Source organism: Biomphalaria glabrata, chromosome 1, assembly GCF_947242115.1.
Source record: "Biomphalaria glabrata chromosome 1, xgBioGlab47.1, whole genome shotgun sequence".
Taxonomy (NCBI): Eukaryota; Metazoa; Mollusca; class Gastropoda; family Planorbidae; genus Biomphalaria; species Biomphalaria glabrata.
The window spans coordinates 4,644,931-4,717,019 of record NC_074711.1 but is presented as its reverse complement, the minus strand read 5'-3'; the positions used below and the strand labels follow the sequence as shown (position 1 = coordinate 4,717,019).

Genomic DNA, 72,089 nt, shown 5'->3' with positions numbered 1-72,089 from the left:
ACTAGGAAACTGTGTGTGAGACCTTGAGCGACACTGGGAAGTGTGTCGGTGGTCTGTTCTGTGTTCTGGTATGAAGTAGGACTCTTAGAACTTAAGACGTATTACTCCCTGTGACTTTATAGCAGACGTCCAAGACTTACTATTAACTATTACTATTTGTTGATGCTTGTGCTAGTTATACTAAATAAATACATAGTTTACTGTTGCCGATCTGTCTTTCGTTGAGTGCCTGCCTTAGAGAGTTACAACAATATTATTCAAATAAGATATAGCACACCTTAAGCTCAGTGCCACAATTCGATCAGGGCTCGCGAAGCCCACACTCAAAGCCATGGATGCACGGACCAAACCATAACAAATCAGACTCTAGATGCGCACGACAGTATTGTTCTAGAATTATCACGTCATTAGTAATAATTAGATGACTATAGCAGACGACAGCATGACGTTACAGACCATTAAAACATGCACCACGATGGCGCGTCGGATATAATCGGTAGGAGACGTTTTGGTACCGCGTTTTGCGCCGCCGTGTAGGCGCAGATGTTTTGGCGCTGGGCATTTTGGCGCTAAACGTTTTAGACGCATTATTTTGGGGCAGTCTTAAAAGCGAAAAAAAATAAACAAATAGTTGTTAAGTGATAAGCATAGCGAGAATTGCACAACAAACCTAACTCCAAAATAGTGGCGTAGCATCCATAGCGAGAATTGGTTCAATGAACCCGGGCCCACAGCCGGTGGGGTAGCAACCATAGCGCTACTTTGCTAACCAGAAGGCCAGAATTACTGTTAAGTTGTTAACCGATGGACATAGAACAAGATTATAGTTTTTACCAGAGATATATTTTGGGAATGTAAATTTAAATAATGGGGAAAAGAACTACTAAAGCATTTGTTTTGTTGAGTTTTAAGACATTGTTAGCTGTACGTAATCATGGCTGAAGTAAACATAATGATAATATTACTTACTAAAAAGCTACACTGCTTGCATTGGAATGTCTTTTGGTAAACGTACACAGACTACTCGATATTTTGTGTCACACACTAAATTTGTCTTATTTGGAGGGGTGGTAGGATTGATGATGTGGAAGCAGATCTGCAACAGCTTGGGGTTAGGGCGTGGAGACGAAAGGCCCAGGAGAGATCTGAATGGAAGGATGTGTTGAAGCAGGCCAGAGCCCTCCATGGACTGTAGCGCCACTGGGATGGATGGATGGATGGAGGGGTGGGACCCACCAACGTATCCTTGAGCCTGGGCCCACGAGTACCTACCATGCTACGCCACTGTTCCAAAAATGTAAAAAGGGAGTACAATAATTAGCGTTGTTTGCATGAAACATAGTTTGAACACAAAACGTAGATATGTATGATCTTCACCCTTCACCTATACCTTAAGTCTGATTGACCGTTGGGGCACCACGCAAGATCTGTTGATCTTCGTTCTCCATTCCTCTCTGTTTTTTTACTTGGATAGAAACTCTTTCAATGGCAGGCCCGTCCATTCTTTAATATTGTCTTAACATCGCTTTCTCTGTTTGCCTCATCTTTTTTTTTTCCTGGTACTGTTCCTTGTAGGAATGTCTTTGCGATCCCAGAAGACCTTGTGGTATGGCCGTAGAGTTTAAGTTTGCATTTTTGGACAGTAGTTCGTCGTGGTGTCAGATTGGAGCGCTAATCCTGTCTCTAATCTCTTCATTTGTAAAGCTGTCTTTGTAAGTAAAACCTAGGATCTTTCTGTAGTATCTCAACCCCATTGCTAGGATCCCCCCTCTCTAGTTCTGCAGTCAGTATTATTCTTTATAAAGACATAACAGAAAGAGCATATATAATGTGTCTACAACATTTTGCGCCAAAATGTCCCGCTTCAAAACGGCTGCGCCAAAACGCGCATTGTGCCAACGCGGCGTTTCTCAGATAAGGGCCCTAAGACAACTTTTCTATATGTGGTGGGTTTGGCACAGAACAAACTAAATGACATGACGAAGGCAACTCGTAGGAAGATTACAAACTGATTATTATACATTGAAGACCTGCAGCCATACCTAAACACATGGTGTAGAACCAGGCACAAAAGGGAGTGGAAACGACGTAGGTCCAGTAACATACGGACACTACAGTGACAAAAGATGCCGGTAGAATGGACAGTGCCCACGTTGTCTGCCTTTTTATGCGCGGACACAAGGTGCCATCTAGGGGGAAGGGTCATGTGGATTTCGGGGTGGCCGGTGTTTCCTGAAAAGGTATCCACTCCACTACATATAGACATAACCATTCTCCACCTCATAACTTCGCCTTACTCAAGATGTAAGCTTTAAAAAAAATGCAAGCCTGTGGAACTGGAGATTAATGCACATGCGCATATTATGCCTGAAATGTGTCTCTATGGTGCATCCGAAACGGTCACTAATGAGAAACATGGCTGCTTAAAGAAGAAACGTTAATTATAAAAGACTTATTTAAAGATTTTCTTTGTGATAGCCTGCTTGCCTGCCTCACCAAGCGTCCTGAGTTTAAATCATCGCCAGCGCCAAACATGCAAAACGAAGATCCAGAACTGAGAACCGCTGATCCACCTCACCCTTCCCCCTAACCCGCACTGTTTATTAAGTTCCGTTTTTTTATTGTACGTTGTTTTTTTGTTTTGTAAGTTCTTCCTTGTTTTTACTTTTTAAAGTGCCTCTTCCAATCACTAACCCTCATATCTTGTGTCCCGACATTCATCCATTTCCTGACATCTCATGAATCTTCGTGTTCGGAATGTTACCCTTTCCAAGTTTTTGTTGTTTCGCTGGGTTTTTTTTTTATGTAGCGTCTCTGTGTTCAAAGATTCAAATAGCAAAGAATTTGACAAAAGATTTTTTTTTTTTCTTAGCTGGAACACTTGTCAGATAAATATAGATATTCGATTTCCACCCCCCCCCCTTTCTGCTTTTCAACCCCCCCCCCTTTTTTTCACTCCACCCTGCGGCCCCTTTCTACATTTTTCACACCAATAGTCACATTGAAAAGGGAAAATACCTTTAGAGGCTAACAATTCTTTCATGTTTTGTTTTTTTAACAATTTTTACCTCCCTTCTATTAATTTCGGAAAGACTAGAAAAAAATGGATTGCCTCCCTTTGCTTGATATCAATTGCCAGTAAAAGGTAGAAGTCATGTAGTCTTGTTAGCACCGCGGTAGGAAGCAACATAACGCTACTCTACCGCACTCGCTTTTTTTTTTCCTCTTCTGTCCGTGCCAAGGTGTGCAAAAAAGTTAAAACAACTGCTTTTCTTGTCAGTTACCGCCCTTGTTTCAACTATTTTTAGTTTTGTTTTGTTTTTTGTTTTTTCCCTTCGTTTTCTTCAGTGCCACTCTCTACTCTTTTGAAACGTGTTATGACGATAAAGAAAAAAAAAATCCTAAACTTCTGCTGGAATCTGTAAAGGCGGGAAAGACAGGGTGTTAGGTAGAACAACAGATTCCCTGGCTTCAATAACCGGCTAACATTTTCCTTTTCCTATGATTAGAAAAACTTGATCAGCCAGTGGTCCTGAACTGGAGTTGTGTTCCCCTGGAATGCTGTGGTTACTTCCCTTGCCAAGGTAGAGGGTATTCATAGAATGTAATGTCAGTTTTTTCCTTTGATAATTTTTAGTTTCGCATTTAATTTAATCGAACTCAAAGCCCTCAAGAGTATTTAACATTTTGTAGCATGCATATGAAGGATTCCGACAAATATTTTAACAATCGATTAAGCTGACAAAGGGGACATTTTAATCGGACTCAAATTTTACATTGCACACAAACATTCACTACAGGGCCGGCCTTACGAATGGCGAGGCCCATTTTAATGGATGCCCCGTCTTTTAATATTTTTTTTTACATAAACAGCTATTGATATTAGTAAAATCATTATATCAACATTTGTTATACAACATGAATAGGAAGCAACTTGAACGCAATAGGCGCCTGTGGGCTAATTAAAGTTACGTCAATCGTACGATAGATCTACACTCGTGGCGCAGCATGCTACCCGTGGGCCCGGGTTCAAGAACATCTTGGTGGGCCTCCCTCCAGACAATAAGACAAATTTAGTGTGTGACAAAAAAATCTAAATGTAAAGACATTTCAATGTAAAGATCGTACCTTTTTTGGCATCGTATTAGTTTCAAGTTTGAGTTTGAGTTTTAAGTTTTTGGCACATCAGCACAATTTAGGCAATGTCGTGCCCGTAATCCCTCAAAGATCACTCTCCTTTACAAAAGCTAAATTCCATACTGTTAAATCATTAAAAACAAGGTCTAAAGAAACAAACAAACTTCGAATGGATGATTTTGAGGTCATGCGTTGAGAATGTGTGGGCATAGGCATCGTATTGGTTTCAAAATCAACCACCGCTAGAAAAGAAACAAAACAAACTTGGAATGGATGGTTTTGAGGTCATACGATGAGAATGGGTGGGCATCGGCATCGTATTGGTTTCAAAATCAACCACCGCAAGAAAACAAACAAACTAACTAACTTCGAATGGATGGTTTTGAGGTCATACGATGAGAATGAGTGGGCATTGGCATCGTATTGGTTTCAAAATCAACCACCGTTATCCGCTGTCGGAATAATTTAAATCGGCACTTGCTGAACCTCCAAGAAAACATTTGACATTTATATTTCATTTGTCCTTGACAAAAATTGTTTAGTATAAGGTTCGAATTCAGGACTTGAGTGTCATTAGCGAGACGCTCAACAACCAGTCATTCAAATATGTGCAGCGTTTTATTTTGAAATAAACGATTCAGTCTTTTATAATACCTAGATCTACATGTGTCTAAAATGTTGTTTAAAGACACCACTCTGTCAGCGTTACTTTGTCGTACGAAATTTTGGCATGTAACCTTATTTCAGTAATGTGTGCTTCTTAAAACAAGATTAATTCCACTTATCTTATTCATGGCAAACCAGTATCACAGACTAAAAACGCAAAATACCTAGGTGTTATAATAAATGAAAAACTATCATGGAATCCACATATTGATGAAACTACAAAAAAATCAAACAAAGCATTAGGATTTATTAAAAGAAATTTCTATAAATCAAATAAGAACATAAAACTAAAATGTTACTTAACCTTGGTTAGGCCAATAATAGAATATGCATCCTCCGTTTGGGACCCCTCAACTCAAGAAAACATTAAGAAACTGGAACAGACACAAAATAGAGCAGTGAGATTCATAACAAACGAATATTCACATTTGACTAGAGTAACACCTTTAGTAAAATCACTAAATTTAGAAAGCCTTCAGGACAGAAGGCTCAAAAGTAAAGTAGCAATCATACATAAAACACTGAACCATAATCTTCAAATACAAAAACAAAATTTAATAAAATACTCTGAAAGACACAAAGATAAAGGCACATTCCTCGTCCCATATGCTAGGACAAATTTTTACAAATACTCCTTCTTCCCTAGTGCTATTAGAGCACGGAATGGGCTGCCTGAGCTAGCCAGGAAAACCAGTGACTTGGCAGAATTTAAGTCATTGGTTAATATGCATGACTAAATGCATGACGCGTAGGACGTAATCATCTTCTTTTTTGAAGTAACGTCTGTATTATATAAGATAAGATAAGATAATTCTATGCAGTGCTATTTATTATTCAAGTCTATCTTTGTTCGTCCATCCTAGGTATAAACCTGAAATGAAACACATAATGTTGCTGTCTTTTTGTTTAAAGTCTAAAACTATAAAATTATATAGGTAATGCTCACGTCGGATCTATTCAGACAAGGGTTAGCAGGCAGGATCTTTTGCTTTGATTTTGTAAACTATCGCAGCAGGGCCGGATTTAAGGAAGGGCAGGATAGAGACTCTTTGAGTTGAAGACTCTACCACCATTTTCCCTGTAAATAAACGTTTAGACGATTTACTAAAGCGATATCCAGTTCTTTCAAGAGCGTCTGAAAAGCTGTGCGGACTCGCATGTGTGGTATAACTCTTGATTGGAGCTCCATATAGCAGTATTGGTTTAACAATAGTGTTAAAGAGCCTGGTCTTGGTGGTGGTGCTTATATTTCCCTAGATCCCCGGGTGTTCTTCAGCTGATGGAAGGCTGCTCGAGACATTAGCCATGGTCGGAACATTGTTTCCGACACGGCAGTTTCGCCTTCTCCAAACAGCATTAGAATTCAAAGAAACTACAAATAGCCAAAACAGTTTGGCCTCAGCAGAGTCCCAGGTTCTGGCAGAATGTAGTTTTTGAGATCTAGGACGTAACTCTCTTCTTTTCTGAAATAACGTGTGTAATTTCTAAGATAAGATCTAAAGAAGTCAGAGACGAACAGATGGCTGCCTGTTCGTGCGGAATGAGCGATGGACTGTCGTTCGGTTGCTCGATGGTCCAGGGTTTATACCCTTTCCCCTGAACCGTGGTCCAGCTGGAGGTTTGGACTAGGAAGTAGCCGCTAGCAACAAAAATTCTGTGGATTTAGATCATTCTATGCAGCCCTGGGCAGCCCATTAATGGCATCACGTGTTTATATTCTAAATAACGCTATTATTAATTCCTATGTCAACAGAGCGTCACGTGATTCCCTCACAGCCAATGTCTATTGAGGTCTAGCCTTGATGTACTGGTTCAATTACTTTAGCCCACAAATCAATGGGTCTTCGTTAGCTTTGAATCAAACCTCTCTCTATAAACAAACAAAATATTCAGAGAAATTTGCACAATTTTTATTTGTATTTTCTGACAGCCAAATATCTTTGAAACAAAATATGCATAAAAACGAGTTTTCAAATCATCAGCAATGTTTCATGATAAGGTTTTTGTGGACCCAAACAAAATGGAGGAAAAGTTTTTTTTTAAAAAGCTTAAAAAATAACTGGGTCATAAAGCTTTGCCATTTTATTTGTTTTATAGTTTCGGGTGTTACTTCAGATTTGAATATAATTAATTCCTGGCCCAAACCTCGTGCAGGCCTGCGGGTGGTGTTCGAGCCCTGGACCATCGAGACTGTAGTCCAGTGCGTAAACCACACAAACCAGCAGCCACCCATGTTCAAGAATAGAACTCTTCTATGTTTATAGTACACACTTTAACTATAGATATTGGCAATTTAAGAACACAAAATAGCACATAAAATAATTGAGGACACAAGAAAGATTAAGGCATTTACTTTAATTCAAAGCAACTTCTTTTAAAACCACAATGTCTCCTATTAGCTAGCAAACTCTTCGTGGGCTTTGGTTGGACACTGGACAGGTAGACCTATTTTAAAATTAAATGTAATTAAATTTGTGATAAGCCTCAGAAGACAATCTATAAAGGGGACTAATTCAGCTTATTCCACCACTTCAGTCAAGTACTATTTCTTTCCCTTGTCTGAGATACAAACAAAGTAATTTATTACCAATAGTTAATTAACTAATTGGTTAATTTTGTTTACTGATTCTTGCATTGTCAGGCAAAAGAAATAATTGTGCAAAGTTTCAGCTTGATCCGAGATTGGGTGTCAGAGAAATAATGTATGCAAACTTTTTAGACAGACAGACCAAGCGAGTTGATATAAGCTTAGTAATTAAGTGTAGTTGTCAAATAAATCTAATTACTTATGAAACAAACAGACAACAAAAAAACACAACATAACTCCCAGAATTCACAATCTGCATTTTTATTCTAACATCACCATGCTGGTGTAGACACTCATTTACTGATGATCTCTTCATAGAGCAAGATGCTAAGAGGCCCTAAGTTGCAGCACTGAATTTGTAGGGCGAAACTAAATCTTAAAATATCCTATTAAATCAACTCACAAATACACAAACAGCTCAATCTGACAAGACCAATGATATATTTTTTTTTTAAATTAGTCATAAAGGATAGATATAAAAAAAAAAGGATCAGGTCAAAGTTCAGTAGGGTTCTTATGCCTCCTAATTTATACACAGCTCAGTAGGACAACGAAAGTTGTATTTGTTGTCAATGCCATAATGTCCCATGTCATGTTTGTGAGTTGCAGAGTAAACATCTTTAGATTCTCATTGCACTTTTATGGTAGTTCATGTTTGGAGAAACTAAGCATTGATAGCACCAGATTTTGTGCGATCATGGTCAACAAGTTCTCGATCATGGTCAACAAGTTCTCGGTCATGATCAATAAGTTCTCGATCATGGTCAACAAGTTTTCGATCATGATCAACAAGTTCTCGATCATGGTCAACAAGTTCTCGATCATGATCAACAAGTTCTCGATCATGGTCAACAAGTTCTCGATCATGGTCAACAAGTTCTCGGTCATGATCAATAAGTTCTCGATCATGGTCAACAAGTTCTCGATCATGATCAACAAGTTCTCGATCATGGTCAACAAGTTCTCGATCATGATCAACAAGTTCTCGATCATGGTCAACAAGTTCTCGATCATGGTCAACAAGTTCTCGGTCATGGTCAACAAGTTCTCGATCATGGTCAACAAGTTCTCGATCATGGTCAACAAGTTCTCGATCATGATCAATAAGTTCTCGATCATGGTCAACAAGTTCTCGTGCAGAGAGAGAGTATTTCTCTCTGGTATTTCTATAAATTACGAGTTGTTGGTGAAATACAACTAATTGACTACTTTAACTTGTTGCTTCTTTCTGTTAGAGTGTTTGTGTGTGCAAAGAGTGAACAGTATCTGAACAATAAATAAAGTTGTAATACTGTCAGTGACTGGCTGGACAGGGGCTTGCATGTAACCAATGATCAAACTCCAATACACACTTGCACAATACAGAAGTATCTATAGATGGTTTGTGATAGCAATTACAAATCCCGATTGCCTCTCTCTACATAAAGACATCAGTGAAATCACATATCCTGATTGCCTCTTTACATTAAAGCATCAGTGAAATCACATATCCTGATTGCCTCTTTACATTAAAGCATCAGTGAAATCACATATCCTGATTGCCTCTTTACATTAAAGCATCAGTGAAATCACATATCCTGATTGCCTCTCTACATAAAAGCATCAGTGAAATCACATATCCTGAGAGCCTCTCTACATAAAAGCATCAGTGACATCACATATCCTGATTGCCTCTACATAAAAGCATCAGTGAAATCACATATCCTGATTGCCTCTCTACATAAAAGCATCAGTGAAATCACATATCCTGATTGCCTCTCTACATAAAAGCATCAGTGAAATCACATATCCTGATTGCCTCTCTACATAAAAGCATCAGTGAAATCACATATCCTGAGAGCCTCTCTACATAAAAGCATCAGTGACATCACATATCCTGATTGCCTCTTAATATATAAAGCAGTTTGTGCGATCACAAATCATGGCCTCTCTCTAGAAAGGGCTCAGTGCAATCACAAATAATCAAATAATGAACAGTGCAATTCCTTTTCAACTGTGTTCATGGTGAACATCAAAGTCAAGTCAATAATATACATAACCATAAAGTAGATTTCAAGGCAGGTCTACACAATGTAGACCATTGTAAGTGATACAGTCTGTAATACATCAAACAATTTGTTCTATGCCAAGTCATAGGTTTTGTGCACAGTTTTACTGGTACACATACGCACAGATATTTACATAATGTTTATAAATGATATCAAATGAAATCAAAGAAAAAAAGGTTTGAAAAAAAAAAAGTCATTGATTTTCTTTTAAATCTTAGAAATTAATGAGATGTACAATAACTATAACAACAAAATAATAAATGTCGAATCTTAACAATATCAATGCAAATAAAAACAACAGAAAAAAAAAAAAACAAAGACTACAAGATTCATTGATTTATTGTATCAGGACTTGACTCAACTATCCCTCTGGTTGTAGCAGCTCTGAACAGAAGCAGTAAAGAAACAATCAACTATGCCACGCCTCATAACAAAAACTCATTTCAGGGTTGACTGAGACAAAGACTTTTTTTTCTCTTACCTGTCTAACTACAAGACAAAGTAAACATTTACCTTCAGCACAAAAACATTGACCAAAAAAAAAAAAAAAAAAAAGCAACAACAGAAAAATGCAAAACATGACCAAATAATGTTTGAATCCATCAGGATATGGGAGAGATACCTGTAACCCACAGACTGAGTGCAGTCCTCCCAGTGTGGTTCAGAGTAGCTGACTTAGAAACTGTGGCAGACATGCTAGGAAACTGAGGACACATCACTGCAAGAAAATGTCAATACTGTAGAAAATATCAAGGGAGCTAAGCAGGTAAAAAGTAAATTTTCCAGGGTAACCAATTCAGTGGAAGTAATGCCAGCTAAATGAGTTTAAAAATAAAAGGTGAAAGTGAAACAAAATGGCAGAGAATAGTATCCATTGCTAGTGGTACCTAGAAACTCAAAGATAATGAATGGCAATACTTAAGGAGATATCCTTAGTAATCCTGACAAAATATGAATGATGCAGTAGAACATCTAGGCAAGGCTGGTCAAGTGTATCTGATGATGAGACAAATAAAACAGGCTTATACAAAGTTGGGCAGACGTCTCGAGCAGACGCTATTTAAGTAGCTTGATATGTGATGAACTAATTGAGGTTAAATTTATGTACAAAGTTTTAGTCAATAATTATAAAGAAAGACTTTAATAAGTATTTAAAACAAAAGATTAAAAAAAAAACTGACTTAATCCTAATAGTCTGTTATATAATTCATATTGTAGCATCCTCTGTATTCATATGTGACTGACAAAAAATAGTTCGGAGATTGAAATAAATTGAGCTTCATTTTTTTAATCCTAAAATGTCATTTTTTCATATTGAATCTGGCCACATAAATAAAAAAAATTGTTTCAAACGCAGCCTTTCATTCTTCACTGACTTCATTCAACTCAATAATAAAAACACACCTTTGTATAAGCAATGTGTCTATCAGCATGTTTAGCTACTCCACACACTGGGCGGTGGGGGGAATATAATTTTGGTTAGGTTAATAAATTAATAATGAGTTTAAGAGACGAGATGTGTATGTATTGCCTCTCAATGACCTATTTACAAATGAACAATGAGTCGAGGTAAAATCATGTGATGTTGCACAGAGAGCTCTTCGCTTGCCGAGGTGGAAGCTGAACTCTTTTAGCTTTGGCTCCATGAGAATTGTTGCTGTCTATAATCTCAGCTTTGACGACTCGGTGATGCTGGTCTACTTCAGGCTTGCTCAGCTTTACCTGGAGGATGTCAGCGGCTATTTTCTGGAAACATAATGCAACCTGCAGAAGATTTGATTGAGTCATTAAGTAAGACTGTTTGGAAAACAACACTTTAGTGTTTACTTGCTCAAGTATTACAATTCTAATTAATTTCTAATTAAAGTTCTCTATCTTTGCAGTAAAACATATTGGGCATATAAAGAGAAAAGGCATAAATTATATAATTGTAATCATTATATCCTGTTAAATAACAAAGCATTTTGACAACAAGTTTTTTTTATATTTATATATATATATATCGCAGTTTTATTGAGTTTATAAACATTTTTAACATTCATGAATTATGAATCAAGTGTTATGTGAATTCCTCCTTCTCCTTCCTTGGGGGTTCCAGGTTGGGGCTTGCCTTGTTATGTTGGATGCAGGCTTGTGAAGGGGACGGCCCAGGAATACATGGCACCGCAATTTGGAAGCAGAAGGGCAAGACGTGGGTATGCCTGGAGGAAGCTGGTTGGTGGCCTATGCTCCAGAAGGGACCACAGGCAGAGATGAGAATCCTGGAGGAAGCTGGTTGATGGCCTATGCTCCAGAAGGGACCACAGGCAGAGATGAGAATCCTGGAGGAAGCTGGTTGATGGCCTATGCTCCAGAAGGGACCACAGGCAGAGATGAGAATCCTGGAGGAAGCTGGTTGATGGCCTATGCTCCAGAAGGGACCACAGGCAGAGATGAGAATCCTGGAGGAAGCTGGTTGATGGCCTATGCTCCAGAAGGGACCACAGGCAGAGATGAGAATCCTGGAGGAAGCTGGTTGATGGCCTATGCTCCAGAAGGGACCACAGGCAGAGATGAGAATCCTGGAGGAAGCTGGTTGATGGCCTATGCTCCAGAAGGGACCACAGGCAGAGATGAGAATCCTGGAGGAAGCTGGTTGATGGCCTATGCTCCAGAAGGGACCACAGGCAGAGATGAGAATCCTGGAGGAAGCTGGTTGATGGCCTATGCTCCAGAAGGGACCACAGGCAGATATGAGAATCCTGGAGGAAGCTGGTTGATGGCCTATGCTCCAGAAGGGACCACAGGCAGAGATGAGAATCCTGGAGGAAGCTGGTTGATGGCCTATGCTCCAGAAGGGACCACAGGCAGAGATGAGAATCCTGGAGGAAGCTGGTTGGTGGCCTATGCTCCAGAAGGGACCACAGGCAGAGATGAGAATCCTGGAGGAAGCTGGTTGATGGCCTATGCTCCAGAAGGGACCACAGGCAGAGATGAGAATCCTGGAGGAAGCTGGTTGATGGCCTATGCTCCAGAAGGGACCACAGGCAGAGATGAGAATCCTGGAGGAAGCTGGTTGATGGCCTATGCTCCAGAAGGGACCACAGGCAGAGATGAGAATCCTGGAGGAAGCTGGTTGATGGCCTATGCTCCAGAAGGGACCACAGGCAGATATGAGAATCCTGGAGGAAGCTGGTTGATGGCCTATGCTCCAGAAGGGACCACAGGCAGAGATGAGAATCCTGGAGGAAGCTGGTTGATGGCCTATGCTCCAGAAGGGACCACAGGCAGAGATGAGAATCCTGGAGGAAGCTGGTTGATGGCCTATGCTCCAGAAGGGACCACAGGCAGAGATGAGAATCCTGGAGGAAGCTGGTTGATGGCCTATGCTCCAGAAGGGACCACAGGCAGAGATGAGAATCCTGGAGGAAGCTGGTTGATGGCCTATGCTCCAGAAGGGACCACAGGCAGAGATGAGAATCCTGGAGGAAGCTGGTTGGTGGCCTATGCCCCACAGGCAGAAATGACATGACTTATGTGAATTGAACAAATGCCTCCTTTTGAACAACTAAGATATGAAATAATACGCTTAGCTTTTAGATCAAGACATTTCAAGTTTGAACGGAGTTCTAATCAGTAAATGACATTTGCGAAGAACAAAAGCTTGGAGAGCTATGAGTGCTGTCAAGCAATTCCAACCATAAAAACACCACAATGAAAGTAATATGTAGAGCAATACAAGGTGACAGGATATGCATTAATAATAAACTAGTTTTTCAAATAAAGGCAAAGATTTAGTCATAAATTTTTAATGTTGAAATCTTCAATCTTTATCCAACTGTAAATAAATATTACTTACAGATTCCCCAGTTTTAGCAGAGACAAAATAACTACTCATGTTATGGTCATGTGCAAACTTCTGGTGTTTATCCAGTTTGATGGTCCTCATATGTTCAAGATCAGCTGAAGGACATATGGAGAATATGGCAGACATTATAATACGTTTACAATACATTTATATAATTATAAAAAATTTAAATCCTAATAACCTTCACAAGACAGTCAATAAATAAAAGCAATTGTTTAATTCTAGAAGCTTGTAATATCAAATACAGAGCTATTGAGGAAAAAAAATTTAATATTTTGTCAAATGCAGATATGAATGAAAATCAAGTTATAATTTGACCAATCAACAGAAACTTTGCTTTATAGTCTTTACATTTTCTTTTCTTTTATAATAAAAAAAAAACACAGCTAACTGAATTGAATGTACCTAGAATGACCCAACTGTATTGTATCCCACATCTTAATAGTTGGCTATACACGCAGGGCCGGCCCTACAGATTGCGGGGCCTTATGTGAAAAGGATTGCTAGGGGCCTAGTCTGGGTAGGGATAAGGATAATAAGAGAAAATTAAGATTTTTTGTTAGAAAATAAATTCGTCTTTAAAATTTATTTATACTTTACTAAGTGGAAAATCACCATCAAATTAGCTTAACAAGCCATCTACAATATAAGGTAGTTTTCCAACAAAAAGCCGATACACATTCAGATCTGCCTTTTAGATTTACTATCAACTAGCAAAATGTCGCTTGTGATTTCAATATAGAGATCGAGACAGTTTAGATCTATATTTATATGCCAATGACTATTGAAGTAAATTAAGTATTTGAACTTTCTGTTTGGTTAAAATTCGCATTTTTATTAAATGAAAGCTGACAATGACTTTTTTTTTTATTGCGAGTAGTATTGGCATTTTCCATATTGAATGACACCCCAAAATGACAATTTTGTCTATTTTTCAGGACATTTTTATGAGTTTCAGGAGATTTTCATTTTTTTCATGTACTTTGCCATTTCAGGAGATTTCCAGGAGCCCCTGGAAAATCAGGAGGCTGTGAAGCCCCTGGAAAATCAGGAGGCTGTGGAAACCCTGGAAAATTATAATAAGTTAAAATGGTTTAATTTAATAATTTACAATTAGAGTAAGCGCAGGACCTATGAAAGTGCATGGCCCACTGCAGCCGGAGAAGTTGCAGTGCCCTAAGTTTGGTCCTGCAAACATGTATAATCATAGTTCAACACAATGTAAGGAAATCAAGTTCTATCCTACTGACTATATAATAGTTTTCAGCTATTGCAATATACAATCAAAAATGAACTGCTTGTGTTTCACAATTATGTCATTAATTTTTTTAATACAATGCATTAATAATAAATTGCTGTCTGGTTATGTGGTTTGCATTTCAGTGTTGTCCCATCTTTAAACTCCACCTGCTGTCAACACATGCCATCCTTCTGGAGATTTAGGCTAGAATGTAATTTAAGAAGGATTGTCTAAAACTAGCCAAGAACTCAGACTCAAAAGTTTTTTTTTAAGTCGTGATGCTTGGGTTTAACCAAATTAAGTCTACTATTTTGTTGTATAGAAAACAAAAGTAGCATAACAAATCAGAATGTATCTGTAAGCCTTAGAATCCAATGATCGTTACATTAAATGTGATCTTACATTTGTTGCCCACAAGTGCCATGTGTGGCATGGGGCCAGTCCCACAAACTTTCTTGACAGCATTGAACCAGTCTTCCAAGTTTTCAAAGCTAGAATAGTTGGTGATGTCATACACTAGTAGCACACCCTGGAGTGGATAAAACAAAGTCAACCATTGGATGGAATGTCCACCAAAGTTAGTAGATTTCTCCCAGAATGTACAACTATTTCCTAACCTTATAAAATGTTTATCTTTTAAACAAGATTATCATGTCTTGGTCTCAGAAGATGAGTCAAGTATATTTGAATCCTAAATTACCATAACAACATAAAACACATAACCCCATAACCATCCAATATTGAATATTACAAATAAAGGAATCTATATCAATTGAAGAGATGTCTATATACAATGGTTGAACATCATCTGTCTGGCTGCCTGGTCGTGCGGTTTTGCGCGCTGGACTGACGTTCGGATTTATGATTTATCGATGGTCGAGGGTTCAAATCCTGCCCGCTCCCATCCCCGTCGTCCTGTAGGAGGTTTGGACTAGGAAGTAAACTATCTTCAACTCTGAAGGAACATCCGAAACATGTAAAACATTTTACAAGGGATTGCTAAGTTTTAAAGTAAATCTAGAGCTAGATCATTACCCTTAAGGACAAACTAAGGTTTTGAAAGGTGCCTTACTGGTCTATCTGGGCAAAGGTAGATTGGGCAAAGGTAGATAATCTGTTCTTAGAACTGCTAGGAAATATATTGACTTTATAAATATGTAATCCATCAATGACATCACCAAGTTTATATTTTAAATAAGGCTATTATTAGTACGTCAACAGAGTGTCACGTGATTTCTTACAGCTAATGTAAATAGAGGTCTATGCTGTGATAACTGGCACAATTAATTTATTGCAAAAATCAATGGACCTAATTTACCTGACAATAACACCTTTCTATATAAACAAATATTAATTAGAAATATATATCTAATATAAGATAGCAGAAAAAGAAAATTTAAAGAAAGTCCATAGATCAGATGTAAATTTTACTACTGTTTTCGGCCAACAGCAAAGGAGAATGTGAAGTGGCCAGCACATTGATTTTAACCTTTACACAACAGATGACATTTACTAGGATTTCAAATTTGGATTCTGTTGATCAGCCAAGCACTTTACCACTAGGCCAGATGGCATTCACTTGGATTTCAACTTTGGATTCTATTGATCTGCCAAGCACTTTATCACTAGGCCACCCACATTGTAATTAGAGATATAAAATATAACTTTTTCAATGGAATGACCTACGACAAAAAAAAAATTGAACTTACATGTGCACCAAATATGTAGTTGTCCAACATGCTACCACCTAACGTCTGACCACCAATATCCCAGACTTGCAATGCAACATTAGTCCCACCTAAAACATTTTGAAAGCCTTATATAAATGTATAAACAAGTATAAATAAATTTAAAATACTTTTTTTAAAAACACAAAACTTTGAAAACTGTAAAGGGTCAAACTAGAATTTTCCCAGTGCAGCCTGGTCATGCAGGATGCGCACTGGACTGTCATTTGGTCATCTTGATGGTCCAGATAAATGAAAATCTTATTTAAAAACCAGCAACAGAGCATGCAGTATTTTTGGGAAATATCTTTTGAGAAATGCCATTTATCCTAACACTAATTATGTTCAATAAATCTTACCTAAAAGATTGATTCTTTTCAAATAAAAGTCTAAGCCAACAGTCTGACCATATTCTTTGGAGAATTGTTCTTGTGAGTATCTCATACATAGAGAAGTCTGTAATATTTGTGACTTTTATTTAGATGAATGTAATATTACGCATGTAATGTTGTTAATTCTAAAGATATTACGCATGTAGTGTTGTTAATTCTAAAGATATTACGCATGTAGTGTTGTTAATTCTAAAGATACAATTACACAATTTAATAAAATAAAGAAAATACACATTCAAGAAAAATTATACATTCATGACCACTAGGTTTTTCAACACAGAATAAGAAAAAAAAATTGCAGAATAATTATATGCTATAGAAATATTCTTAACTAAATGTATGCGACCTAATATTAGTAATAGCTCAAAACCAAGGAGAAAGAAGTATGTTTAGCAGTACATATATGAATGTTATATTATATGAATAGTCTCGCTAAATATAACTTCCAAACTGAAAGATCTCGACTGAGTCCCAGTGATGACTGGATCTTAATTAGGGATATTTATTATGCCCCTGAGTCCACAGAGCTCTACTGGGTATTTGACTTTCGTTGGGGAAGTGAAGGTGATTAGGCTGGCCACATGACACCCTTGCTAACCATTGCCCACAGAAACAGATGAGCTTTACTTCATATGTCCTCATAGATCACAAGAAAGGTCTGAAAGCTATTTCTTCGCCTTTTCTAGAATTAAGGAAAATTACAGAAAAGAAGAGCACTACTACTTAGACTACTACTATCAATCTAGAATCAAGATTATTCTAGATTTAGATGTCCTGTAGATTTTCTTTAACTCTAATTTAAGGCACTACTAAAGATCTAGATCTATATATCTATTCTAGATTCTTATAATGGTATAACTATAACCTAAGACTTAAATAGTCTAGACAGTCTGAGTTTATCTAGACTCTGCTAGACTCAAGACTGACACAGTGACAGTGACTGAATAGTTAAGTTAGTCGTTCAATAGATAAAAAAAACTTTACCTTTCCAGAAGCTCCATCTCCCATAACAATAAGTTTTAGTTGCCTATCAGGGAACTCATCTTCTGAGTCGGACATACCGATCTGCTTTTTTTTAGTCAGTTATTGATGTGTTTAAATTTTGTAGTTTGATCTGTTTATTGTGTCGGTATGTGATTATTTATACTCGCACTGTCACACTACTGAACTGGTCTTGACTGATGTACACTCAAACTCACTGAAACTGACTCCAAATTAATTCATTTTAACTTTTAAAAATAGATCCAGATAATAATATAAAGATATATTCAAGATTTCTTGATCTATAGACTACATTTTGAAATTAATATGTATTCTTTTTCTTTGTTGAATTATTAAAAAAAAAAAACATCTCAGTGTTTATCGTGTGCAGGACGCCATATTTACTACATATTATTGTTTCCAGACAACCGTTTACTAGTTGTCCAGATAAAGCATTGCAGTACTAGTCTAATATTTTTTATTCAAATATAAATAATTATTTTTTTCCTTTTAAAACTATTATATTCGTATTAGATTCATTAAATAAAATATTATTATCATTAATTTCATAAAATATGCCTAATTTAAACGAGAAATATTCAGAATAAGATTGCCTAAATGTTTTCAAACCATCACCCTTTTCACTAAAAAAATGGCCTTTAAAAAGGTCTCATAATTCCTAATACTAACGATATTTTTATGTCGTTATTATAAAATAAACTGCATAGATCTATAGGCCTATATAAATGTATCTGGGCGCATCCATTATTTTCCTAGAGAGAAGGAGCCAAATAATTCGTAGACGTTCCTTCAAAAATTATGATTTTTAACGTCCTATAATATAAAATAGCCATAATCTTCTGCTGGACGCAGGGGATGGTAGGGGACAGGATTCGACTATCACGACGACATTCCGTAGCAAATATCATGATATCACATAATATTTAGGACATATGCCAATCTAAAAAGAATATCTCAAAAGTATACTTACTTTTTTTTTGTAAAGCCCTGAATAATAGATCTACTTTTTTTGTGCGTAGCTAGCGCTTGAAAACACTTTATAAAAAACAAATTAGTGGACCTATTTCCTTTTCATTTTCCTCAAAATAATAATAATATCACGTTACTATCCAAGGGGAAATTTCTATTACAATTTGTGCAATACGCATAACAAAAGATAGCCTATTTATTCTAGCTGTAGCCACAAACGTTATGTTCATACCAGTTTGCCTCAAAGTTTAGCCCACATCAGATAGTTAGATTGCATTTAATTACTTGATTGCCCGATGAGCAAAGGAGTTCGTTAGCCTGTTTTCTGTGATCATGTCTTGATAGTAGCCTAAAAGGTAAATTTTCCCATTTCAGACCTAAATTGCGATATATATAGGGCAGATGCTGTAAAGCTCATCTGGTTCTGTGGCCGACGGTTCGATGGTGTTATGTGGCCAGTACATCAACCAACCGATTTTACTTCCCCCAACAAATTAGAGTTGGGTGGACTCAAGAGTGTCTTGTAAATCCCAGTCTTTACCGAGATTCGACCCGAGACACTAGGTTTGCCAAGCCCCCATCTGTGATAGTAAAATGTTAAAATCCTTTACCTTAAGGTGTTTTTTTTTTTATCTTTAAAATCTTTTTAGCTTTGTTTTTCGAATAGTTGTCCAAATATAAACTAGCTGTTTGGATTGGATGTGTTTATGTATACAAAATTAAATTATTTGTTAGTGTTATTGAAGTGTATTTGAAATTAGCACACGACATCCAGAGACCATAAACTGCCCCTAAAGACATGAGGTGTTTCTGTAGACTTGGCTTTGGTGATCTCGGAGTTCACACCCCGCAATATACCCCTGCCGAGGTATGAGCTAGGACTAAATCTATGGCTAGGACATAATGATCTTCATTTCTGGAGGTCTGAAACTTATAGAAACGTGAACAAGTCACAACAACGTCGTCTGCCACAAAGGGAGATGTGGAAGAATTTCCTTATCCTCCTTTGTAAAGATCTGACCTTTTAGTCCTCCGTTGAGCGTGTTGGTGTCTGGTCATCCTGCTTGCATTAATGTTTGAAAAAAAAAATTTTTTTTGTCAATTTTCGGCTTTGGTGAATACATTGTCAAACCAAATGTGTGAGAGCAGCTAAATCCCCCCCCCCCCCACTTATAAACTCACTATTAGCCAACATAAGCTGACTTTAAGGACAATGGGAAGAAATGCGTACAGTAACTAGGGGACGCAACCAAAATAATATGACTAATTTGACAAGCTTTAGAAGGCATGTGCAATTTTTTTTCAAACTGCGGCCTACAGTGGCGCATTTCTTAGAGTTAGTCCAGCATCACAATTAAGTAATGTTGTTTTTTAAGAATATATATTCATACTTACTTGTATAGTTATCATACAAGTTTTTGTCCATTCTCTTCACCTGATTATTTTCTCTAAACACTCTTCAAACACCTGGCCCTAACTCAAAGGATGCTTTAGAGTACTTATTTATTTTATTTAACATAGATTTTGAAATGCACCATTATGCATTGTATCAAAGTAAAGAACTTGCCGCTTGCATAATAATAAGGCTTATCTCCCAGTCCGAAGATTAATGAGGAATGCAGTATTTCCTGTGGATATGCAGCCCCAGCTGTGACCTACATATTATGCGACATCTAGCGCATGCCGCTTACATATTTAGTATTTATTATCACTTGACCTTATAGCTAGTTGTACACAAACAGTGTATCAGTACTATCCAGGTCATGTTTTGAAAACACCTTATTGAAAACATTTATGACATAATATTATATATGAATTCAGTCAAAATATGAAAACTATGCATTTAATAACAAGATGTTAAAAAACTTTAAAAAATGATTTTTGTTTTTCCAATCTAAACTAAAAGAAAAAAAAAAAAAAAATCAGAACAAGTCAATCAATAATTCTCATGAAATGTTTAATTATTTACAAAATCTACTAATAATGTAGTGTTCATTAAAGGTCATCACCATGGCAACTGTGTACAACTAAGTCACAACATTATGTACACATACAGTCGTTTCATGCAGGACACACTAACACACTACTTACACATCTACAAGAAATATACTTCATTATTCTCCATACAAACAGAATTGGTCAGCTCTCACTAACTCCATTACCACAAAGTACAACAGACTGACTGCAGGAGATAAGCAGACTGCAGCTGGTCTATCTGTTCAGCAAAGCCCATTTATTATTTCTATCAACCCATTTATTATTGCTATCAAAATCTATTTTGATCTGGAGCTGTCTAGCACTACTGAATACATTAAATGTTTGTCTTTTAGACAGTTTATTTCTTTATCTTCCTACCCCTACACCAAAAGACAAAATATTTTTTTACCTCAGATTTAAGATCTGATTGTAAGAGAGAGATAAATATGTTGCATATATGCAGATATACTGTGTAGTAATATATGTGCTTACATATACCAAACAAAAACAAAACTCTATAAGCTATTCACACAACAAATGTGTAAAAAAAAAATCAATTAATGAAAAGAGGGCAGCAATATGGTATTAATTATAAGAGCTCTGCAAGCAAGGTTTTCTTATCACATAGACATCACAAATGAAACGCATTAGCTTATAAAAAAAAATATAAATACAAGAAAAACAAAAACATATTTTTTAAAAATCCACTACCATATGACTGGGATAAATGTTTTACACAAAAGGAGACAAATATAGGTCAGGTCACTTACCGTCACTAACCAAAACAATCTGTAGAAATCAGTCAGATTGCAACTGGGTTATGATATTGTTTCTCAAAATGTTAGTCTATGGGTTTGGAACTAAGACACAGCAGTTAGTAGCCTGTAAATTTTGTTTCCAAAAAAAGTGATTTTGAAAACTATAATGAAAGTAACACTACAAAAATATATGGTAAGTCAAAAGTATTTGTGTTATAAAATTTTATAAGGGCGTTCTGACAAATTATATAGGTCAAAGCTGGGTCTCTGTAGCTGTCTGAAATTTTACTAATTTGAAGACATTGACCCCTAATTTTTATAATGTAACAGACCAAGGCAAAGTTAATATGCGATGGTTAAAACATTTGCAAATATTTCTTTACTAAGATCAAAACTCAGCCTCATGACACATTTAGTAGACATCCCAGTAGTTAAAAGAATGACTGTATATTCAAATCTACTGGTTTTATGCAACATCTTTCTACCATCACTATTGGAACTTATGTAGAAACGTCTAGGAAAGGAAAACAAAAAGAAAATGAAAAATTTTTATCTCAGAGGTCTACCACACAGACTGAGGACCTCTGTATAGGCTAGGCAGGAAGAGTGAGGCTCTGCAGTAAACATTTACACACCTCATTCCTAGAGTGCTCCCATCACAAATATGGTGATGGTGCAGCTTTACAGAAAGAATTATAGGCCACAGGGGGGATATTCAGTGCTGTGGAAGTTAGAGAAGGTTGTCGACCTTGTTATTGAGACACTTTTACAAACAGCAAATGGACCATCACAATTGACTTTCAGTCAAAAATTTTATAATAGTTCACCAAGTTGAAATCCTTTCTATTAAGTTGATGTTTTTATGTGTGTTTGTATGCATATACATACATTTAAATAGTAAATTAAACAGTTTATAAGTCTACATGATATGATCCATACTAATAACTTGATGCAAAGCTGTAAACAATTACATTTATGATTTTTTTAAATTATCAAAATACCTAATTAAATTTTTTTTCTCAATAAAACATTGTTTTTTAATATAATAATATTCCTAGACACGTGCAAAAAAATGGCGTATTACGATATTATGTTCTCTTTTGAAGTAGCGTCTGTAATTTATAAAATAAAAGAAAAATGTTTATAAAATAGTATTTTATGAATGAAGAACCTTCTTCGAAAAAAAATAAATCAGCAGATTTTTTAGCTCCCCACTCTCTGACATAGACCAAAAAATGCAATAAGTCTATAAGTAATTTCAATGTTAACAAAAAAGGAACATATATGATAAACAATGTGGGATACATATCATCTAGGATAATATTTTAAAACACAAAAAATAGTGGCGTTTCCCCTTAAGGGGGCCACTAAAATAAAAGGTTTGGGATTGAGGCACTAATACAAGTAACAGAGGTAATGGCAGCAAAGTTAAGGGGAAACAACAGTAAGAAGGATTAGTGGATTATCTACATTATACTCAATAGAATAGTATTAAGTTGTCATGAAAAATAAGAGACATCTAAATGTTGATTTTATTTTTTATTCCAGGCAAGATTCAATACATTCTGACTGATAACTGCTATGGTTTGTTCACTCGACTGAATCACCTAATTATTAATTAATGGTTGAGGCATAATGAAGCGTAGAAAAAAAAAAAAGGCAAGACAAAAAAATGACAGAAATTTCTATAGATGACAAATCAAATAGAAACATCTATCATTTCCAATAAGGTGACGTCTCCATAGTTATCAGTATGTTTGTTACTGAAGTTTAAAAATTGCATTTGACTTTTACCATGCAAGCCAGAATGAAATTTAAGTAAAAGAAATATTAAGATAAAAGTTTTATGCAGAGAAAAATGTAATATTGACATAGCTTTGTAATAATCAATGATTAGATAATTATACAAATCTATCTTCAGATTAACATTATAGATCTGTGAGCTGCTGTACATTTAAATTTAACTTAGTTCAATTGCATTAATTAATGTCTGAGGTTACTGCAACATCTAATTTGTGGATGCAGATATCTATCTAGGATTGGCCTTTTTTTTAAGTCGCACAAGTAGTTGCCACAGATAAACATTTTTAAGACTTCTATCATTACATAAAAAAATGTAGATCTCTATATTTTTTTTATTTTAAGTTTTCATCATTTTTCATTATGTGCCTTTCACAAGAAGCTTGATTAAGATGCAGATCGATCAAATGATGGAAAAATCATCTTAATGGACCCAAATGGCAAACAATATACATGAATCTGACCAAACAAATAACTTCTAAACAATTAGACAACACAGTAACAGCCTTGTCCAGCTCCTGGTTCTCCCCCTTTGCTTCCTAGTGTCAGATTCTTACCACTAGTTTCCCACAAGCCAGGGGTTTGAATAATCTGGAGAAGAAAAAAAAAAAAACAACATCAGAAATGACGTCAAAATTTTTTTATCCTGCAACACAATCGTGACGTGATAACTATTCCTGACAAGTACCTTAAAAGCTTTTGACAATTTTGAGAGTGTGTATCTCTTCTTTAACAAGTAAATCTCCTGAAATGATCCTGACCCAGTTATCTGGCCTACTCACTGTATTGGCACAACTGATAAGATGGTCACCATATCACTGAGACCTGATTTCACACATTTGCACCAGGTTTATATAAACTCCTGGCAATGACCAAGCACTATGTGATTAACAACATTTTCTAACAAAAGGTATGTGATGGTATGGATTCTGTTCAGTTGATGTATAGGCACAAAAAATATTTTGTGAAATAAAAGTATGGTAAATTAAGTAGAACTTATGGAATTATGAAATTAAAACTAAAGGCTAATGTTTATTATTACTAAAGCCATAAAAAATATTTGAGCCCTACACTATACTTCTAATCGAGCTCAAATGTAGACACTAAATAAGAGCTTACTGATAAACTAGTACAGCAATTGCTAATAGGTACTAACAAGTTCTCTTAAGATGTGATAAGGTAAAATTACAGGAAATAAGGTTCAAAAAAGAAGAGTTCCCTTTTTCAAGAACTACAACTCTTTGTTGTCTTATCATGAATAATCATGTAATTTAAAGATTTTTTCCTGTTTCATTGTAGATTATGTTTCTATAGGATTAAGTTAGGTTTTAATGCCTGCTGTAATATTATTAGTTTTCTGTTTTGAAATCTTTCTGGGTTTATTTATTTTGTATATTAATATTGCTCCAGCTGCTTTGGTGATAAAGGCTAATTCTTATAATTCCTATAAGTTGTTAGCTGCATTGTTTCAATACAGAACACTGTAATGTGTTATGTGTGATCTTTTTATTTTTTCAAAACAGTACTATCATGCTGAATTTCCTTGATAAAGGCAATAAGTAGAAAGTATCTTTAGATGTTATCAAAAAGGTCACTTTATATCTTTTAGTCATAATCTTAAGTATGGTACATGTATGTAGTAGATCCTTACAGGCAGCCTATACCAATTCTTAAGCTTGAATTGAGATTTTAAGAAAACTTAATGATGGCAGTTGTACGTGATGGGGGCTGAGTGGTTAAGCGCTTGGCTTCCGATCCTAGAGTCCTGGGTTATAATCTCGGTGAAGATTGGGATTTTGAATTTAGGGAAATCAAGGGCACCCTTGAGTCCACCCAACTCTAATAGGTACCTGACTTTAGTTAGAGGAAAGTAAAGTCATTGTGCTGGCCACACGATATCCTGCTTGTTAACCATTGGCCAAAGAAACATGGCCTTAACATTATCTTCCCTATAGACCAAATGATCTGAACTTTACTTTTTTTTTCTCTAGTTTTGTTTGTGTTCTAACTTTTACAAAATAAGTTCACTGATGTTGTATGAGGCTCAGTCAATTCAAATGGTTGGAGAATTAAAACTGTCTCAAAAATAAGTAATTGTAAGTAGAAAAAGAAAACTAGCCCTTTCAAACCTTGTGAACTATAGGGATTTGTTTTTTAAGGCCAACTATTAACAAGGGTGTCATGTGGCCAGCATAAGAACCAACAAGCTTTACTTTCCCTAACAAATGTCAGATACCCACTAAAGCTGGCTGGACTCAGGGGCGTCCTAAAATCCTAAAGATGAAAAATTCCAAGTCTTCATCGAGACCCATTACTTCAGAAGCAAAGCTAACTAAATAGCAAAAAAAAAAGGGTATAAAATAAAACAGACTATTTCTTTAAAAAAAGTCAATAGAATAGCACAGAATTATGTGTAAAAAAAAGTCTATAAACTAGTACAGAGCTATTTCTAAAAAAAAAAAAAGTCTATAAAATAAAACACAGAATTATGTGTAAAAAAATTCTATTCAATAAAACACAGAACTATTTCTAAACAAAAAATCTATAAACTAGAACAGAACTATGTCTGTAGAGACTGTGTACATTTTTTCTCTAAGGACACTCCAACCACAAAGTCAAATACTTTGGTCCTATACAATTACGTCAACCCATTCCCCTTCAACACCCTTCTCTTAACTCCGACATGTTCACGATCTGACAAGTAGTTGATACTATTTCTACCTACTATGGCCTACTATGTGCAAAAGTAAATAATTTAATTAAACAGCCTGCATGCACAAAGGACATGCTTTATTAAAAGTTCAGGCTAAAATATGAAATGATAACCCAACTTTACCTCAATTATTTTTCAGTTGTTTTGTTAAAATCAAAACTTTATTTAAATGTTTAAAAAAGGCATTCACAATATTTATGCAAGACTATTGTAATATTTTAGAGGCGCGATGGCTGAGCGGTAAAGCGCTTGATTTCCAAACCGGGAGTGAATCCTGGTGAAGAATGGGATTTTTAATTTCTGGATCTTTGGGCTCCTCTGAATCCACACAGCTCCAATGAGGTACCTGACACTAGTTGGGGAAAAGTAAAGGTGGTTGGTCATTGTGCTGGCCACATGACACCATTGTTAACCCTAGGCCACAGAAACAGATGACCTTTACATCATCTGCCCTATAGACCACAAGGTCTGAAAGGGGAAGTTTAGTTTTTTTTATTGTAATATTTTAAGGTGAGAGATAAAAGCTTATTAGGAAGAATACCATACTGTCTCCAGGAGAGGAAGCAGATCAAAGCTACTCTTTAACATGAAAAAAAGTATTGCTCCATGTTTTTTGTTAGCTTCTACAAATGAAACTTTTTTTTTCCAATTCAACCCTCAACCTAATTACAAAGCTTATATCAACTCAATCTATCAGTCTGTCTGGTAAAAAGTTGAAATTTTGCACAATTATTTCTTATACCTGACAAAACAATAATCAATAAAAAAAACTTTACCAATTAGTTAATTAACTACTGGTGATTAATTATATTGCTTAGTATCAAACAAGGGAAAGGAAATTGTACTTGATAGATGTGGTAGCATAAGTTGAATTAGTCCCCTTTATACTTTGTGTAGAGAATTAGCTCGTGGTTTAATGGTTTGAGACTAACAATAGTAACTGTAAAACATTCTATTTTCATAAGCACTTTGCTGGTACAGTAGATAGTGTATTAGCTAGAGGAGGCTTGAGTCCCCAATTTCAAATTCAAGTTGTACAACCTTTTTTTTATATTTTTAAAATGTATTTAAAAAGTGATCACAATAACATTCAGACAGATATCCCCTTCTTTCTCCCCCCTCCCTAAACTGGTCCAGATCAGTGATAGAATCATAACTCATTGAGAAAGCTAAAGGCATGAAATAACGCTAAACTAAAATAATTGCTAAAAATAATATCTAATTGCACAGATTTATTATTGGTAGTCTAGGTCTATATCAAATTTAATTACATGACTGACCTAAACTAATTGATATAATTACACTTAATATAAGGTTTGTTTGTTTGTTTTTTTATATTTTTAGCGGCCCCCAAAAGGGGAAAAGACGCTATTAGTTTTGTGCGAAATGTCTGTCCGTCTGTCCGTCCATCCCGTTTAGATCTCATAAACTAGAAAAGATATTGAAAATCCGACATCACAATATTTTAGACCATTCAAAGTTATGATGCAACGGCTACTTTTTTTTTCTGAAAGCAAAAAATCTAATTTTTAAAATCAGTTATGCAAGCAGTTTTTTAAAGAGAAAAAGCTAATTAGTATGCACTATAGGTTAGACCTAAATTAAAACGAATAGTAATCTTGTAAACTTCATTTTCGTAAACTTTTTCTTTATTGCGAAATTTTTTTTTTTATTTTTTTTTGAGCATTCGAATAAGAGATTGGGCCTTTTCAAAACAATTACATCAATTATAAGACTTCAGTTAGGCCAGGAGAGGCGCTGTAGCTGAGCGGTAAAGCGCTTGGCTTCTGAACCGGGGGCCCCGGGTTCGAATCATGGTGAAGACTGGGATTTTCAACTTCGGAATCCTTAGGCGCCTCTCAGTCCACCCAGCTCCAATGGGTACCTGATATTAGTTAAGGAAAAGTAAAGGCGGTTGGTCGTTGTGCTGGCTACATGACACCCTCGTTAACCGTAGGCCACAAAAACAGATGAACTTTACATCATCTGCCCTATAGACCACAAGGTCTGAAAGGGGAACTAGTTAGGCCAGGTTCACATCTAACTTTGCATTCACTTGCACCTATCCTTTGATTTGCTGTACCGTTGGGGCACTACACAAGATCTGTCAACCTTCTTTCTCCATTCTTATCTCTCATTTGTCTTTGATATAATTTCATTTGGATGTTCTTTCTGAAAATATTGAAGCCTGCCTGGGTGGACCACTTCGGGGGCCGATTTTGAGTTTGTGTTTCCACACAAACTGTCTTTGTAATCTTGTTTAATTTTGCTATTTTTAGTAATACATTCAATATATAAAGCCTAACTTTTCTTTTTTATAAGTGTCTGCTATTTTCTTGAGTGTCCTGCTCACAATGATGCAGTGGAATATTATCATATAAAAGAATTGCTTACAAAAATCATTACCTTTTCAACAAGCTCTTCAAAAGCACACTGCACACCGTCATTTGTTTTAGCACTTGCCTCAATGAACAACATGTGGTGTTTACGTGCAAACTTCAAGCCTTCATCTTTGGTAACTTCATGATTTGGCTAAATAGTTAAACAAAATTTGTATCTACAATAAAAACACAACATTTGTTCCATAGTTTAAATCAACATTTCTAAAACTGTGGGGCACACCCTCATAGTGTATCATGAGATGCTGATATAGGTGGCAATAAGGCTTTTAATTTTGTTTAAAGTGACAAACAAAACTTGTTTTTGCATTGTTATAAGCCCATATTTGTATATTCATCAGGTAAAAATAACATAATTACCAATGTTTTAAAAAATTTCAATCATTTAATAAAGATACCTTGTATCATATTCTAAGACCTTTAACAAACCTTAGCAGTTTTGCAAGAAGTATCTTCAACAAGATCGACTCAATATTTTATTTAGACTTTTCAATATCTTTCCACCAATGTGATTCTAATAGTTTTTCTTGTGTAAGAATGGTCTAATTCCCTTGAATGATGTACTATCATTTCATTGCCTATTAAGCATGATAAACACATGAACGTCTTCCTTATCAAGAAGTTAGTCTTAGCACAATCAGGCCCATTACAGACATATGTGTGCTTTAAGTACCTAACATATCCCTCCAAATTTGTGTACGCCACATCCTTCTTTATCTGACAAAACTTGATTATTTTTTTTGTATAAACTTGGATTTTTGTGTACTCTTCACACTAGGAGAATGCATTTCTGCAGCTCAGAATGCAGAAAAACATTTGATGCACCCCAAAAGACACCCTAGCTCACTAAAAGGGGGGGGGGGTGGGGAGGGCTGTAACTTGGGAAATGTCAGAGGTAAAAGTTTGAGAAACACTTCTTAACTTAAAAGTGCTTTTGTAAAGCACATCTTTCAAGCTATATCACTGTCCAATCTTTTTTGTGGATATGCAGGGAAGAGGGGCTAGTTGGGAGAAGGTTTTCTGTGTCCTGTTTAGGTGCTCAGCAAACACACGTCAGCTGGAATTGTGATTAGAACTCAAATCCCCTTGAGAGGTAGCCAAGCTGCTTTTACAACTCAGCAATATATCCCAGACTTCACAAGACTTAAAAAGCTTATCCCAAGGACTTTCATACCAACTGCTGGCTTCACTATCTTCCCCACCGTTCTAATCTAATTCATCTGATGAAAGAACAGATCTACCTAGACATCATCGTCTCTATCCACATGTGAAAAAAATAAATTGCTAAATTGTTCAGCACTAAATGTTTGGGCCACTTACAGTGTCAGTGGGACATGGCTTAGAAATTAGAAATAAACAATAGTTTTAAACAAGAACTCTTTTAAAAAAAGAAAAACAGTAAAATGAACTCTTTCAGTGCAGCTTTACTCTCAGCCAGTAATTTTGCTTGCTATGACGAGTGCGGAGTTACTCTAATCGAGAAACTTAATATATGATATTTGTTTCACTATTTTTTAGTGTTGAACTCAATTAAAATTAAAAAAATATTTCCTTGAATATTTTAAACATTTAATAAACTATTTTAGCCTATTCATTTACATTTAAAATATTTCAATCTGCAAATCTTTACAAAAACTTTTGTTTCATTTATTTATCAATGCACAAAATAATTAACATAAAACTGTAATTTTGTGTGCTAATTTTGAATATAATGAAGATTGGAGGCAGACACATACTTCCGACAGTAGGCCCTAAATAGAAAAGTTATCTATCAAATGACTTACTCTGTCTATTTTATTGCCAACCAACATTTTCACCATGTCATGTTTTGTAGAAAATGTTTCTAGTTCATTCAGCCAGGCATCAAGTTTGTTGAAAGACTGCTTACTACACACATCGTACACTGCCAAGAAAGAATCTTTCTTTAATACAATATGTACAAAATAAGCTGGAAAATTGCAATTATCACATGACTGATAAGATTTTAATATCAAATTTGACCACAAACATTCACAACAATTACGAAGGTCAGAATCCAAATGAATAAAGATTTGAAAATATTAAAAAAAACAAAAGCAGCCATGCTTTCTGCTTTCTCTCTAATCCTTGGTTTCCATCATATCCATGAGAGCTTTGACAAACTAGCACCATTCAACCAAACTAAATTGATGGAAAGGATCTTAAGTGTGATTCTCAAACAAGCTCATGCCGAAATTGCATTCATAACAATGAGTAAACAATTCAAAAAAAATCGCCACATTTTAAACTGACAACACATCAGCATTGGTTCTAGGGTAACACAGGAAAAAGAAGACAACTGTTATTCTGTATCACAAACCACCTGGTTGTGTGGTATGCACTTTAGAATGTCACATCAATGGTCCAGAATTTGAACCCCTGCCTTCCACCATATCTCACTATCATGTGGGAGATTTGGGGTATGATGTAATAATCTTCAATCCTGAAGGAACATTCGAAACATGTAAAACAAAAACCACCTTTAATAACAACACCAAAAAAAACCACAAATATATATGTTTTCTTAGTTCTAACAATTTTATTCCTATTTTCATATTGAAAGTCTAACTAATAGGATGCCACTATTCATAGATTTAAAAAAAAAACTTCTTTAATAAATGCTTCAAATTTTAAGAACTTTTGAGTAGAGAACAAACAATCCTTTCTTATCACAACTTGGCTAAAATAAACAGGAGGACTATCACATGATGGTTCGTGAAAAGAATCTTACCTAGGAGCTTAGGTTTCCAAACAAAAAATAATTACAATTATCAAAAAGACTATAAAAACAGAATGAATGTGAGTGACCAAACAGAGTGCATGATGGTATGAATTGTTATGACATGATTAGGATTTAAAAATTTGTTTCGGGAATAGGGGGAAAGTTGTACTTAGCGACAATGACGTAAAGTTTGTTAAAAAGCAAAAATGCTCTATTCGACACTATCAACAAGACGTTTTTCATTAGAGCAGTGAAAATAAGAAGTTATATCCAGACAGCTAGTAACAGAGGACATTAGATGGGTCCCTTCTTGAGGATTAAAAGTGTTTCCTATTTTAACACTAGTGTCGACTACCTATCTTGATTGTTTTGGCATTTCGCCGGTGTTTGAAGGTTACCTCCTGTTTATTTCATTGTTTGCATTTGACACGGCGGAAGAGCCACAACAGAATATATAGTAATCACAAAATACAACTTTCATTACCTAATATTACACCTTGAGCTCCTCTGTAATAACTTGGCGTAAGAGTCCTAAACCTCTCCTGACCAGCTGTGTCCTAAAAGTATCATTGAACAAATCAGTTAATTCAATATTAACAACAGATGAGTGATTGAACATTTCCACAAACCACAATCATAAAAACTATTGCAATAACCTTATAAAACACTATAGGCCTTATTGTACAAGAATAACAAAACAGTTCACAATAACAAGATGACCTGGACACCAAGACATTTTGACACACCGGTACAGATCAGTTCACAGCACACGACAAGAAACATAGATGCACAACAACAATTATACCTCAGTCCACAAACCAACATGATCAAGACATATAGGTTGTTATTACACTATCACAACTAGTTGCGCAACAGAAAAAAAAAGGTTTATTTATTTACTCTCTTACCCATATAGCTAGTTTAGTTTTGTTTCCATCAACTGTCAAAGTTTTCACTTTAAAATCCACTCCTGACAAATGTAAAAAAAAAAAAAAAAAAATTTGATATCAATAATTTAAGGAAAAAAAAATCAATGAACCATAAATGTTACGCATAAAAACAAAGAAACTAAAAAAAAGTATTTGAATCTAAGTATTTCTTTTCAACGATAAAGATATTTTTTAAAAATTGTATATAAAATATATTCACCGAGTCAATTATAAAGTCAAACAATAAAAAGATGTAACATATACAGGGCTCAAAACTATAAGAATTATTATATGTTACAACAACAAAAAAAAAGAGTATATTCTAAAGCTAATACCAATAGTAGCAGCCTGTTCAGGGTCAAAAGTATCTTCTGTGAATCTCAATAACAAACTGAAAAGAATTTAATAGTAAAAAAGATTAAAACAATTGTGTAATATAATTCTCTTAAAGATATGAACTATGAGTCAAAAGACATTCCTTCTTCTACTTTAATAAGCAGCTGCCGAAACGTTCTATAGTTCAAAGATCAAAACTTAATGGCCATAATTGTAAGGCCTGAGTTATCTATGGATACTAACTGAAAGATTTATTTTTTAATTATAGGTCTTGTGATCTAAGCAGTAATTGACTTTTACTCCCTAAGTGAATGAGTGTTTATCAACCCAGATCTAGAAAATATTCAGTTTTTGTTTAACATGTTTCAGGTGTTCCTTCAGCATTGAATAATATTTCATCCATGCTCAGACCTTCACAGAATCACATGGGTTGGTAGAGGGCACGAATGGCATGGAACCTGGGACCAGCGAGACAACAGTTCAAAGTGCATATCACATGACCAGGCAGGCATCAATTAGGAAGTCTTAAGTCATTTTTTTTAAAGATGGCTACTCAGTGGACCTAGTTGTTAAAAAGTCTGAAGCAAAATACACAAACATTACTTCCCTTTCATGATTGTTTTTTCAAGTTGATGAACTTTTGTTTTTGCTTGTCCATATCAAACAAATTTCTACTTAATTTATAAAGAAAAGTAATTATAATTCAATATCTATATATTATATTTTAGTCTGATGTCTCAATAGGTTGTGGGAATTGCTTTCTGGACAGGGGTCTCGATGGTCCCAGGTTCAAACACAGCCCTCTGCCATCTCCCATCAACCAGTGGGAAGTTTGATTTTGGTCCACCCCGGAAATTTTATTTCTCCAGTACAAGCCATATCTGGAGGGGATTCCCCTGTCCTCCACCTGGGGAAGCGCTTAATGGGAGATAAATAACTCCACACAAGAGTTTTACATTAAAATTTATATATATGTGGGAGAACATTTTAATCTTTGAAAGAAATTTCAAATTTCTGTAATTACAGATGCATCTATTCTATTTTAAACTTAAATAAAATGAGAAAAATAAGTTTGATGGGCTTATTACATTAGATTTATATTATGAGTTTCTAATATAGTGGCTAACCTTGATTTCCCTACACCACTTTCACCTATTATCAATATTTTCAAAGTTGTTAAAATCTCTTGCTCCTCCATTCTATGATAAGTAAATTTCTATTCTTGATTAGCCTTGAATGACTTGTCACTTGTGTAGCACTGTAGCAATTAATTTGTAAGTCTGTGAGTAGTCTCTCTTTTTTCAATAGTCAGAATTTGCTGACTGAATAAAGTTACAAAATTTTACACAGTGATACTAGTCCGATAGAGCAGAACTGATAAAGATCTACTAGTCTTGTCATTTGTTTACATGAGAGTAAAGAAAACTATCAAAACTCAATTGAATGAAGTAGCAAGAATAGTCATCCAGGAGTTAAATTTAGATCTAGATTCTCTATTAAATCTAAGCCTGCTGCCAAGGCTTGAATCCTTGATCCCGATGGTTGGTAATTATAGTAGATAGGTGAATGACAATGAAGATCTTATCCTTTGCCTTGTTCTATAAGAATATTATGATGAATGACTGAAACTCAAGTCACTGCCACTACTAGCACTAGTGACTGAACCTAGACTCTATATACTCTATAAAAAATATAATATGAATTATATGAATACTACATTTTACTAGATAGATAGATTCTAAAGACCTTTTCTATTAGTATGCAAGTATATAAAATAGAACTAGTCAAGATAACACACACTCTAGATCTATATTATATATATATATTCTATATTTATATCTATTGAATTAGTACTAATTAATATGAATATATGTCATTGAGTATCTCAAAGTATTGAGATTGGACTAGCTCTAGAGGGCTAGATTGACTAGAGATTCACTAGCTCTAGTCCTAGAATCTAGTGTCGATAGTCTAGATAAGAATCTAGATTAATTTATTTAGTTACTAAGATTAGATATATAATATATACATTGAACATTCTGATTCCTAAGTCTAAGTCTATCTATAGTCTAGATTCTAGATGACTAGACTCACTAGAGTGACTCTAAGAGGGTCACTAGATCACTAGAGTCTAGCAGAGTAGCTCAGATTTAGATTCTCTAGTGACTCTCTCTCGACTGATGTTGCTGTTGGACTAGTGACTAGTCAGACTAGTCTCTAATCTATAGTCTAGACGAGATTAAAATAAATAAAATAATAAATTTAAATTAAAATGATTTATTATTATTTTATAATAGACTCTAATTATAATAATTGAATTATAATTTATAAATTATTATAAATTTGTGACTAGATGTAGAATGTAGTACAACATGTACTGACTTTTTTCGTCTCTTTAAATTTATAGTTTATATAAAAAGTTTATTATTAACTTTTATCTAGAAATTAGAAATCTAAACTAGCTAGATTCTACTAAATATAAATATTTTAATCTAGATCTTTAGATTAAGAGAAGAATAATCATCGAACTTTTTTAGTTTAATTTTTTGATCAAAGCATACGATCGATCAGATGCGAGACATATGAAAAGTCATTTGTCAAGTCTAGAACCATGAAAGTAAACAAATGTTTTTTTCTTAGTCTTATGAAAACTCTATTATGACGTAAATTGTACTTTTCAGTTTTTTTACAACATCAATGCTAAATTTAATTTCTCTTGGTAATTTAAGAACACAAAAACTACATTGCAATTGTTTTAAAGAACATTAATTATCCACAGAAGACTATGATGCACAAGTGTAGTAAATTAAACTATTTTACAACAAATTTAAGTTTATTAGACTTGATATAAATCCATATAATATGTAATTTAAATATTTATAATCAAAATAGATATAGATATAGATCTACATTAAGCTAAGTCTCTGTGGCATATTTTACGTAGTGTTTAGTTTCATTTAAAAAACAAAACAACTGGCCGAGAACAAATATAACCAATTAACTAATTATAATTAGAATTCTCATTATTGAGATTTTTTATCGTTAAAAAAATTAATATTTTAAAATAATTGTAAATATTATAATTTTTTGTTTCATGAAATAAAATTATTCAGTCGATCAAACATTTGTTGACTCGGTTCTAAAAGAATGGTTTTGAAAGAGATTTTTTTACTCCACCGCGTCTATGGTTTTAAACATGGAGTCGTTTATTTCTCTCCCAGTAGTCCTAGATATGGATTCTACTGCAGAAACAAATTCTTCTATTTCTTTAACATTTTTCACATAAAATGAATCTGAAAATTCTCTCCATGGCCGAACTCCTGTTTAAGAACTTCCAATATTCGTTTGAGAAGCATAATTAAAGTAATAGGATTTGCTGTTGCCGCGAGTGATGGTAGAGTCTGACTCAGACTACTCTACTCAGTCTACTGCGTTGAGCAAGAGCTTAGACTTAGAGTGGAGGCTTAGAATTTAGAAGTTGATTAGTTGAACCTGTTCTTTTAGACGTCACTGACTAAGAATGTCTGTCTCGAGTGAAACATTTTTCATGAAGATAGGTTTCTTTTCATACCATAAATCATTCAAATATTCAAAAGTCGAATCCGTGTTCACAAGAGATTTGTCGTTTGTTCTCTATTTCACTATTCTATACTTTCTGCATATCTTATCTGTATTGCCAGTAATGATCAGTCACTGTGGTCCACATTTCAACAAGCAAAATCAACCCCAAAAAAAAGAAAAATTTGGCGCTTTCTAGACTATGCCTAAACTAATCTTGAAAATAAACTAGGTAAAATATAATTTATGCCCTATCCTACTACTAGTCTAGATCTTAATCTAGATTTATATTATATTTTCTAGCTTAGTGAAAGTGTCTAGTGTGAGTCTAGAAACTACTTGTAGGCCCTAAACTACTAGATATAGGCCTACATATAGATTTAGTGCTAACAAATGTGAAAAAAAATTGTGAAATTCATTCTCATGTTGGAAAATATTAAGATAAAAGATATATTGCTATATATTTTAAAGCAGAAAGCTACACAAAGTAGGCTTTATGCCTTCATTGGAGTTATCAGTTTTCTAAATGTCATCCTATTGTAAAGCATAATAAATCGTACTGTGGAAGAACCAAAAGGTTGTCAAAATGATTATTATCTTTGTAAATCGAAAATAACAAATGTTCCTTATAATTAAATTAAAGTAAGTAGATAAACAAAATAGATTTGAAATAATAATTATTTATTGATTTAAAATAAATATAAGAAATGATTAATTATGCAATATGTCCTATATTTAAAGTTGTATCCTTCATTTTTTTAATTATTGTTGCAGAAGTCAGAATAAAAATTCAAGATGCAGTTTTGTCCTAATAATACAGAATGGTCACTTGTATGGAGACATAACGGCTTCAACAGATGTTTTTTTGAGTCTTCCAGTTCAGTTATTTTGGCAGCAGTTGTACTTTTGGGTGGTTCCATTCAGTTTTATGTATATAACAAGTTAGGTATTGCTACCGATAGTAACAATGTGCCTCGAGCCTGGACTCATTTTATTAAGGTAATTATACAAAATTGTTTTGTTCAGTAGACATGCAAGATAATAAAGCTTAAAATATTATAGTTTTACATACTACATTCTGTAACCCTAATATGCATACAATAAATATATATCAATTTTGTATATAATATTAGTATATATATACAAAGTGTATAGTTTTATTTCTTTTGTATTCTTTTACAGGTCTTATGTACAGTTTTATTGATGCTTGAGGCTCTGTTACACCTTGTACTCAGTGATGTCTATCTAACTGATAAAAATCTTTTAGGATATCAAGTTAGTTTATTTTATTATTAGTTCAAGAAACTGAATTATATCTTGTTATATCAAACATTTAGTAAAACATTTAAAGAATGTGGAATGGATTTTTTTTATTCTAATTACTTTAACAAACTGACTGCATGACATTTAATTTAAAAAGATTGATTTAAAAGACTTACCTTTGCACATTCATACAGTTTTAACATGTTTTTTTAAATTTCTATATAACTGTTTTTAACTGTTGGTTGTGCTTTATTTTATTTTCAGGTTCTTGTAGCCTGCACATTAATCTCATCCTACGTTATGTCACTTATATTGTTAAGCATGGAAAAACGCAGTATGTTACCAAGCTTTGATACCAGAGGTCAAGGCCTTGTTCTTATATTGTTTTGGGCATTGTTGTTTGTGAGGGAGAATCTGATGTTTGTCTCATGGGGAAGTCCTGAATGGTGGTGGCATTTAAATAAGTAAGTAGATTTTAATATTACCATCTTGAACTAAATGGTTTCTAAAATCACAAATTCAATAACAATCAGAATTCAATAACATTGTTGAATATGTTTCAGCTCCTCAGATTTAGCTGAATTTGGGTTGTTTGTTGCTCGATACTTACTTATTATGACCTTGCTGCTGCTTGGTGTGTTGAAACCAAAACCATCCCCATATGTACCTTTAGATGAAGAGGTTAGCATCTTTTCTGCTCTTTAATCTATTAGAATTAGTAAAGTAGCTCTATATTAACTCTTTCTCTCCGTAATTATTTAACACATTCTGGTGGAATCAATGCTGGTATTGTCAGTTAGGAGAGAAAGAGTTAATGGGGGCAGAAAGATATAAAGCAATTGCCTTTACCACCTACTTGATTGTCCAGACAGGCAACTCATCAGCCAACAAATCAACATGGGACAACACTTTGGGCAAAATAAAAATGATGTTTCCATATGTTTGGCCCAAGCAGAGTATCTGGCTACAGATTACAGTTGGTATCTGCTTGATATTGCTTGTGTTAGGACGTGTCATCAATGTTTTTGTTCCAATTTATAGTAAAAATATAGGTGAGTGCATTTTAGCATGAATTGTGAGAGAAAAAAATGTGTAGAAAGATATAATGCATTCTATAAATCAAATAAGAACATAAAACTAAAATATTATTTAACATTGCTTAGGCCAATAATAGAATATGCATCCTCTGTTTGGGACCCCTCAACTCAAGAAAACATTAAGAAACTGGAACAGACACAAAATAGAGCAGTGAGATTCATAACAAATGAATATTCACACTTAACCAGAGTAACAACTTTAGTAAAACCACTTAATTTAGAAAGCCTTTAGGATAGAAGACTCAAAAGTAAAGTAGCAATTTTACATAAAACACTGAACCATAATCTTCAAATGCAAAAACAAAATTTAATAAAATAGAAAGACACAAAGATAAAAGGCACATTCCTTGTTCCATATGCTAGGACAAATTTGTACGAATGCTCCTTCTTCCATATAGCTATTAGAGCATTGAATGGGTTGCTTGAGCTAGCCAGGAAAACCAGTGACTTGGCAGAATTTAGGTCATTGGTTGATATGCATGACTGAATGCATGACACGTAGGACGTAATCATCTTCTTTTTTTAAGTAATGTCTGTATTATATAAGATAAGATAAATGAAAAATGTTCTAATTCTATTTGTTTAAATTTCTATCTAATATTGATCCTGAAGGATAGGTTTTTTATACTCTGCTATGTCTGTCTTGGGTTTATTAATTTTGTGGGGGTTTTTTTAGTCAACAGTTTGACATACGAACAAGGTGTAACCCAAGGCAGTCTAGAATTCAGATGGGATTACATTTTGACCTATGTCTGCCTTATTTTTCTCAAGGGAGGAACAGGTAAGTTTATAATAGAAGTTTAAATGTAGCATTATTACTTTTGTTCTGTTTAGAGAATAGGTTTATTGATCCTTGTTCATACATTGACTGTTAAGGTAGACAATGTTTTGTTTTAAAATATATACTCGAAAAAAAAATTCCTAATGTCTACTTTCTTGCTAAGAGACAAACTGGAACCTTGTTTTAAGTTTGTAATTGAGTAATACCAAAACATCTTATAGCACAGAGATATTAATGGATGGCTATAGCATTACTGTTCGTGGGGTTTGCACACTGGACTGTTGTTCAGACTTATCGATGGTCCCTGGTTCAAACCCTACCCGCTCCCATCCCCCGTCATCCTGCGGTAAGTTTGGACTAGGAAGTAAATTATCTTCAACTCTGAAGAAACATCCAAAACATGTAAAATATTAATCCTAACCAACTGAGTTTCATGCAACTCTAGACAGCTTATTATTTTGTTTCTTACCATGAGAAAATGTGTTTAATGTTTTATCTTTGTATTAAGTCCTTGTTATTACTTGTTTTGTGTTATATTTAGGTACATCTGGTTTAGTCAGTAATTTGAACAGTTTACTGTGGATAAAAGTACAGCAATATTCCACTAGAACAATCCAGATGAAGCTATTCACACACTTGCACAAGTAAGTTTCAGTCATTAAACTTTCTAAATATATATATTTTTTTAGGATGTTCTGACAATTGCAAGAATATGATACATGTAGTGACTTGTGATTGTATGTAGTAACCAGTATTGGAAGGGTTGTAATGCTTTTGAAATGTGTATTATTTGACCTACTGAATCATATTATACTGAAAGAAGATCTTATATGAAAAAAAATGTAACATCTAAACTAGAAGAAATAAAAATTTCTAAGACACATATTTATTTTGATATGAAAACATATTTGTCATCTTTATATTTACAGCCTATCCCTACGATGGCATTTAGGTAGAAAAACAGGAGAAATGTTACGAGTGGTAGACAGAGGTACCAACAGCATCAACACTTTACTTAGGTACTGAGTGAAAGCTCACACAAATATAATATTCATTTTTTTTCTTAACAACTTTAAGTTAATTTTAGGTACATACATACATTATCAAACCATTCCTAGTAAAATCATACCCTTAACTACCTTATCATTCCTAGTACAAACATCCCCCCTTCAGACTTGATTTAAATCCATTTCTTTTATTCAATTTCAGGGACATAAAAAAAAGAAAATGAAGATTGGGCATTTTGGTTTTAGGACTATTGCAAAGAAATAATCTTTCTTTCATTTTTGTCTCACTTCTGTTTGCAATTTCCTCAAAGTGTATTGGTATAAAATATGAAAAGTTGAAACTTTTCCCTTTTAAAATGATTCTGTGGTTTAGATGTAGATAAGGGGAGGAATCATTGTCTCATAGGAATATGAATATGTTTCTAAGATTTGTACTGATGAAGTACCGAATATATAAAATAAGAATCTAGATGGTTTTTATTTTTTTTTAATTTGTAAAAAGCAAACAGACAACATTCCCAACACTTCTTTAGTATAAAGAATTATTGGTGAAGATTTCACCAAACTCTTGAACTCCTAACAATGCATAACTCTTGTATTTCTCCTCTTATGTCCAACTCATTATGTTACTAAATCCATATTTCACTACATGCAGTCATAAAGGCAGGACTTATTTGTGAATAGTTTTTTTAGCCTAGCTAGTTACATTTCTAACTTTTTATGATTTCCTGCTAAAGCAAATAAGTTCACATATCAATATCACACTTCAGTGGATCCCTGGACACATTGGCATCATGGGAAATGAAAAGGCAGATAAGCTATCAAAGGCAGGTTCATCTATGGAACAACCAGATAACTACCTCACCCTAAGGTCAATGTTAGACAACAATCACAAAGAGGAGTGGCTCAACCAATGGGCATCAGGAAACATAGGCAGAGCCATGTACAAAGAAATGACTATGCCTAACAAACTGGACAGTATTAACTTCCTCCCTTGCAAAGATCAATCTACAATTTTCCAACTAAGAACAGGATACACACCTCTATTAAATTACCATCTGAACAAAATAAACTCCATGCAACTCCCCCTTTGCCATGTACAAAGAAATGACTATGCTTAACAAACTGGACAGTATTAACTTCCTCCCCTGCAAAGATCAATCTACAATTTTCCAACTAAGAACAGGACACACACCTCTATTAAATTACCATCTGAACAAAATAAACTCCAATCAACTCCCCCTTTGCAGACACTGTGCCCACCCTTATGAAACCATAAACCATATCCTCTTTGAATGCCCCTTCCTAATCCACCTTAGACAGCCCCTTTCCACTACAGCCCAACATAACCAACACCCTGTACGGCAGTGCTGAACAATTGAAGAAAACAGCACACTTTTTTTCCTTGGCACAGTCTGCAAAAGTGCTCACAGCTCAGCAGGAATAAAGCTGGCTAGAAGAAGAAGAAGCCTAGTTAGTTACATTTATGTTGACTTAAAATAAATTTCTAACTTTTATGATTTCCTGCTAAAGCAAATAAGTTCACATAGAAAGTCACTATTTTTTGCGCAGCATTATTGAAAAATAGTGACTTTGATTTTCAAAATCAAGAATTCAATTTGTGTTTTTTTGTTTTTTTTTTCAGCTACATATTGTTCCAAGTTCTTCCTACCATTGCAGACATTGTCATTGCCATCATCTACTTCATAACAGCCTTCAACTATTTATTTGGGATCATTGTCTTTGTCAGCATGGCTCTCTATCTAAGTAAAATATTTTTCTCTTCTGTTGTTTTTGTATACATTATGTACGCCATCATTTCCTTTCTATTTGACAAACATTCAGCCATAGAAATAACTGCATGGTTTATGATCAACTTTAGAGTTTTTTTGTAAAGTATGTAGATGAATTCGTAAAAGAGCCAAACACTAAATGAGTGTTTTGTTCTTTCATTTAAGTTAATTCTTTCAGTGCGGAGTTACTCTCAGGGAGTAACTTCACTAACGCTGGTGGAGACCTATTTTCTTTTAAAATAAAATCAAATATGTTAAATTATATAATAAAAAAAAAATTTAATTACTTTTAGTAAAGCTCACCACTTTGCAGATTTTGTTCATTTAGGAAAACTCAATTTTTTGGATCAAAATAATTGGCACTGAAAGAGTTAAGAAAACTTTTATTTTTAACAATGAGCATTATAATCTTTTTTTTTCTGTTGACCCTGTAGCTGCAACTGTACAAGCCACTGAATGGAGAACAAAGTTTAGGCGATTAAGAAACCAAAAGGATAATGAAGCCAATGCCAAAGCTGTAGACTCATTGCTAAACTTTGAGACAGTCAAGTATTATGCTGCCACTGAATGGGAAAAAAATCGCTATCAGACTGCCATAGTAGAGTATCAGGTAAACATTTAAGAAGCCTTTATTTTTTCTTTATGGCAAATTAATTTTAACCCTATATATTTTTTATTTCACACTAGCAGTATTAGTTAGGACATATATAAATTTGGCTTAAAATTTTAATTGGTATTATAATGATATTTTAGAATATTTTCCATTAATATGTGACAATAGCGTATTAAACTCATGCTAATATCTTTTATTTTTAAACAGTTCTAAGCATCTTCATTGTCCTAATACAAATTAAAATCAAGGAATAATTTTAACAGTCAAATGTAAACTCTCAGTAAAGAAGACAGAATTTTTTTTTCCTGTATTTAATGTCTTCATAAAAGTAGTTTCTAACCTTCTTCTTTCTTCATTTTCACCTTTCCCTTAGTCTGTTGGACCGTTGGGGTACCACACGAAATCTGTTGAATGTCTTTCTTTCTCTGTCTTTTGCCATTGGATAGAATCTCTTTCAATGGCAGGCCCTTTCATTCTGTCATATTGTTTTCCCTTCGCTTTCTCTGTCTGCCTCTTCTTCTTTTTCCTGGTACTGTTCCCTGAAAGAAGGTCTTTGCAAGCCCTGAGAGCCTTGTAACATAGTTTTGGTTTACGTTATTTTAACATTAGTTAACAGGTCATTGTGGGGGTCCAATAGCTGTACTAATACTGTCTCTAATTAGTTTCTAACACTAGTGTTTAATTTGGAAAACAAAGTACTACAGGCTTAATATAATCTGCAGCATAATTTAATCTGAAATTAAAATTTTTTAAATCTTACCTTTTCATTATTTTGGTTTAATCTTATTTAATAAATTACAGTTTTTCCTTAAAAAAATAATAAGATTTTTTTCTGTCCTGTTTGTATATAATAAAAAGAATTACACCTGTTTCTATGTGAGCCTACATTATGTTTGATAACAGTGCTCTATAAATTAAATTATTATTATTATTATCTTAACCTGATTGTTTGTATTGGCTTTGCATCCAACAAAAAATATTGTTTCTATCTTGATAATATTATTTCTAAGTACACTTTTCTTATCCTAATATTTCTAACTACACTTTTCTTATTTCTAACAGCTTGCAGAATGGAAGTTTAATGCTATTTTTAATTTACTGAGTCTTATTCAAAATGTCATTAACACTGTGGGCTTGGCATCTGGGTCACTTCTTTGCGCCTGGGCAGTGACTAATGGGGTCAGTGACCTACAGTTGAATGTCGGTGACTATGTCTTGTTTGGAACTTACTTATCGCAGCTTTATGGACCACTGAATTCATTAGGCAATACTTATAGGTAATGCCAGGTTTGCAAAGATTTTTTTATATATGCTAAAATCTTAGTTCCAAGAAATTGTTTACAAATACTACATTGTATTAAATATGGCTGCCTGATCATGTGGTATGTAGGCCTACTTCAGACTATTGTCTTGATGTTCCCGGGTTCAAACTCTCCTGATGAGGTTTAGACTATGATATAATCTTCAAATATGAAGGAACATCACAGACATGTAAAAAAAACAAATACAATTTTTTAATGAGGACATTCTGATTATACTTAAAAAGCATTTAAATCATTGTAAACTTTAGGAAATAAAAATAAATGGATTCTATAATTATCCAAACTGTCTTGTATTTAAATGTACGTGTACACTGCTAAACATGTGAACATATTTTGGTCAGATAGTTTTTTTTAAGCAGCTGTAACATAAATAGTTTCTACAGTAAAAGATTCAATGTGATTTTTTGTCTAAAATAGGTCTAGTTTTTCTTTTTTATTTGGATGGAGTAATTTTTTTTAAAGGAAATAATACTTTATACTTTTTTAAAAAAAGCATTGCCCTTTGAGTAACTAGATTTTTTAAAAAAAGCTTTGCCCTTTGAGTAACTAGATTAAGGAAGATTGCAGCAATGACCAAGGTCTGATCTTCATATTGTGATGAAGTCTTTACTGTTGGGGGTTAAATTAATACAGGCAACCATGAATTAATAAACCCAGCGTGAGAGGATTTAATATAGGCTCTGAATATTGTTAACATAATATTATGTATTTGGATTAGTATTTTTCGGCAGGAGAGACATTGGTCTATATTAATAAATATTTTAATGTAACTTAATGTAAAGAAATAAATGTATGCTTTTAGTGTTACTGAGTTTTTTTAAACTAATGTCATGTATTTGTATTCTTAAGGATGATCCAGCAGGCTTTCATTGACATGGAGAATATGTTTGACCTGCTAGAGCAGGGATTGGAGGTTAGTTAGCAGATTAAAATCTGTATTGATTAAAAAAAATAATTGATAATTAAATTTATAACCTTATTTTAAAATACTTGATATTGAAGTCGAGGATTTGGTTCATTAGGTGAAAGATGTTCCAGGTGCACCAGAACTATTTGTGAAAGGCGGAGAAATAGAATTTAAAAATGTGACTTTTAGCTATGAACCAGAGTGAGTACAATTTTGCTTTTCAAATATTACAAACTTCATTAAAAAAATATAGACTCTATATATAAAATTGACCTTTGTTATACTTAACCTACTACAATCTCATTTAATTTTAATGTCATATGTTAAAAGATATATTTAATGAAAAGTACCATAAATATTAACAATTTCCCTTTTTTCTTCAACAGGAAACAAATTTTAAAAGGTGTTAGTTTTAAAGTTCCAGCAGGACAGACTTATGCTTTGGTGAGTTAGATTCTCCCCACTCACCCCATCCCATTGTAAATCAAACTTAGTCTATATTGTGGCTGATATGGTACTTGCTGCCAAGATATATGACTATTTTCATAAGAATAGAAAACATTGATATGAGTCTACACCCTCTGACACTCATATTACATGATGACAAATTGTGACTTAAACTTATGTCAGCATTTTCTATCAGAGACAGAATATTCCTATCTAATTTTGGTCTGTTTCTTTAGAAATTAAATTCTATGTTTTTGTTTATCTTTAATGAAACATTATTTAACTAGATCTGCTGTCAATTAATGCCAGCCTGCTAAGTTAATGACAATTAAGAAATCTTTTCTGAATCCTGCAATCTACCAGTCAGTCAATATTGGGCTTCTTAGCTCTGTATGATGTAATAGCTTATTTTACAGTTAGAATACATTTCATACATATAACTACATGATCAGTGCTTAACATCACTAAAATGTACATTTTCATTTTTTCTTGAAGGTATTCATGAAATTTGGTCTATCTGATTTTGTAACTTGATTGTAAAATGGATAAAGATATTGTTAGCTTCTAGATTTGATAAAGATATTCTAAGCTTCTAGATGGTTCATCTAGAATTCTAGATTTCAAAGTTCATTTATGTTGAACAAAACCATTCACTTTTAACTTTTTGCTTCCCTTGTCTTGCCCTCTTTGAGTTAGCAATCTTTTCACTCATTCTTCTATTATGAAAACCACTTTTGTTTAGGACTGTAACCTTGAACACATTTGAAATTATTTTAACTATTTGGTTTAGAGATTAGACAGGTAGGACTGTTTGAAATCATTGTAACTATTTGATTTTGACAGGTAGGACATACTGGCAGTGGAAAAAGCACAATCGTTCGTTTGCTATTTAGATTTTATGACGTTGATGCAGGATCTATTATCATTGATGGCCAAGACATATCTCAGGTACTGATACTTTCCAAAAAATCTTCAAAGACACATTTTAATTTGTTTAATAATAATTCAAGAGAATAGTGCCCATTCTATTTTTACTTTCTCACGTAACATGTAAGTCATGATAACAGTATAATATTGAAACATTTTTCATCTCAGTGTTATTAAGTAGTTCCAGAAAAAAATTAATGTACTGTTTTTCTTTAATTTTAGATCTTAAGCTTTCACATATGTAGATAACTATTCAAATGTAACTCCTTGATATCTTTTGTTCATCTACTAAAAAATACATATTTTTCCATCGTATTGATGTTTAAAAGAAACTAAAGTATTTAACCCACAATTCTATCTTTTGCACTGACTGCAAAAGAGATTACAGCTCAGCTGGCTAGATGAAGAAAAAAGAAAAGTAGAAACCACAATTGTTTCTGATTTTGAAAATCTGTTTTATCTCCTCCAGGTTACACAAACATCTTTACGAAGTCATATAGGAGTTGTGCCACAAGATACAGTTTTGTTTAACAGTGATATTAGGTCAGCTTAGCAAATACATTAAATTTTAAATTATCTAACCTACAGCTACAGCTATTTACAATAATTTTTTTTTATATACTTATTATTGAGGCATGGTGGATGAGCGGTAAAGCACTTGGCTTCTGAACTGGTGGTCCTGTGTTCGAATCCTGGTGGGATTTTTTTAATTTTCGGGTTTTTTAGGGCACCCCTGAGCCCACTCAACCCTATTGGGTACCTGATTTTAGTTGGGGAAAGTAAAGGGAGTTAGTCATTGTTCTGGCCAAAGAAACAGATGACCTTAACATCATCTACCCTATAGATCGCAAGGTCTGAAAGGGAAACTTTACTTTTTTTTTTACTTAATCTTCAGTGCCATGTTTTTTAAATACTATAATTTTTATATTACAAGTAAGAAAATGATTCTTGGATACATTTTTATTCTATTTGAAATGTGTTCTTTCAACATTGATAGATACAACATTCGCTACGGGAAACTGACTGCAATGGATGAAGAGGTGGAGGATGCTGCCAAAGCTGCAGAGATTCATGAAAGAATTTTAACATTTCCTAAAAGTAATTGCACAGTAAATGTTATACTAATCAGAGTTAAAATAAACATTTCTGGAATGGGTTTTGATGGAGAAATACTCTAATAAAATTGTTTTGATACTATTTAATTCCATGTCTTTTTTTTTTAATAAGGAAGATAAAGATAATGTAAATGCTAATATTACGGTATAGAAATATTTTTTTTTTTAAATCTATTTAATTGTTTACTATTTATTACTATACAGAGTATGATACAATAGTTGGTGAACGAGGCCTTCGGCTCAGTGGAGGAGAAAAACAAAGAGTAGCCATTGCTAGGACACTTCTGAAAGCACCGGCGATTGTACTTTTAGATGAGGTACTAATTGATTATAGCTTACTAGTACCTTTGTTCAGAATGAATAACAATCCCTAAGCCTGTCTCGCAGAGCCTGAGTTTTTAGAAAGTAATACTTATGTAATTGTAATCTGACAGGCCACATCAGCCCTTGATACAAAAACTGAGCGCAGTATTCAGTCGTCTTTGTCAAGGGTATGTGAGAACAGAACCACAATCATAGTGGCTCATCGGTTGTCAACAATCATCCACGCTCACCAAATTATTGTATTGAATGAGGGGCAAATATTAGAAATGGGCACGTAAGTACAATTATTTTAAATATTCTTGCTTTGTCTCACTCATAACGTCAAAATAACCAATGCAGTCTAGCTAGGTATTGCAATCTGATCCGACCCTGACTATGAAATCACCTAGGCTCTGTTTGCAGGCTTTTTCTGTTCATCTCTCTTAGATTGTCATAGAACTTGGCTTCTGAAAAAGCCATAAGAATGGAGCATAATTATGGTGTTGTCTTTGACATCACATATCAAACAAGTCTATATTCGAATTGCCATTAAAACAGAATTGATGGATTGGCACCTTACTGCGTGAAGGCTGCATTGATTTAAGCATCTGATAGCTGATCAGTGAAGCGTCCTGTGACATCAGTAATATGAATATATGTGCCAATCAAATTAACTTCAGCTTGATGCATTTCCCTCTTGTATTATAATTATTCCTCTTCATGTGCAATTCTGTATATTTTTATCACATTCTTTCAATTTTTGTTTTATTTTATACTCAGACATGCTGATCTTCTAGCAAAGGATGGGTATTATGCTGATATGTGGAAGCAGCAGTTAATCAAACAGGAAGAAGAAACTAGTGTAGCAACTAATGAAACGAACCCTGAAAAGGAAGGAAAAGGTGGAAGAACACGGAAACACTAATTTATAGAATTATTTTTTGAACTAGATAAAAAGCCGTGCAATCTATTTATAGCTCTAATATGTTAATGAAATTTATTTTTTTATTTTCACACTGCATATATTTTTCAAATGAAATGATGGCCCATTGAAAAATATAGAAAGTCTAGAAAATACAAAAGATATGTCAAAATTCCATGTCATTTAAATTTGACATTAAAAAATTGTGTAAGCTTATTGCAAAAATTGTGTAAGCTTATTGCTTAAACTAATGATGAAATTAACAGTATGTAACTTATAACAGCATCTCTAGGGTACATTTTTATTGAGAGAACATGGTGAAAGAAAATATGTGGAAACAAAGGCATGCCAGGACTTAAAACACAGACTTCCTAGCAGCAACACAGCTACCAAGTTTAGTAACTGTCAATTCTGTTTTAATTGTAAATGATAAGCAAGTGTGGATGAATGTGGGCGTGCTTCCAGGGGTCATGTGACAGTTCCAGTAAACTCTACCAATACTTATTTTAAAGATTCTTTTGGGGAATCTAGATTCATGTCAAATATTAATTAAGCTCTTGTGTTGCAGTGAGGTAGTAATCTACCTTGTTACCAAGTTGCATTCTGTGGTTGATGTCCATGGTCTCTCAATAAAAATTATGTTGCCTTGAAATGTTACAAGTTCTGCTGATTTCAGTTCAATTTAAAATTATAAAAAGACATGCCAAAATGAAGCTTTGATATAAAAATTTATTTGTAAAATTAGATGAGGTCTCTTGAAGTAGTTTCTAATAAAAATGAGAAGAAGAAAAAGTTGCTATTTAAAAAAAAATGATTTATTTCTATCTATTGAATATTTCATATTAAGAAGATCAAAAATAAACATATTTTAGAATGTAATTAATCTAAATATTAAAACCATATAAATCAACTTTTCACTATTGTGCTCATAAGTGGAAATAATTTTTCTGACATCTGTACAGATCCATGGATCATCATCAGATACTAAACTTTAATAATTATATTGTTCTAAAGGGATTTATTTTTGAACTGCTGGCCTACTGGTACTGAATGTTAACAAAACTTCACAATATTTAGAAATTGTATTTCATCACGACTAATCTGTAGCTATCGAAGGCTGAACTTTGCAGCCTCTTTTGAGTTGAACATCAAACAGAATTTACAAAAATACTTACCCAATTAAAAATAAAACGAACTGCCATCATGTTATAAAAATGTTTGTATACGCTGTCTAGCGTATATTTTATTTTCTATATAATGACTCAATCAATTTTTATATTCTATACATTTTAGTCTATGTTGCTTTGTACATAAAAAGAGAGAAATAAACGAGAAATGTTGATTGATCGAGTTTGTCTTTCATTGACAATTCTATTTATTACCTGTGCCCATATGCTGTATTTCTTTGAGAAAAAGTTAGTATTTTGTTTGATTTTAAAAAAGATTATGGCTAAATGCATACTTTTTAAAAAAATATACTGGTTTGAGCAACTAGTTAGAATGTTAGTCATTCAGTTAACCAGCCTTGATAGCATACAATACCATTTATTTAAATAAAGGGAGAGGGGCTTTAGCTGAGCAGTAAAGCGCTTGGCTTCTGCACTGGGGTCTCAGGTTCGAATCTGGTGAAAAGGATTTTTAATTTCATGATCTTTGGGCGCCTCTGAGTCCACCCAGCTCTAATGGGTACCTGACATTAGTTGAGGAAAAGTAAAGGTGGTTGGTTGTTGTGCTGGCCACATGATACCCTAGTTAACCGTGGGCTACAGAAACAGATGACCTTTGCAACATCTGCCCCATAGATCTCAAGGTCAGAAATAGGAACTTAAACTTGAAAAAAAATAAAGGGACCTGTAATGCAACTGAAAAATCTCTTGGACTTGAAACTGAAATTTCCTTTGATCCTCCAAGGATGTACACAGAGATGGATCACAAGCAATAAACACAGCCTCTTTCCAGCTAATGCTCATGGATTTTAGGTATTCTTCTAAGAAGGTGCATCACTATGTTGATGGCGATGGCCCTGTTTTCATTTTTTCTCTTTTTGGCCTACATGTTATGGCTGTCTTTAGGAAACGAGCTTCCACTTGTCCAAGGATGTGTTTGGCTAATCTTATATGACGTTTGGTCACCACTTCATTTATGGAGGAGTGCCTTTGTAATAGAAGATTTCTTTATTGGTGACATAACCTCGGTAACTGGTATGCTATTCCTAGAATATTTCTAGACCATTGGCCTCTTTTTGACCTTTATTGATGTTTTCCAAGTCTCGCAAGCGTATTGAGGAGGTGGATCATGGACTCCAGGCTTATTGACTTGTTAAGCCTTGACCTTTCTTCACTAGCCAAATATGAGGAAAAGCTGGAGCCCAAGCACTCAGGTGAGACCTTCATGTTTTTACATTGTGCAACAACAATGGGAGCACTGCTAGTAGAAATGCTGTGAATTCTGTATTATTCTTTTCCTTGCATTTTCCATTCAATTTTCTTATTCATTTGATAACTCCATGTAGGCATATATTGGGGGTGGGGTGGTTAAGCGCTTGGCTTCCAAACCTGGGTTTGAATCTCGATGAAGACTAGGATTTTGAATTTTAGGGTGCCCCTGAGTCCATCCAACTCTAATGGGTATATGTTGCTTCTTTTTCTATTAAATTCATTTTTAAAGTGTAATTAATTCAATATAGATAACAAAATTATATCTAATACTATACATACTCTCAGTGCTTTTAACTACAAATAAATTAATAATAAATGTTAAAAAATGTGCCGGTACGCCGTACCGGTGCATACCGTAACAAAAGAAAGCATTGCATACTCTCATTAAATGACTCACTCAAAAGTAATCCTTCAATATACAGTGGAGGGAGCACAAAGAAGGGGTATCCAAAGAAAAGATGATTGGACAATGTAAAAGAATTGATAGGCTTCTCTCTTGATAATAAATGATGATGTGATCTTTTTGATATTTAAATAAAATGTGATATCACTCTTTGTGAATTGAAGTGTGAAATTACAGCTCAAAGGAATAATTATCATATTAAGTTATTCACATTTGTTACTATGACAAAATTGTGAGTGTGATATAAGAATTATGAAAAATAAACTTACAATCCTTGCTGGGTTATGAAATATGCTACTATTTAGATTAGACTTTAGAAAATAATAATAGTAATAATAATAATCTTTATTATCAATAATGAAATTTGTCTTACAATTTGTGATTCACTCAAAAAGTTATATATGCAATTTTTATATCAGAATTTTGTTTAATGATTTGATTGTAACTAACACTAAAGGAAGACATTTTTCTTAGGTATCATAATCTTTGTTGCAGAAAAATTTAATTTATTGTCTAAGATAGTACGAAGGTATTTAAAATTTTTCACTATTTCAATGTTCTCTTCAGCTACAGAGACAATGTAATTTTCCTTCTTTCCCTAAAAATTGATTATTATTTCTTTGGTTTTTACTCTGTCTTTCTATCTGCATGGTAAAAAGTTTGTGCACATTATTTATCCCACTTCCCATTCTCGGATCAAGTTATAACTTTGCACAATTATTCATTGGCAAAGACAACATGAAGCGATAAAACAAAATAACAATTGGTCAAGTAATTACTGGTAATTAATTTTTGTGCTTGATACCAACAAGAAAAATTAATCCTTAGGTATTCAGGGATATTGCTAAATATGTATGTGTAGTCCCCTTACATAATTGTACTAATTTTTTCTCCCACACCCATTCTTGGATCAAGCTGAAACTATAAACAATTATTTATTGTACCTAACAAAACATGAATCAATTAACAAATTAAGCTATTAGTCAATTAATAATTGGCAAAAAAAATCATTTGCTTCATATTGAATAAGGAAAATAACTTCTACATTATTGAAAGATGTTGTAAGTGGGGAGTTCTTAGATACGATTTGTTTCTGTTTTGTTTTTTGTTTTGTTTTTTTTTTCAAAAAGGATTTGCTATTATTCTCTTGTTTTTTTACATTTAGATTTTGTATTAAAAACTATCTATTATATTTGAAAAGTCTAAAAAAAATTTTTTTTAGCCTAAAACATTGGAACTAAGGTATGACTATTAATCTGAATAATGATGCCTAGAAAATCTAAATGAATTTAAAATTATTTCGTCTGTCTTCTTCATTACAATTTTCATAATAGTAGACATAGCAGACCACTTCTATCTATGTAGTAGAGTCGTAGACTATGAGTAGACTAATACTAATAGCCGTTCTTACTTACTTGGAGCTATTTTAGGAATTAAAAACCTGACGAAGAAAAGAAACGACATTGACAATTTAAATAACAAACCTTGAGTTTCATAACTTATCAAGTGGCCTGCGGCGTTTTATTACACACTCGATGCTCCAGGGTAATATATATTATTAATATAGGAAATGCAGTCTTGGTAGTCAGCAAGCATTTAATTTTCATCATTGTCCATCTATTTTTCTTTTCTAAATTAAATCAATACTCCTCGAGGAGTTGGAGGGGTTACTTTTAGTTTCAAGTTTGCAGTTCAGTCAGGTACCGCAAAATGACATGGCATATTTTATTGTTACATATACTGATCTACTAGTGACTCGTCTCTACTAGTTTTGATGTATCTATATTGAATGTATAAAGTGTATAGATCTATTCTAGGAATTCTATAATAGTATTCTAGTTTTCTAGATGGTAGAATTTAGATTAGTAGTAACATAGATTTAGTACATTATTATTATATAGATTCTAATACGAGGCTGAGAGTAGAGGCAGATTTCTTTTTTCATGTTATCTAAGAATTTTGTATATCTGTCTGAAAACACTCGAATGACTAGATCTATCTATCTACTATACTCTACAATGCTATAGATTTAGTTTAATTATAGTATGAAGGGCTTTGGACATTGTGGTCCTTTGAAAGAGAAGGCTATGACTAAAAGTCACTTATTTACCAGACAAAGGTGTCAAGCACAATGACTACTGTATTTTTGCACATTTATACCTTGCATATATGCATATAATCAGCACTTGCATATATATCCTGCACAAATTGCAAAATAATATTTAAATCATACAACCATCACCCTTATATACCCTGTATGTGCAAAGCATGACTTGCCATAAACTGCCAGTATATAAAGTTGTTGCTCATCAGAATTCTGTCCCGCGAGATACTATCGTGCTCCATTTATTGTTCTAATATGTGCAAAACACGTTTAAAATACGAGCCTATGGTTGTATCTGTAGTATGTTGTTTAAATGGAAAGTCATTGACCTTGTTATCTGATAGTAGTGGAAGCTTTTTATAAGGAGATAGATGTTCGTAAAGCTTTCCAATATACATTTCACAACCACACAGCAAACCAATGGAGGTATAAAGACCCACCAGCTTGTCCATAGTTATGCTATATTTATGAGTAAAATTTATTTGTAAAAAACTTGTATAACCCACGGTTATATGTGTGAAAATGAGGTAAAAATTATTTTTGTTTTACTAACCAATGTAAGTTGCTTTGAACTTGACGAGCTTAGTAATACCCCTAAACTGAAGAATTTTGGAAGGCCACTTCCAGAAAGATTCAAATTAAAACTCCTTGGTTTGGAAAGAAAGTACCTACCATTCAACCACCACATCTTAATCAAATGTCAATTCTCATAGATAGATTGAAACATTTGATAATTCTTGCTATTGAGCGTGGTCTATTTAGGAAATAGAATTTTTATGATATACTGTATGACTTCGCTACACGCAAGGCTCATAAATTTAATTCTGTACTTAGTAAAGAATGAATAAAATGCAAAGACAAATTTATTTTCTAATACAAACTCTTAATTTTCACTTATTATCCGTATCCCTACCCAAACTTGGCCCCGTGAAATCTGTTTCCCATAGGGCCCCACAATGGTAAAGTCTGACCCTGCTATTTAGTGATGGGTGAATACATAGTAGATTACTTGTTCTCTTTCCATGACTTCTTGGTCACCGTGGTTTTAAGTCCGCCCTGCTATTTAGTGACAGGTGAATACTACTTATTTTCCCCCCCCCCCCCCCCCCGTTTTTTTTTTTTCGCCTCTAAAATTATGTGGGGTAACTGACTTGCAGAAATAAAAGAGTGATCTTTCCATTACTTGGTGTCCAAACTCTTGAGCCATGAAGAGAATTATATATATATAATTATTAATTTTTATTTATAGAACTGTAAAAAATGTTGTTCTGCAAAAATGGGACCGACCTCTCCAGCGCATGGATTGACAAAGGAATCAATCGTTGTTTTTATGAAACAGTAACATCTGTTATTGTCTTTGGTTTTGTGTTCCTCACTGGCATCCTACAGTGTGTGATGTATAGTAAATATGCCATTCTTGTTGATAAAAGAAACATCTCTAACTCAAGAGGATACACTATGCAAGTAAGTAATTTTTACATACATCATAAAATCAAGATTAACAGATTGTATCTGGATTTGAACTCATAAACTTCGACTCAGCATTTTAGCACTTCACCACTCTGCCACTGAAACCTACATGTGTAGTTGATAAACTAAAGTAACCCTGAAATATTCCCACATGTCAATCAATCTTTTAATATCTGGCCCAGGAGAGATCTGAATGGAGGGATGTGTTGAAGCATACCCTCCATGGGCTGTAGTGCCACTGGAATGGATGGATGGATGGCTTTTATGTTAGAAATATTAATCTGTTATTTCCACCTATTTCAATGAGGAAGCAACATTGCAGAGCTTATCAAAATATTTTGCCTTGTCTTTAAATTAATGAAAAACTTGAAAGTTGTGTGTCACGGTCAAATGATCTTTAATACTTGAGTAAAAGGTGTCATTCTATCACGATCAAAAGATTTCTACTGGATATTAAACAATCTACACAGTATGAGAATCGGCTCGAGACTGGGGAATTATTTCAATTTCTTTTCAGCTCATTGGATAGCCACACCTCTTGCAGTCCTCCTTCCAATCAAAACCACGATATTTAATCTTTAGGTAACATCTCTAACCAATCAGAAATTCTCTATCATACAATGGGTGCATGGTCGGGAATTCCAGAGAAAACCCCGGCTAATTAGGTCTGCTGGGTCTGCAGCTCGACCTCGACCCGAGCTATATTTTAAATAATTAAATGAAATAAAATAATTAAAATGTCTGACAAATGATATGTGACATTGTGTAACTTTTGTGTATTTTTTCGTTCTCCTTAGAAAGTGTTCACAGTCTTGCTTATGTTAGAGGCTCTGGCACATATGATTCTCTCTGACGTTTATTTGAGAGGCAGATCACTGTTGGGCTACCAGGTAAGTTTGGTCTGGCACAATTAAAATGCACAACTACTTTATTAGTAGCTAAAGGTAAAAAAAAAAAAAAAGAAAAATTGAAAACATGCGACTGATATCTGTTAACTTTATACAAAATTTTGAACTAAAAATAGGAATTAAGGTTTAATTGGAAAAAAAAAGAAAAAGCATTGTCAGAATCAGTACTGAGATAATAGTAATGTGTTGACTCAGGAAGGTCTAAGGGCATTAATCTTAAAGAATTTTGGTGAATACTCATAATAATTGAATTTGGTACTGATAATCTATAGCTGTTATCCTTAGAGGTAGAATCCACAATTCTTTTATACTTGAAACTCTAGAAAAAAAAATTATCTAAAATTAAAATATTAAACACTTATGGACTTGTGTAAGTTTGGGGTAATGAGTATGATGAATAGGCTAAAGCCTTTTAATCCTAATAATCTCTAATCTACTAATTATTTTATTAGTAAACTAGTTTTGTTTTTCTATCCAAGTGATAGTGTATACATTTATATTATCAAGTTATTACTTAAGCTCTTTAAAGCACCAATACACTGGATATTAAGGTTAATAGCAATATTCTTAAATAAAGCTAAAGAGTCAGTTTTCATTTTATAATAGTTTAAGTGTTTTCTTGGAAGGTTTGATTGGGTCTCCTTGTTTGTTTGTTTAACAAGAACAAGTCATCATTGCTGGATCGTATTTTGCATTAGGCCAGAGAAATTCAAATAGCAACTGTTTTTAACTGCAAAGTTAATCATCCCTATCATTTATGCTTTATTAAGTCTAGGAACTCTAATGCTAAGTTGCTGAAGACCAGTCATTAGAAGTTCATTTATTTTATCAGTGAAAATTATGAAAAGATTCATTATTGTCTAGATAAAATTTGACAATGTTATGGAAATTTATAGGCTTTAAAATGTTATTGATTAAATTTCTTAATGATCTGTTTTAAAACTTTGATTGAAAAGAATATGCATTCTTTTTTGTCATCTTTTCTTTAAAAAATTTTGACAAATATTTGGTAAACTTTTTTTTGAGCATAAATCCCAAAACATTTTTTTTTCACGTAATAATTTCTTTGATTAATTTTTGTTGAACTTAAAAATCCAAGCAAATTAACTTTCATTCAGCCCAGTCAGTGTCAGGAGATTGCCTGGTTGGATAAACTAGTTACTTTGTTTTAGTTGTTTCAAAGTATAATTATACTTCTTCATAATTGTTTTATTACATTTTTTTTTTGTCAATTTATATACTGATTTGTAGGTTCTAGTTGCATGCGCAATAATCTCTGCCTACATTGTGTCTTGGTGGTTATTGGCCATGGAGAAACGCAGCATGCTGCCCACATTGCCCACCAGAGGACAGGGCATCGTCCTCCTGCTGTTTTATGTGCTGGTCTTCATCAGAGAGACGCTCATGTTTTTGTCCTGGAATAGTCCTGAATGGTGGTGGCAGCTAGATGGGTAAGTCTATTTTTAAGCTGAGCAATAAGCTCAAACCTCTGTATATAATGCTATCATCCCTAAAAAAAAGTGGTGTGGTCTGCATTCAATGTGGCAAAATATGTAATTCACAGTCTGCATAGCCACCTAAAGTGCTGCACTCTTCTTTATTTTTTTACTCTAAAGAAGAGCTTCCATATGAACCACATACCTATAATTGAGAAAAATAATGGTAATTTTGTTAATTATTATAAATAAATAAATTCATTTAAAAAAAACATGGTTGCATCTATAAATATAAATAAAGGAAAATGTTTTTTTATTCATGATCATTTCTCTTTTCAGACCCTCTGATCAACTAGAGCTTGCATTTTTCATTTTAAGATATTTCCTTATCACCAGTTTGTTAATTCTGGGGTTTATAGGACCAAGTGTTCGCAGAACAGGGTACAACACTATAACAGACCAAGAGGTCAGTTGATGTGAAGCATTATACTTCAGAGTTCTTAAAAAGGTTTTGTGGAAATAAAATGTAAACGTCCATTAAGTAAATTTCCTTGAAAAGTTCTGCAATATATGAGAAAAAAAGGTATTTGGGGCGAAGGCTTAGGTAAAGTGGTTACCTGGCTTGGCTAAATAAAAGTGTTGCTCCCACTCCTAATAAGGGCCGGTCCTAGGCCACTGCAACCTATGGGGGCGCAGTGGGCCCTGCACTTTCATAGGCCTATTTCATAGGCCTGGGCTAATTTTAGGTGTATATAATTAAATTAAACCATAGGCCTCCTGAATTTCCACTGGGTCATGAAAATCTCCTGAAGTCTGAAAAATAGACAAATATGTCATATTGGGATGTCATTCAATTACTTGATGTCAACAATTCACGAAGATAGATTGAACAATTTGGCAATACTTGCTATTGCTTTTGAGAAAGATCTATGTAGGAAACAGAATTTTGAAGATAAACTGTATGACTTCGCTACAAGTAAGACTCATAAAGTAAAGTTAATTTGATCATGATTTTGTACTTAGTAAAGAATGAATATAAAGCAAAGACAGATTGAAAAATTTGGCAATACTTGCTATTGCTTTTGAGCATGATCTATGTAGGAAACAGAATTTTGAAGATAAACTGTATGACTTCGCTACAAGTAAGACTCATAAAGTAAAGCTAATTTGGTCATGATTTTGTACTTAGTAAAGAATGAATATATAAAGCAAAGACAGATTTATTTTCTGGCGTCCCCCCCCCCCCCCCCCTCCGGTTTGCATAGGGTCCCGCAATAGTTAGGGCTGGCCCTGCTCCTAATCACCTCCTCCCAAAATATTGTTAAACATGCAAAAAAATCTAGCTTATGTCAATATTCTAAAAAAAAATTGCTTAAAAAACTATATAATTTTCTACTTCAGTGGACTTACCTGGAGCAGAATACAAATTCTTTGAAAGTATAACTTATTACTGCCCAGTTGTTGTTTTTTTTTTGTTTTTTTTTTGGGAGGGGGGGGGGTTTGGAATTGCCCTTTTGTGATTTATAATTCATTTAGATAGAATGGATCTATTTTATTGTGTGATATACTATTCATTTAGACAGCATGGATCTATTATATTGTGTGATTTAATTTTCATGTTTTTAGTCAGCTAACTCTCAGAATGTGTCTACTTGGCGCAATGTTCTTGTCAAGATGAAAATGATGCTGCCGTACGTTTGGCCCAAGGGCAATCTTCTACTCCAGGTGACTGTAGGCATCTGCATAATTCTTCTAGCTGTTGGAAGAGCTGTTAATGTTTTTGTTCCAATTTATAGCAAATTAATAGGTAAGTTACTAAGACACTGATCAAAGGTAAATTGTTTTAAGTTGTTTTTTATTCATAGACAGTGACTGCACTTTTCTCATTCATTTATCTAAAAAAATTATTGCTTAAATGAAAATGTTATTTTTGATCAAGTGAATTAATTGAGAAATTGTGTTCATTTTAGAGTCAAACCAAAATTTCCATTTATTTGGTCGAATAAAACCATCTTATCTTAAAATATCAGTACCTTTTTTTTTTTACTTAGAAATTTAATATTTTATAAGCTAGTTTATAAACAGAACTGTTTCAAGCTGTCTCCAGCATTAACCTTTGAACTTGAGGCCACCTTCCTTTAGTTCTTCTTCTGTTGGCCCATTGTTCTTTCTTGTTTTTTCGTGCCTTGTGCATCTCAATACTATTTGCTTCATTCTGACTACTTATGCCAGTCATCTTCATCTTCTGCTAGTGATTACTACTGTGGCTAGTAGATTTTCTATTCTCTTTAGTTCTAGTTGATCAATAATTATTTGACTTTGTTGCAGTTAACAGTTTGGCTTATGATCCCAGCAAACCAGGTGAAGTGATGGAGTATCGATGGGACTATATATTGATCTTTATTACCTTAATCTTTCTGAAAGGTGGAGGCACAGGTAAGTCAGCCTTTCCATCGCCCATTGTTCATGAACCTAGCTGTAGTTAGAAGTTGGTTTCCATAGTAAATTGTAGTAGATTGTTGTAAATGAAATGTTGACAGGGGTAGGGTAGATTTGTGCCTGAACTACCAACAGATGTTACACAGGCCAGGCTACTGCTAGTTAAGTTGTCAAGCACAAAAGACAAGGGCCAACCCTTCAGGAAATTACTGGTTAGAGCACTCCATGCGCTAGTAGATTTTCTGTGAGATGAATGTGATCATCTACAAAGTACTGTCAACAAGTTCATGGTGTTTGATCGTTTTCCAGAATCTCTCAGAGACCCTATATTAAGAGAGGCCAGTTGAACAGAAGACAGTTGACTTCAGTATCAGTTCATCAAAACAATACAGTGTTTATACAGTCTGTTTTTTGCACTACCATTTGTACAGTATTATGTGTTTTTTTTCACGCATTTAATAAAAGACCACACATATTATGTTAAAGTTGTCAAGTTCTTGAGTTAGTTGTCTCATGTTGTCCAATGTTAGCAGAGAGCAGGTTATGATTAGCCATGAATTTTGTTTTTACAAATACATTTATTTAAAAATTCATTTTAAAAAATAGTTTTTATTTGAAGCACTAAACTAAGGCCTTTCTTTTTTGAATTCTAGGAACATCTGGACTGTTGAATGATACCAGAAGTTTATTGTGGATCAAAGTGCAACAGTATACAACACAGGCCATCCAGATCAAACTCTTCTCACATTTACATGGGTAAGCCACTCAATACAAGCCACTCAATACAAGCCTCTCAATACAAGTCTCTCAATACAAGCCACTCAATACAAGCCTCTCAATACAAGTCTCTCAATACAAGCCTCTCAATACAAGCCACTCAATACAAGATGCTCAATACAAGCCACTCAATACAAGCCACTCTATATGAGCCACACAATACAAGCCACTCAATACAAGCCACTCAATATACAAGCCATTCAATATACAAGCCACTCAATACAAGCCACTGAGGTAATCTGTTTCATCATTTTTTTTTCACATCTCACACAGACCATTTAGGAGATAATCTCTTGTCGTATTGACATGTTATGAAAATGTATTAATTTTGTTGTGCAACTGTTCTCTCTCCAGTTTATCCCTGCGCTGGCATCTTGGACGCAAAACTGGTGAAGTGTTGAGAGTTGTTGACAGAGGGACAAATAGTATTAACAGTCTGCTGAGGTACAGCGAATTTCTAGACATAACCTTATGTTGCTGGTTGATTTTTAACCATTTATTTCTTACTTTACTAAATGGTACTTATTAAATTACTGTGAGTCAGTATAACAGATTTTTTTTACTGGTGCATTATGGAACATTATAACATTAATTATTTAACATTCATTGTTGATTATACAGTTTGCATTTTGTTTTGTTTGTATTATAAGCTTCGGGCAATCCTTCAGAGATAAAGATTTTAATATCCTAATACCAATCTCTGCGGGATGGCAAGGGATAGCAGTAAGCAGGCTCCGAGATCAAAACCATCATACAAAATTCTGAAGCTTCCACTTTACAACTGGTCCATCAGTTGTATGACCACTAAGTGTTTAGAGTTTTTATGGTGGTCTAGATGTTGTAGTGAATAAATTACTTTTTTTTTCCTAATTTATTGACTCAAAATTTTGTTCTTAGTTTATAAATAAGGTTCTTCTGTCTCGATAATGAATGTGCCCAAATGAATCACTGGTTTCGTTTATTCCTTGATTCCAGGCAGGATTTGGTGTGACTGAACAAACCAATTCTTGAGTGCACAGTTTGACACAGTTCATGCTTGTGCACCTACAATATTGATTTTGAATAGTGTTTAATGTAATTTTTGTTGAATCTTTTATTTTCAGTTACCTGGTGTTCCAGATTTTTCCAACTATAGCAGACATCATTATAGCCATTGTGTATTTTATAACATTTTTCAACTACCTTTTCGGACTAATAGTCTTTATTAGCATGGCGTTATATCTAGGTCAGTGATAGTTCTTACTTTATACTGATAACATTTTTAGTTTTGATGTGGGTAAAAACTTAGCTGAATAAATTATCATAGCTTTAGATATTATTGACACCTCAATGTGGGTTTATTGTTTTACTACTGTAATTTCTTTTTTTCTTGAGTGGGGGGGAAGTGTTTAATAATTTCTCTATATATAAATTCTTTTATTGATTAAAAAGCTGCGACTATAATTGTAACCGAATGGAGGACAAAGTTCAGAAGATTAATGAACCAGAAAGACAACGAGGCCAATGCCAAAGCCGTTGACTCACTGCTGAATTTCGAGACAGTTAAATATTATGAAGCCTCTGATTGGGAGACTGAACGGTATCGGAAAGCTATCCTTGAATATCAGGTGAGATTTGAATTTGGTCAATCAATGTAGGAAATGAATATTAAACTATTGTAGATAATGAAGTTGACAAGGATAAAGCTGTAAATTTCAAAATTAACAATTTAAAATGTTAACACAATCATTTTAAAGAGCACATTAGAGTCATCCATCCATCCCAGTGGAAGGCCCTGGCCTGCTCTAGCACATCTTTCCATTTTGGTCAATCCTGTGCTTTACGTCTCCATGCCCAGACTGTTGTAGATCTGCCTCTACATCATCAAGCCATCGTACTCATGGTCTGCCTTAAGGGCTCCTGCCTTTTGGTTTTTAGCCAGTGGACAATCTTTGCTCCTCTGTTCTCTGGCATTCTTTCAAGTCAAAATACTTAAACATTGAAAGCTTTGATTAACTCTTTCTCTCCTAAATGACGATTCCAATGTTGATTTGATCCCCATTAAACTAAATTGGTTTTTGATTTAAAAACTTTAAATTTGTGTTGTGTTCTCCTATAATTCAATACCAAATATAACATATTCTGATAATAAACAAAAAAGTTATTGAAGTTAAATCATAACAGGATAGTGAAATACAAATGAGCAAAATGATTAATACTATGAAAACGAGGAAAATAATTACGGAGAGAAAGAGTTAAAAGGATTATATTGTATTCCTTAACATTTGTTGTTGTTTTTTTGTTTAAAAATATTTTTACTTTACTCCAAACTTTCCTGTTGCTCATTATCAGGTGGCAGAATGGCATTCCAATGCTTCTCTCAGTTTATTAAACTCAGTACAGAATCTTATCAATACAGTCGGCTTGGCTGCTGGATCCTTGTTGTGTGCTTGGGCTGTAGTGCATGGAGTCAATGACCTGCACCTGACAGTGGGAGACTATGTTCTGTTTGGTACATACATTACCCAGCTATATGTACCATTGAACTGGCTTGGCACCTATTACAGGTAATGTAGTACATTAATTAAACATAGGATGTGATGACTCTGAGCAGTGTAGTGTAAGTTATGAGCCTGATGTTTTTTATTTTCATTAAATTCTGTTGTAGGCATAGATGGCAGCGTAGACTATCTTTACTTTTATCTAACTATATTTTTTTTAAATAGTCGGAGATATTGTAGGATGTCTATGGGGCATTGTGGATGAGTGGCAAAGTGCTTGGCTTACAAACCATAGGGTCTCAAGTTTGAACCCTGGTGAAGACCAGGATTTTTAAATTTTCTGTTGTTTTTTTTTGTGGATGCCCCTAAGTCTACCCAACTCTAATGGGTATTTGGCATACATCAGGGAAGTAAAGCCATTGGGTTGTTGTGCTGGCCATATGACACCCTTGTAAACCATAGGCCATTAAACAAGTTCATCTACCTCCATAAATCACAAAGTCATTCGCTGAATGTTTTTATACAGGTTATCTTTGGCATCACAGTTGAATTAATGTTTGTTTTTATCTATTGGTACGCTACAGTTTTTCAATGTCATTTAAAATTATGCTTTTCCAATCCCACAGAATGATTCAACAATCTTTTATTGATATGGAAAATATGTTTGAACTTTTAGGAGAACAAAAGGAGGTAACTCAACATTAATTATATTGTTTTTTGGTTTTTAGCGTTTTTATCGTCCATTTAAATATTTATTTGTGCAAAATAATTATTCATTCGCCTTTTTCTACTATTGTTGGGCGAAATTAATAGAATGATGTCCTCTTAATTGCTTGAAAACCTTTATTTCAATGCAATCTTGTTTTAGTATTCTAAATAATGGTTATCACTTAATCGTATTTGTTTTTCAGCATTAAGTAGTAACAACATACAGATAGACTATTTTAAGTAACTTAGCCTGTTTCTTATGTTAGCTAAAGCTATTCAGCTGCAGATAGTTAGTAAGTTAGTAGTTTTGAAAAAATGTGTTGGGAACATTCTAGCAGTAAAAAATTCATTCAATATCTCAGTATGTATTAATATTGTAAGTAAAGTAAAGTTCCCCTTTCAGACCTTGAGATCTATGGGACAGATGATGTGAAGGTCATCTGTTTCTATGGCCCATGTTTAATGAGGGTGTCATACGGCCAGCACAACGACCAACCGCCTTTACTTTTCCTCGACTAATGTCAGGTACCCATTAGAGCTGGGTGGACTCGAAGGCGCCCAAAGATCCAGAAATTTAAACTCCCAGTCTTGACCAGGATTCGAACCCAGGTTCAGAAGCCAAGCGCTTTACTGCTCAGCCACAGCGCCTCTAATAGTATTGTAGTGAGATTTTAGGTTTTTAGTATTTATTGTTATGGTGTCTTATGGTGGTGTCTTTATGCTTAAGATTTTCTGAGTGTTCTCTTTGTGTTGTCATTAGTTGAACTGTCTTGTGACTATGTCTACATCTTTAACATTTTATTTCAATGACTAGATTAAAGATGTTCCTGGTGCCAAAGATATCTCTTTACACGGAGCACAAATACAGTTTAAAAATGTTTGTTTCAGTTATGAACCCAGGTAAAAATAAATTTTCAAATTTTTAAAATGACATTATAACCATAATATGAATTTAAAATATCTTTTCAGTTAGAATCATAACTGTTATGTTTACTGGAAATTAATATTTAGGCTAGAGTTATATATATATATATATATAATCCAGATTTTTTATTTCAGTAGTGCTTCCTTTTTTTTTTTCCCCATATAATTTCACTTGATATTTTCTTCACAGCAAAGCTATTTTGAAGAACATTTCTTTTACTGTGCCAGCTGGTCACACCTATGCTCTTGTAAGTTGTTTACTCAAATATGAAAACATTTTGTTTAGTTAATATTTTAGAATTGTTTTTTATTAGTTTAACTTAAGATTTATTGTTTATGTTGGTCTTATTTTCTATTATATAAAACTGTTTATGTATTGGTTGCATTTGAAGCAGTCAGTATACTTCAACACTACATCCCTACTTAAATATTGTGCTTAATCACTTTCACGTTTCATTTAACTCTGGGAGTTCAGGATTAATATAACAAACAACATTAACCATAGTGTAACAATTCACTAATCAGGCTCTCTGCAAACACTGCACAACATAAACACCATAAACAGCTCAAGAATTTGATGATTCAGGCTACAAAATACAGTGATACTTTAATAACTAATAAATCCTCAGCCAATACTATACAATCAGCAACACTATGCACTGACTACAAATGTTTCACTAAAGATAAATGTAATGCTGTACTAAACTCTATTAGTCTCTCTGTCTCATCCAAGACTTTTACTGCTTCACTCTTCACAGTACCGGCCTGTATTAAACTGTCATTCAAGGCCTGTCATTAAATCACAGAAAATGCCAGTCCCTTCTACATGACCTATGACCATATTATGGGTAATATTAACGTGGATAATTCATGCCATTACTTCCAGTAGGTCCATGTGTAGAGACGTGCTCTAGGTGACTCCTAGTGTACGCGCAATAGTGACATTTATTCAAAGCGAGAATGTAGCTTAGATATAGATATATAGACAGTTGAGGCTAGGCTTTCATAGGAGCAACATCTTTATTATAGTGACTGAGACTAGACAGTTCCTGTTCTGAATTAAACATTTATATTTGATCTATGCCTGTTGATTTACTTTATTGTATATGTCTCTAAAAAAAATCAGAGTAATAATACACGGACAGAAACAATCAATCAATCTTTTGATCAGCACAAACTCTACAGACCCAGATTAGGCATCTTACATAATGCCTTTACACTGATCAGAAAGTCATAAGCACACCTAATTTCATTACCATTTTAATTAACAATGTTGGTATACTTGAGTTAATCCCTTTTTTTTATACTGTTCTCTGATTGATCACAAAGCTCCTTCACCAAATTGCTCATTTGGTCATAAAAATATTATTCACATAAACTTTATTGAACGCTGTCTTCTGCTTGGCCTACGCTGTCTTCTGCTTGGCCTACGCTGTCTTCTGCTTGGCCTACGTAATGTTTATTTTCTACTGACCTCTGGTTGTTAACTAACTTATGTACACTGTCCTTCAGGTTGGTCACACTGGCTGTGGAAAAAGTACTATTGTGCGTTTACTTTTCCGATTCTATGATGTTAATTCTGGAACCATATTGATAGATGGACAAGATATTTCACAGGTCAGTAAATTTAATGAATATTCTGTTCATTAAAATGTGAATACTTTTAAATTAAATTGATGTTGATGTTAACATTGTAGAATAATCACGATTTCATTCTAATAGATAACTCAAAAGTCTCTGCGTAAGAGCATAGGAGTAGTGCCACAAGACACAGTGTTATTTAATAGTGATATAAGGTGAGTCATCAGATTTATTAAACGGGGATATAAAGAAAGACAACTCTGTTAGTCAATTGTGATATAAGCTGAGACAACTGTGGATAGTATTTCAGTTTCCAACTCTGACATTTGTCTAAGCATTACTGAAATCTCTATTTCTTTACCCTATCAATTAGTTTCAATGTGTCAGTTTATTAAGTTTGTAAACAGCAAAAAGATTATTTCTCCTACTGTTTTTAATTGAATATAATTATCACTCATTAGTGAAAACAGTGTCTATAAATCTAAAGATAAAAGAACATTATCTTGTCTTATCATATCTTTGATACTATGAGGAACTTTTTTGGTATTACTTTTCAAAAGTTATCCTTCTGGCTTATGGTTTCTATCTCAACGCAATCTTGTCTAAAGAATGGTATCTATGTGTTTTATGAGTACATGGCCAAGTACTTCCATCTTCTGCATTCTAAATTTTTTTTTGTACCACTCAATTGAATTATAGCAGTAAAAAATTCAGTATCTCAGGACTTTAACATTAGGTTTTACATGTCTAGTCAGTGTCCACTCATTTGTCTCACTTGGTTTGTCCAGGTACAACATACGTTATGGTAAAATTACAGCTACGGATACTGAGGTTGAAGATGCTGCTAGGGCTGCAGAGATACACGACAGGATATTAACCTTCCCCAAAAGTAAGTTTATACACTAATTTATCAAGCTCTACTTAGTGTTTACTTAGTCAAACTATACTTCAATGATATCTATCAAATGCTTTTTTTGTGTGTGTGTGTGGCTGAGAGGTCAGAACTACTTGACTATGGCTTGGCCACCTAACAAGGGAGCTTGAGTTCAAATCCTGACTGGGGCAGAGTTGTATTTGCTGAGCAGCTAAAGGCAGCTCAGAAACCTTCTCCCAGATACCCTCCCCCCACCTGTCCACAAAAGAGATTTAACCATAGCAGACTGAGCATGCTATAAGCTTGAAAGATGCCCTATATAAAAACCAATTGTAAAAAAATTAAAATGCTAATTACCCTCTCATGTTAATGTTGGTTGCTTTGTATTTTCTTTTTGTAGAGTATGAGACTGTGGTTGGAGAGAGAGGTCTAAAGTTGAGTGGTGGCGAGAAGCAGCGTGTGGCTATCGCAAGAACTCTACTAAAAGCACCTGCCATTGTTCTTCTCGATGAAGTTAGTTTTTTTTCGAACATATCATACATGTTTTGGTCAAGGGCTGAAAAACAAATATTTACTGCAGCAGGGATGAACCATTGTATAGAAAATATATGCAAACCTGCCAGACCAAACAAAGACAAAAAAATTCCTTTTCTGCCTCAATAAAGAATAACATCGGACAGAAAAGTTAACTTAAGCCTATTTTTGTGTTAATTGTTTGTCTTTTTGTTTGTTTTGTAGTGGATGAAGGTCTCATGGCCCAAACATTCTTTGCTTTACTTGGTCCGGCAGGGTTACATATATGCATGTTAATTGTTCTTTTGTCAAGATATACTGCGGTATATTTAATATATTTTTCTTATTTTATCTTTACAATATTATTATAAATCAACAATTGTTTTATTTAGTTTTTTTTTTATATAATAGTGTATAATCTCAATGGATTTAAATTGCTATCATTTTGAATGATAATTTAATGAAATTACTTTTCAAGGCAACATCAGCTTTGGATACTAAAACGGAACGCAGTATCCAGTCCTCTCTGGCACGAGTGTGCGAGAACAGAACGACTATAATTGTCGCTCACAGACTGTCCACCATAATACATTCTCACCAGATCATTGTCTTGGATGAGGGAGAAATCAAAGAGATGGGGACGTAAGTCAATTATTTCTTTTAACAAAATGGAAGTGCCGCTTTTGTGACATATTTGTTTGAATTATACAGACGTCAGAAGATGAGATTGACAGAGTAGTTATCATGGTTCTCACACACAAAAATTTGCTTTTTAAAAAATAATACAGCTCAGCTGATATTTTTGTAATTTATAAGATCAGCTCATCAATATGTGTCCCATTATATTTTAAGTAAAATAATTATTTGTCTTTTCTTGTTAGGCGTCAACCATTCAACCATGCTGTTACATTTGCTGTCAGTGGTCTAAAAATAACATTCTTTTAAAATATAATTCAGTTGAACCCTATTAGTATGTAACTTTTTATTCAGACACATGGCAATAATGCTGCAAATGTATGTTTTGACACGCAATTCTCACTTCTTCTCATGTACTTCTTGTTGTGTTAAGCGGTGATAGGTTCTATATTATTTTTCTGTGATTACTATTAGACTTGCCGTAGTTTGTAGTGTTGAAGTTTTGTTACATCTTGTATGGTGGTGAAAAAATTATCAAACGTAAGCATAAAACGTTATCTCTTCCAGAAAACTGGGAAATGATTAAGAGGTCTTATCGTGGTGAATCTCACTCTGCAATTATTTTCATTTATGGCATCTTACAACCTACCATTTATGAGATTATGAACAATAGGTAGAAAATAGAACATTTTTGTGAAATCCATTGAAGACCACATCAAGAGAAGAACACTTTAATCAATTGTTTATTTTACACTATTGAAAGTCTAGGAGAAGATCTTATGAGTGTACATCATAAATATAATTTTTATGACATATAGGGCTAAATACTTTGAAGTACAGCTAACCTTAGGTAATCCAACATTTTTGGTAATCCGGCACACCCAGGTTCCCATAACAGTTGGACTATTACAAGTCAACTGTACATGCAAAACAATCTGAGTTTATTGGCTTTTATTAATTGCATTGCAATGGGGTTTTTTTCTTCAATTTTTTTTTGTGATTGAAAATCACAAGGTATTTATATGATTTTTTTTGTATATAGACATCAGGATTTGCTGGACATGGATGGTGTGTATGCAGAGATGTGGAGGCAGCAGTTAGTCAAACAAGGCCAGGAGACTGAGAATAACACATCTGGCAATGGAACTACAACTGCAGATAACTCTTGAAAGAATCACTTAATCATTAGAGTTATTGACTTTATACCCAAGTTTCTGAATTCGGTTTGTTGACTAGAAATGAATTTTTTTTTTTAAATACTGAATTTTTATTGTGTGAGTAATAGTTTCATAAAGCTTCTTCACATATTTATTATTTATTTAAGGTATATTTGCTTGATTGGCAAATACTGCATTAGTTTGTTTCGGAAGTCGCATGCTGTTTTTGAATTGAATCAGGGAATGATTTTGCCATTGAAAAAGTGTATGGACGGAAGGAGATTGAAATTTATTTGTCCTTATTATTTTTTGGGCGTGTAAAATATTTTTTTAGATTTGTTGATATCAGTAAATTCAAATATTATCATTACTTGAAATGTAATATATAAGAATGATCTTGTCAGTATGTGTTCATAACTGACTGTACACATAAAAAAAAATTGTTGTTATGAGTCCACATGTTTAAAGTCCATTAAATATATTAGATCACAGTTTATTCATTCAATTATACTAATGGCACATCAGTGAGTGTATCTTGATAAAGCCACTTATTCTGAAGCTACTCTCTAGATCAGCATTTATGTGGTTGAGGAAAAGTGTGTCCCTACTCTCACACTGCGTCAAGATGAAAACTGTGCACCTTGCTTTTGAGACTTCCTGCTTCTAAGTTAATTTTAAATCACTTCTGTTCACCAGGAACATTAATTTCATTAGAGTTTTTGTTAAATAATAATAATAATAATAATCTTTATTGTCCATTAGGAAATTTGTCTTTCAATTTGTGCATTACACCAAACAAAACAATGTAACAATAGAAAAACAAAATGTACATTCACACCTGACTCACTCATAATTTACATTTACAAAGCTGTCTATTATTAAATCCTCAGCTTTTGTTTTTATGTTACTACTTGAACTGGTTATGTTTCTCTGTATCTCGACTGATGGGATTCCATTATTGTGCAACTTGGACCTGTATCGCACTATTTACCTTTCAGCTTTGGCATGATGTTCTGAGAAAAGAAAGTTCATCACTCTTTTTGAATTACAATAGCTTAAGATATTGTTGAGATTTGTGAGTTATCTCAACAAAAAAAACTTCCACACCGTTCTAACAGAACATTTTCAACATATTCGTAAAGAAAATAAAACCAACACACAAATAAAACTCACTGACAGGATTGAGTTTTCCTTATTTTTTTCATGAGTGATTTTTTTTTTTTAATAAAATTGTTGTAATGTTTATGGTACAAAATAGCACAAAATGAAAAGTTTTTTTTTTGTTTTGAATTTAACTGACACTTAAAATTATATGTTCAACTTTTTAATCACAATTTTTTTTTTAAATTTAACTAATTTACTTTTCTGACTGATATTTGACGTTTTGATATATTTCCAGAAATAAATTAAAAACATGTCAACCCTTAAGTTTAAAACAACTTCTAAATAAAACTCATCAAAACTGTAGAGAATCAAAAGGAAAAAAGAAGCGTGGTCCATTTCTTCACACAATACATTTTGCAGCTGATGAATTTAATTTCTAATGTTTAGTTTGATTGGTGAAGTTCTTGTGCAACTCATTTTTAGCATTGGGTGAATTAACACGTGACGAATTTTTTAGATGAATGAACTTTAATTCAACTTCTTTATAACCTCTAGGTCTTAAGGATAAACTTTATATCTGCATGTATAAATAAATTATTTTAAGCACAAACAATTGATCTTTTTAAGAAATAAATATGCATTTCAAGTGAGCATTCAGTGAGAACCAAAATCATTTTTAGTTCTTATCTCTGTCTCTCAAATGTAATAATCAGAATGAGGTTTTGACAGTTACTCCTGAATAGTTTTATTCATTTAAAAATAGAAATGTATAAAACTCAACATTGTACACAATTAGTTACATGTTTAGACTTGTTTATAATGACTGTTAATGCTTTTAAGTACTGTATATGTGTTTGCTGTTTTATTCGAAATTGTAGACATATTGAAACAGGTCTGTAATCCTTTATGCTGAGATAAAAAAAAATGAACATGATTATTATAAAAGTATTGTAATGGACTAGTTCAATGAGACAATCTCAAACCACTTAGATTGTTCGTATTTTATTTGTTTATGTATTTGTTGTTGAATGAGACTTAGACCAAGCATATTGAATCCCTATTGATATTTTGAGATTGATGATTTCTTCTGTAATTAGATGTGGAATAAAATCCATGTGACTGTCAAAACCTTTTTTTTTTATTTGAACAGTATTAGCATTTTAAGAGGACCTGTGCAGACTTAGTGGAAGATATAAATTATGTTATGGCAGTCTGATACTAAAGCCAATGTTCTTGTCTGTTGGCATTTGTCTGCTAATCTTATGTTCTTGTCTGTTGACATTTCTCTGCTTATCTTATGTTCTTGTCTGTTGGCATTTGTCTGTTAATCTTGTGTTCTTATCTCTTAGCATTTATATGCTAATCTTATGTTGTTGGCTTTTGACATTTCTCTTATTTTATGTTCTTGGTTGTTCTTATCTGTTGACATGTCTTTGCTAATCTTATGTTATTGGTTGTTTTTGTCTGATAGTCTTATGTTCAAAATTTGTGTCAGTAAGTCCAGCCAGTCACACATACTAGATGACCTAATATTTCATCTACACACTTCGAGTATGGTCATGAAATGAAATGGACATTGTTTTACAGGTAAACCCTAAAATATATGTTAAGCTCATTTTGTTAGTGATTTTAGAGATACTTGCACAATAAATATTATCAATAGGGATTTTGGATACTCTCAAACCTGAATGTTTTCATGTCTGTCTCTTGTTCATTCTCTCTGTCAAACTGTCCTGTAGGACTTTAAATCAGGACAAAGCATGATTCCACGTCTTTTGCCGTCTTGAGTAAAATTAAAATTTCCCAGTGCCGGAT

At 33.8% G+C, this 72,089-nt stretch overlaps 4 protein-coding genes across 14 annotated transcripts; 2 read left to right on the top strand and 2 right to left on the bottom strand.

Moving 5' to 3' along the window:
- Window positions 1-7,635: 7,635 nt before the first annotated feature.
- LOC106052758 (ras-related protein Rab-28-like) lies at window positions 7,636-18,053 on the bottom strand. Its single transcript, XM_013208198.2, has 6 exons — window positions 17,629-18,053; window positions 16,612-16,708; window positions 16,235-16,323; window positions 14,928-15,054; window positions 13,277-13,380; window positions 7,636-11,202 (listed from the first exon to the last, which is right to left on the bottom strand). Exons 1-6 carry the CDS (start codon window positions 17,701-17,703, stop codon window positions 11,014-11,016), a joined length of 681 nt encoding a protein of 226 aa, XP_013063652.1. The 5' UTR covers window positions 17,704-18,053; the 3' UTR covers window positions 7,636-11,013.
- A 2,502-nt stretch (window positions 18,054-20,555) lies between these two features.
- On the bottom strand, window positions 20,556-34,941 carry LOC106052756 (ras-related protein Rab-18A). Of its 5 annotated transcripts, none has more exons than XM_013208191.2 (8): window positions 34,797-34,941; window positions 33,395-33,948; window positions 32,267-32,322; window positions 31,911-31,972; window positions 31,487-31,559; window positions 30,047-30,165; window positions 28,270-28,395; window positions 20,556-23,741 (listed from the first exon to the last, which is right to left on the bottom strand). In XM_013208191.2, the coding sequence occupies exons 2-8, from the start codon at window positions 33,463-33,465 to the stop codon at window positions 23,637-23,639; spliced, it is 612 nt and encodes a 203-aa protein (XP_013063645.1). In that variant the 5' UTR covers window positions 33,466-33,948; window positions 34,797-34,941; the 3' UTR covers window positions 20,556-23,636. The 5 variants fall into 5 exon arrangements, with proteins under 5 accessions (XP_013063645.1, XP_013063646.1, XP_013063647.1 ...); XM_013208192.2 differs by having other exon boundaries at window positions 33,395-33,865; window positions 34,797-34,935; XM_013208193.2 differs by having other exon boundaries at window positions 33,395-33,589; window positions 34,797-34,935.
- Window positions 23,812-49,664, top strand: LOC106052755 (ATP-binding cassette sub-family B member 6-like). Of its 5 annotated transcripts, none has more exons than XM_013208189.2 (21): window positions 23,812-24,060; window positions 36,600-36,824; window positions 37,008-37,100; window positions 37,353-37,552; window positions 37,652-37,769; window positions 37,957-38,140; window positions 38,862-38,966; window positions 39,508-39,610; window positions 39,896-39,985; window positions 41,619-41,740; window positions 42,201-42,376; window positions 43,442-43,656; window positions 44,551-44,614; window positions 44,724-44,809; window positions 44,995-45,052; window positions 45,899-46,003; window positions 46,452-46,525; window positions 46,980-47,080; window positions 47,302-47,414; window positions 47,532-47,695; window positions 48,181-49,664. In XM_013208189.2, exons 2-21 carry the CDS (start codon window positions 36,621-36,623, stop codon window positions 48,323-48,325), a joined length of 2,520 nt encoding a protein of 839 aa, XP_013063643.2. In that variant the 5' UTR covers window positions 23,812-24,060; window positions 36,600-36,620; the 3' UTR covers window positions 48,326-49,664. The 5 variants fall into 5 exon arrangements, with proteins under 5 accessions (XP_013063643.2, XP_055872777.1, XP_013063642.2 ...); XM_056016802.1 differs by lacking the exon at window positions 23,812-24,060 and adding an exon at window positions 25,153-25,246; XM_013208188.2 differs by lacking the exon at window positions 23,812-24,060 and adding an exon at window positions 35,449-36,057.
- A 2,683-nt stretch (window positions 49,665-52,347) lies between these two features.
- On the top strand, window positions 52,348-71,402 carry LOC106052752 (ATP-binding cassette sub-family B member 6-like). Of its 3 annotated transcripts, none has more exons than XM_056017134.1 (21): window positions 52,348-52,405; window positions 54,517-54,731; window positions 55,535-55,627; window positions 56,897-57,096; window positions 57,421-57,547; window positions 58,708-58,888; window positions 59,410-59,517; window positions 60,174-60,276; window positions 60,652-60,741; window positions 61,401-61,522; window positions 61,729-61,904; window positions 62,629-62,843; window positions 63,404-63,467; window positions 64,300-64,385; window positions 64,600-64,657; window positions 65,922-66,026; window positions 66,132-66,205; window positions 66,779-66,879; window positions 67,265-67,377; window positions 67,856-68,019; window positions 69,056-71,402. In XM_056017134.1, the coding sequence occupies exons 2-21, from the start codon at window positions 54,528-54,530 to the stop codon at window positions 69,180-69,182; spliced, it is 2,511 nt and encodes an 836-aa protein (XP_055873109.1). In that variant the 5' UTR covers window positions 52,348-52,405; window positions 54,517-54,527; the 3' UTR covers window positions 69,183-71,402. The 3 variants fall into 3 exon arrangements, with proteins under 3 accessions (XP_055873109.1, XP_055873036.1, XP_055873184.1); XM_056017061.1 differs by lacking the exon at window positions 52,348-52,405 and adding an exon at window positions 52,569-52,708; XM_056017209.1 differs by lacking the exon at window positions 52,348-52,405 and adding an exon at window positions 52,993-53,013.
- Window positions 71,403-72,089: the final 687 nt, after the last annotated feature.

Excerpts from the sequence above, each read along its gene's own strand:
- LOC106052752 (XM_056017134.1), top strand. The coding sequence starts at position 54,528 with ATGTTGTTCTGCAAAAATGGGACCGACCTCTCCAGCGCATGGATTGAC. Across the intron at positions 57,548-58,707 it reads ACACTATAACAGACCAAGAG|TCAGCTAACTCTCAGAATGT; the intron begins GTCAGTTGATGT and ends TCATGTTTTTAG. Across the intron at positions 66,880-67,264 it reads GATATTAACCTTCCCCAAAA|AGTATGAGACTGTGGTTGGA; the intron begins GTAAGTTTATAC and ends TTCTTTTTGTAG.
- LOC106052758 (XM_013208198.2), bottom strand. The coding sequence starts at position 17,703 with ATGTCCGACTCAGAAGATGAGTTCCCTGATAGGCAACTAAAACTTATT. Across the intron at positions 15,055-16,234 it reads ACTACATATTTGGTGCACAT|GGTGTGCTACTAGTGTATGA; the intron begins GTAAGTTCAATT and ends TATCCACTCCAG. Across the intron at positions 13,381-14,927 it reads GGCACTTGTGGGCAACAAAT|CTGATCTTGAACATATGAGG; the intron begins GTAAGATCACAT and ends TATGTCCTTCAG.
- LOC106052756 (XM_013208191.2), bottom strand. The coding sequence starts at position 33,465 with ATGGAGGAGCAAGAGATTTTAACAACTTTGAAAATATTGATAATAGGT. Across the intron at positions 31,973-32,266 it reads TGAACAGGCTGCTACTATTG|GAGTGGATTTTAAAGTGAAA; the intron begins GTATTAGCTTTA and ends TACATTTGTCAG. Across the intron at positions 28,396-30,046 it reads TTGGCAATAAAATAGACAGA|CCAAATCATGAAGTTACCAA; the intron begins GTAAGTCATTTG and ends TTAACTATTTAG.
- LOC106052755 (XM_013208189.2), top strand. The coding sequence starts at position 36,621 with ATGCAGTTTTGTCCTAATAATACAGAATGGTCACTTGTATGGAGACAT. Across the intron at positions 37,770-37,956 it reads ATGTACCTTTAGATGAAGAG|ACAGGCAACTCATCAGCCAA; the intron begins GTTAGCATCTTT and ends TTGATTGTCCAG. Across the intron at positions 47,081-47,301 it reads AATTTTAACATTTCCTAAAA|AGTATGATACAATAGTTGGT; the intron begins GTAATTGCACAG and ends ATTACTATACAG.